At 35.6% G+C, this 72,089-nt stretch overlaps 2 protein-coding genes and 1 non-coding gene across 4 annotated transcripts; 1 reads left to right on the top strand and 2 right to left on the bottom strand.

Annotated features, from left to right (window-relative positions):
* Positions 1 to 28,528: 28,528 nt before the first annotated feature.
* On the bottom strand, positions 28,529 to 34,389 carry LOC104609414 (ER lumen protein-retaining receptor-like). Of its 2 annotated transcripts, XM_010275718.3 has the most exons (6): positions 34,013 to 34,387; positions 31,186 to 31,451; positions 30,894 to 31,009; positions 29,736 to 29,809; positions 29,030 to 29,093; positions 28,529 to 28,931 (listed from the first exon to the last, which is right to left on the bottom strand). In XM_010275718.3, exons 1-6 carry the CDS (start codon positions 34,101 to 34,103, stop codon positions 28,895 to 28,897), a joined length of 648 nt encoding a protein of 215 aa, XP_010274020.1. In that variant the 5' UTR covers positions 34,104 to 34,387; the 3' UTR covers positions 28,529 to 28,894. The 2 variants fall into 2 exon arrangements, with proteins under 2 accessions (XP_010274020.1, XP_088758297.1); XM_088902171.1 differs by lacking the exon at positions 29,736 to 29,809 and having other exon boundaries at positions 34,013 to 34,389.
* On the bottom strand, positions 30,688 to 30,804 carry LOC148801261 (U11 spliceosomal RNA). Its single transcript, XR_016085089.1, has one exon. It is a non-coding gene; the product is annotated as a U11 spliceosomal RNA (small nuclear RNA).
* Positions 34,390 to 44,346: 9,957 nt separating the features above from the next.
* On the top strand, positions 44,347 to 57,360 carry LOC104609413 (mitochondrial import inner membrane translocase subunit TIM50-like). The gene is made up of 10 exons (XM_010275717.3): positions 44,347 to 44,766; positions 45,368 to 45,456; positions 48,094 to 48,130; positions 48,836 to 48,897; positions 48,976 to 49,089; positions 54,160 to 54,264; positions 54,365 to 54,463; positions 54,966 to 55,122; positions 55,253 to 55,355; positions 56,994 to 57,360. The coding sequence occupies exons 1-10, from the start codon at positions 44,517 to 44,519 to the stop codon at positions 57,037 to 57,039; spliced, it is 1,062 nt and encodes a 353-aa protein (XP_010274019.1). The 5' UTR covers positions 44,347 to 44,516; the 3' UTR covers positions 57,040 to 57,360.
* Positions 57,361 to 72,089: the final 14,729 nt, after the last annotated feature.

Here is a 72,089-nt window from a genome sequence, read left to right as displayed (position 1 = left end):
AACAACGGAAGAAGGAAAGGAGGCTGATGTCGCTGAGGATAGCATGGAGACAGATCCTCCTACTGAAGCCTCCATTGGGGATGAGGAGCCCCAAACTAACTGATGCCTCTTTTCTTTGACCCCCCCCCCCCTTTGTAAATACTTGATGTTCCAAGCCTCTGAGCTCGGCTAAACAGTTGTCATCTTTCTCTCTTTTTTTTTTACTATGTATTCGAAGCATTTTATCAAGGGAATACAAGTACTTTGAAAACTCCTTGTGTGCAAAAATTTTCCTAAGTATAGATTTCTCCCGAACTCGAGATTACTCCTGAACTCGAATGGGAAATATCGTTATTGTATGCCGGGGTGAGCAGACGCTGTAGGGTATGCATGCCCGACCTGTCTGCACCCGGGCTACTTTGCCCTACCCATGCCAAAGAGACAGGGTTTTAATGAGCCTATGTCGAAGAGGCGATCGGATCATAAACAGCTTATGCCGAAGAGGCGACTAGTACTTATTGAAGTGCCGAGATCTTCTATCAGCTTAGCACCGTGGCCCTTAGGCTTTTGGGAGTGACTCATAGTCCTCTCTCCAGCTCGTCGTCTTTTTGACCAGTTCGGTGGTCCCATGGACTTGGAGGAATTTTACCTTGGAGTCATGGACTCATAAGTAGTACTTTCTTAGGTTGTCGATGTTCCATGCTCGAGGTACCTGCTTCCCTTCCAAAGTCTCGAGCTCATATGTTCCTTCCCCGAACACCCGTCTTATACGGTATGGACCTTCCCAGTTCGGTCTGAGCTTACCCACGTCGGGCTCAGGTACCATAACTTTCCGGAGGACTAGGTCGCCGACACGAAACTACCGCTTCTTGACCCGGGCATTATAGTACTGAAATACTCTCTACTGGTATGCTGCAATACGGATGTAGGTCATGTCTCGCACCTCCTCTACCAGGTCCAGGTTGGTACGGAGCTCGTCATCCTTTTCTTCCTCATCATAAGCCTCAAGTTGCAATGTGGGTACCTCAATTTCTGTCGGGATCACCGCCTCTATACCATATGTGAGGTTGAAGGGGGTCTCACCCGTCGCGATCTTGACAACAGTTTGGTATGCCCAAAGGACACTGGACAGCTCATCCACTCACAATCCCTTTGCTCGGGCTAGGCGAGCTTTCAATCCGCAAAGTATCACCCTGTTAGTTACTTCTACTTGTCCAATTGTTTGAGGGTGTGCCACCGAGGTCAAGTTTTGCTGGATCTCCATCTCGACACACCAGTTTTGGAACTTAATATCTTCGAACTACTTCCCATAATCGGATATCAGCACCCGGGGTAGTCCAAAGCGGCATACTATATTCCTCTAGAAGAAATTTTGTATGTTACAAGTTTTGATGGTTACTAGGGGCTCGGCTTCCACCCACTTCGTAAAGTAATCTACTGCCACAACCAGGAACTTCCTTTGCTCGGTTGACGACAGGAAAGGACCAAGGATGTCAATTCCCCATTGCGCAAAGGGACACGGGCTGGTAAGATACTTCAGATTGGTAGCAGGTTGATGGTGAATATTGGCATGGCTCTGACACCTGCTACACTTCTTGACGAGCTCAAGTGTGTTTGCCTTCATTGTAGGCCAATAGTAGCCTTGCCTTAATACTTTTTGTGCGAGGGCTCTACCCCCCAAGTGTCCACCGCACAAGCCTTCATGGGTGTCGCGAAGTACGAGCTCAACTTCTGAGGGTTGCATAGGCAGCGCAAGTAGGGGAGCATGAAGGATCTCCTATATAGTCGTCCGTCTATGAGGACGTACTTGGTTGATTGACGCCCTAGCCTCTGAACAGCATTGCGTTTTGCCAGTAAGGTCCCGTGGAGTAGTTAATCAGCGAGTAGGTTGATCTAGCTCGGTTTTGCTTACAACACAGGAGCGACCTCTTCTACCCTCCCCCACGAGAATGCTGGGTCGAGGTAGGTCCTTTATGCACACAGTTCACATAGTGTTGTCACTCATACTCACTAGGCGTGATAAGGCGTCGGCCTCAGCCTCAGCGTTCTTGGACCTTGGAATTTGCCTGATGAAACAGGAACTAAAGTTATGCAAGATCTCTCTGACTTTGGCCAGGTAAGCTGCCATAGTTGGGTCGCGGGCTTCATAGTCATCAGTGACTTGGTTGACCACCAGTTGTGAATCGTTGCATACGACCAGGTGCTTTGCCCTCATTTCCTTTGCTAAGTTCAGCCCGGCGATCAGCGCTTCATACTCTGCCTCGTTGCTCGACGCCTCGAATATGAACCGGAGAGTATACTCCAGCTTCACCTCGCTTGGGCCATATAGTAGCAGTTCCACACCGTTTCCTCGCAGAGAGGTATAGTTTTAATTCATTCCCTTCCTCAGGTCGAATTAAAACCGGTGCAGTACTTAGGTACCTTTCCAGCTCATCAAAAGTGAGCTGGCACTCTTCGGTTCATTCAAAATTCTTGCACTTTTCATTGCTTTAAAAAAGGGGAGGCATCGGCCCACCAATTTAGACATGAAATGGCTTAGGGCTGTGATCGGCCAGTCAGCCTCTGGACTTCTTTTATTTTTCAAGGTGGTCTCATATCTAGGATTGCCTTTATTTTTCAGGGTTTGCTTCGATACCACGTCGGTTGACTATGTAGCCTAGGAATTTACCCGAAGTGACTCCGAAGACACACTTATTCGGATTTAATTTCATATTATATTTTCATAAAATTTGAAAAACATCATTTAAATCGATTAACAAAGAATTCGAGAACTAGGTCTTCACAACCATGTCATCAACATAACATTCTACTTTGTTGCCGATCAACAGCTCAAAAACTTTATTTATAAGGCACTGGAATGTTGCCCCAGCGTTTTTCAATCCAAAGGGCATAACCTTATAACAATATAGCCCGAGCTTAGTTACAAATGTGGTCTTGTCCTAGTTAGTAGGATCCATCATAACCTAGTTGTAACTGGAATAGGCGTCTAGAAAACTCAGCAACTCATGCCCTAAGGTCACGTCCACTAGGCGGTCAATCTTGGGCAGTGGGAAGCAGTCTTTTGGTAGGCTCTGGTGAGGTCGGTGTACTCGACGTACATGCGCCACTTGCCGTTGGCCTTCTTCACCAGAACCGGGTTGGCTACCCAGCTTGGGTAATGGACTTCCCTGATAAAGTCTGCCACGAGGAGCTTCCCGACCTCCTTATCGACTACCCTTCATCGTTCCGGGGTGAGGTTGCGTTTCTTTTGTCTTATCGACCTGATTAAAGGTTCGACATTAAGCTTGTGAGTTATTATTTTTGGGTCGATCACGGGCATCTCTACCGTGGACCAAGAAAAAACATCTAAATTTTTAAGTAAAAAACTTACTAGTTGAATTCAAAGTGGCTCGCTAATCGAGGCACTGATCTGAAGAGTTCTGGTTGGTTCAACGTTAGAGAATGGTATGTGGATTGTTTCTTCTTTCGGGGCAGATCGCTCTTCGGTGTACTCCGCTTGTTGCTCGAGTTCGACATCTTCCGCTAGCTTTGCTTTTCCTTTCAGAGCGGTCATGTAACATTTACGGGATTTGAGTTGCTCACCTCACACGACCCCCACGCCGTAGTCAATTGGAAACTTCATCGCCAAGTAGTAAGTGAACACTATCGCACGTAAAACGTGTGTGATAGGCCAACCTACTATCGCATTGTAGGGGGGTGGAGTTGTAACCACCAGGAATGTGTGCTCAAATCGTACAATGTTTGGCCACGTGCCTGCGTCCACGAGTACTTTGACTCAACCAAGAGGCCCGACCTCTTCACCGCTGAGCCCTATCAGGGGTGTATCTGTCGGCTTCAGATCGCTCTGCTGTAACTGTAATTTATCGAATGCCTCCTTGAAGAGTATGTCTACTGAGCTGTCTAAGTGCACTAGAATGCATTTCACCTCGAAGTTTTTCATCCTTAGCTTCACTACTAAAGCATCATTATGCGGATATTGGATCTTGCATGCGTCGTCCTCAATGAAATAGATAGGTTCTTCGAGCTGAGGTCACTTTGGCAGGTTTTTGCCTTCATTCTTCAATTCGCGGACTGAAGTCCTCCCAGCTGCTGATGTACATCCCGCGATGATGGACCCACTGGTGATCATATTGATTACTCTGTGAACTGGCCTCTCTTCTGGCAGCTGTCGAGGTGGTTGTTCATTCTGCCTGCTAATCTCGGGGGCATTCCTCCTCTGGTCCTCCTAACGATCCCCCTACCGATCTGCCTCTCCTCTCTCCTCTCGTAGGATGTAATTCTTCAGGTACACGCGACGAATAAGCTCTTCGATCTCGTCGCGGAGATTGCTGCAATTTTCTGTGTTGTGTCCGTGATCTCGGTGGAAATGGCAGTAGACATTCGGGTTTCTTGTTGCTAGGTCTCCCCTTAGCCTAGGCGGCCATATGACAAAGGATGAGTCCTTAATGGCCATTAAGATCTCTCCTCGCTTAGCATTCAAAGGTGTGTAGTTCGCTCTCTCTACTAGCGGAGTCCTGGAACGCCAACCTGACTTGTGGTCGCGCGATGGGGACCTGCTTCTTGACTTGCTTCTTCCTCTATTAGGGGACTTACTCTTCTTCCTTTTTTACCCGTTGTTGCTCATCCCTTCATTCTCCCTTTTCCTCTTTTTAGCTGATGGATTATCAGTCTTCTGGTTAATCTCCTCCTCGGTACCGATCAACTAGTCTACCAATTTAAGAAATTTGGTGATATCTTTTGGTTTGTTGGCTACCATATGCCACTTGAACTCTCTGTGGGTGATTCCCTTATTCGCTGTTATGAGATGCACCGCTGGGTCGAGGTCTGGTATCTGCAAGTAGGTGTCGTTGAAGCACTTGATGTAGCTTTTGATTGACTCCCCTTCCCTCTGAACCACGTTCAGGAGGCTCTATTGTGACTTCGGGCATTTCTTACTAGTAATGAAATGCGCAGTGAACAACTCGGCAATTTGCGCCCAGCTCTTGACGGAGCCCGGTGCAAAGTTCCTATACCAGGTCCGAACTATTCCCCTGAATGTGGTGGAGAAGGCTACACACAAGCAGGCTTTCGGCATTGGGGTTTCTAGGAGCTCGGGAGATAGAGGAGATGTCCAGCTAAGCAAGGGAGGCACAGGAGGGACTGGCTATCACGAGTTCTCCTGATTGTGGAGTTCGCACTGGCTATCACGAGGCACAGAAGGGACTGGCCTCAAGTTCATGCCTCTGGCTCTGGGCTGGTTGTTATCTCCCCGTGATCCATTTTTCTCTTGCTGGGAGTGCCGCAATGGGTTGGACCTATAGAACTGGCTATCCTCAGGCCTATTTCTAAGGTTTCCCTGTGATACTAGGGGAGTATGTTGATCGTCCCTCCTCCCACGAAGTGGAGTCTGACCCCTAGGAGGGATTGGAAACTACGAGGTTCCCTCACCCCGAAGGGGGGGATCGGCGAACGTTATGGCTGGTTTTGGGCCGGTTCTGGTTCTAGCCCTGGCATAATCCTGGGTGCCAGGGTGGACTCGGTTGTTGGTTCAGCTGCAGTGGTGGGAATTGCTGCTGATACTGGTGGTACAGGTAGTACTGCTAATATTGTTGAAACTACTGGACTAAACAAGATCATGAAATTGGGAGTGCTCGACTCCAAGGGAGACCACGGATGGCTCAGAGAAAGTCGCACCCACTAGGGGAGCAGGACGCTCACCTACGTGGTGCCCTGTGGTACAGACAGTGACGGGACCCCTGAAGCTGTAAGGGGAATAGTAAACTGGCCAATACATATTGTGGGGCCTTGGGGGAAGGTTGATCGCTGATCTTGGCCCCCAATGGCATTCAACTCGATGCTTTTCCCGGTGTTGCTGGAAGAATCTTTTGAGGTTGGAGCGAAAACTGGAACTATAACTGAGATTAGGATGACCTTTTGATCGTATTCCCATAGACAGTGCCAATTGATGATGCACGACTGGAGCAAAAACTGGAACTGCCTAGACGTACATTCGTGGTGAGCTGGATCAATCTACAAAACAGTGCTCAAAGGGACCGGGGTGGAAGACTCAGTGAGGTCGCTCCGATGCTTAAGCTAGTCTATGTGTTCACGAGCTAGTATGGATGCTAGAAAGCTTGAATGTGAGTAATCGTGTGTACCTAGACCCTGGAGGGGTTGATGCCCTTATATAGCTGAGCTATCATGGGTCTCGCAAAACGGTTTTAGGATCTTCGGCTTAAGTGGATGAGATCTGTTTCCATTTTAGTCGAGGGATAACGTACGAGTCAATGAAGTTTATCGACACCGCCCAATCCAAGCGCGGAGAGGATAAGGCTTACCGTTACGCAGCCTGATCCCGTAAAGTTCGGAGTCCGTTGGGAAGCTTTTGGAATTGATTACGTGTCACCTCGGTTCCTGAGCCCCGAATTGGCTTAGGCACCGAGGTGCCTTTATGCCGAGGTGACTCTATGCCGAGGTGACTTTATGCCAAGGTGGCTCTATGTCAAGGTGGCCGAACATCCAAACTCTGAAAACTGCTGACTAGGCTCCCCTTGTTGAGGTGTCATTCTACGGGCAGATCACGTCCACGTGACCTTTACTTACTAGGTCATGCCAAATTACCCCTCATCGGGTCCAATCCAAACCCAGTCCATTGACACCCCTACTCTTATCTTCTGTCAATGGTCCAGATATTTGTTCAACACAAATCCAATCCAATACAAATCCATTACAGATGGATCAAATCCAATTCAATCCAATAAATACTTTAGACCATTAAGTCTGAATTGATCCAATTCAGTATGTCTTATTGGACTATCCAACCCATTCAAATTGGTTTTGATTCGAATGGTGTTCAACCCAAATGCATGCGCATTGCACATGCTATTAACTATTAATAGTAAAAAGAAAAGATAGAGAAGATCCGCTCTAACTGAATTTTCTAGATGCATTCTCACCAAAGCCAGGTATGTGATTTTATTATATGGTGTGTTGGGTAGCCAGTGGTCTAACCATTTTATCAATATAGTATCATGTCCACTTTTCTTTAATACTAGTAAATGTACACATGCACGTGGTAACTTCAATAATAGTTCAATAAAATGCTAATTTCAATATGTTTATTTAAAATCATTATAAAAAGTTATTTAAGTAATCAAAGCGTAGTGTGCTTGTGGATTTAAATTATGTATTTACATTTCCAATGTTAATAAAAATATTCGTTATTTAAGAAGTCTATCTTTGTTTAATATGATAAATGTATGATATTAGATGCTTGTATAATTTCTGACAATTTTGTGTATTTTCTATATTTTTTTATCAATTTCTAGAGTTTTTATTACATAATTATGACATCATTTGTTGACCATTTGACTTGAAAGAAAAAAATGATATAATTTTTGGGCAGCCTTAAATTTTCTCTCTCATTTTCGTAATTTATTTATAAATATAATTATTGTTTATCACTTTAATATGATAAATTTATAACATTTGAGATATACTGATTTTTTTCTATAAGTTTCTTATTTTCTATTTTTTATTTCTATATATTAGTAGTTATTATTTAATTATGACACCAATTGTAGGTGCAAAATGGATTCGTTGTGTATATATATATATGTATGATGTATGTATTTATGAATATATGTATTTATATTGTAATTTGATTTTTATATTATTTATTTTGTTTTATATAAAAACATGTATATATAATAAAAATGGTTGAAACAAATGTTTGTGATTTTTTTTTTTGTTTTTATTCGCATAAACTATTTTATTTGTTTTCTTCCTATTAATAACTTGTTAAATCTTACAAACCTAGGGGTAATCAAATCGGATAGAATCAAATTCGGATACTCGACATCGTTAGAAAATTTAAATTCGAATTGATCTTTGTGAGATCCATCACATCATCAGGTCAGATTGGAACGATATAGGATTAACATTATTAGGGTATACCCACCCACACCCCCACCCCAAATCTGAATCCAATTTGATTCATTTGCATCCATAGAAAGTTGGGCGGGTTGGGCCTAATTTAAGCTCAACCCAAGCCCAATCCTAAGAATTGGGTCCCAAGCCTAACAACATTGGAATTTGATGCAGTTGGGTTGGGGACTAAGCTTAGGTTGCTAAATCAGCCCAAACTATAATTTGGCATAAATGTATGTGTTTATTAGACCTGTTCATGGGCCGGGCTGGGCTTTCACTCTGTATTAACAGATTTTTCTAAGGCCCGAGCCCGGCCCAACCATCGGGCCTACAACTTGGGCTCGAGCCCATCCCTCATAAAAAGCCCGAAGCCCGGGCCTGGGCCCGAGCCCGAAATTTATCCCATGTTGTTACTACTGCTAAAGTGGCTAAATAGAGAGAGAGAGAGAGAGAGAGAGAGAGAAATTATAAAGAAAAAAAAATAAAAAATGTATATATTAAATTATAAATATATATATACTTCAATAAATATTATATTATTTATATATTTTATATAATATATAAAATACATATTATGTATTTTATAAAATATATAATGTTGAGTCGGGCCGAGCTTTTTTGACAAATCCCGAGGTCAGGCCGTGGGCCTAATTATATGACCAAGCCCGACCGGGGTGCGGGCCGGGCTACTCGGCCCATAAACAGGTCTAGTGTTTATGTATGCATATATGTATGTACATATGCAAATATGTCTCTATATGGATATAGATGGGCTGGGCTCAAGCTACCTAAGGGCTAGGTCCAAGCCTAGCTTCTCTTAAATCACAATCTATGCCAGTCCAGGCTTGAGTTGGGTTCACCAAAATAGACCCCTATGGATTGTTGATCACTACTTGGATAGAAAATATTTTTCTTTAGAGATAATTTAACTTTTTATTCTATTTCCATCATTGATAAAAATAACTTTATTTATCACACTTTTAAAGGATTCAGAATACAAGAAATTAATTGAAACTTCATTACAGTGCACATAGTTAGATAACCAATCAGCAGCCACATTGCCTTCCCTGTAAGTATGTCGGAACTCCACCTTTCGTTCGACTCTCTCAGCCAGGACACTACACTCCTCGACAATCCGCTGCACCCTACAAGGGAGAAATCTTCTTCAATAAACTGTTGATGACAAGCTTGGAATCTCCTTCGATGATGATGTATCTATTGGAAAAATTTAGAGCCACATTATGAACTTCCCATGCAGTCCAGGCTTTAGCGACATTTACTATAGTAAACCCAATTTTACTAACTTTGAGGTCCAAAATGCCACCCATAAAATCCCTAGCCACGCAAGCAATAGTGCAATCACCATTGATGCAAGAGGCATCAAAATTAATTTGATTTCATCCAAATCAGGACTTAACCATCTGATGGGTAATGTTTCCCTTCGCTTGAGAGAATAACTATCAGAGTCCACAGTATTTTGAATCTCTAAGAAATTTGCCGAGCTCTTTCAATGATCACAAGAGGGGGCATCCCCTTATTATTAAAGACTTTGACTTTTCCAAATCTGCCATAATAGCAAAGTGATTTTTTCTTTTCTATAAGGGTCAATGGAAACCCCACTACCACTAGTAAGAAGGCCATTCCACCAATCAGTAATTGTTCCCACATTGTTGCTGGGAAGATCTGGAGCATCTCGCGTAGCAAACCACATTTATTGCCCCATCAATATCTAGGCCTCTAGAGATTAGCATTTTCTTAGAAATGACTCTTTTGTTGAGGAAAAGGTACATAAAAACTTATATTTCGGGGGGGGGAGGGGGGTTCAAGCTCCAAATTTTATTAACTCCAATCATATCTTCTCTGGGGATTCCATGAATCTGGCCAACTTCATTGTAGGCCAATTTCAAGGAGAAAAAAAACCCTTCTGTTTGGGCCTCCAAATGATTTTATCTTCTTGCTCCAAGGACGAAATAATTATAGTTTTGATTTTATTCCAAGTATGATTAGGGATGGGGTTCTTTATTAGGTTCTCATTCCAAATACTTATGTTGTTAACAATGACATCAATAACTCTAATTAAGATCCAAGTCAAGAATAGTATCTCTATTCACACTATTGAGAAGGGGATCCTCATCAGCCCCTTTATCAAACCAGAATCTTGTAGAGTTTCCATTACCAATCACTGTTCCCACTCCTCTCCTTAGCAAATCTTTAGAGGACATGATACCTTTCCATGCCCAAGAATTGACTTCGTTTTGGGATTACTTCTCAAAAGTTTTCTTTTCTTAAATATTTTGGGTCACACAACCTAAACCCAAAGATTTTCTTTTTTCATTTAGGACATTCCATCCTAAATTTGCCAAGCAGGCTTCATTGGCCCACTCAAGATTCCTTAGTTCAAGACCACCCCAATGTTTTGAAGTACACACCTTAGTCCAATTTATTAAGTGCATAACCCCCTATCCTTCTTGTTTGACCAAAGAAATTTTCTTTGATTTTTATCCATCTCTTCAATGGTACTTTTGGGAATTTTGAAGGCCCTCATAATATATTGGAGGATCATATTTGAAGTTGATTTAATTAGAGTGGCTTTACCTACAAGGGAGAAGAAGTTTTTTTCCACCCCGTAAGCTTTTAGTAAGAAAATTGAAAGTATTTTTACAATATCTATTAACAAAGAGAGGGGCTCCAAGGTATAATTCTCTCTTGTTTCCAATTGGAATTTTAAGGATCTTTGCCATCAATTTTTGAAGCTTGAGGTGGATATATATTTTTAAAGAAGATAAGACTAGACTTTGTAAATTTGGACCCTAACCCGAAGCTTTGGCAAAATCCTCAATAATATTTTTTTAATTGTCAAACAAGCTTGAACATTTGTTTTAGCAAAAATCAAATAGTCATAAGCAAATTGTAGAATTGGGATACAAGTGTCATTTCTTGAAGCCCTAAGCCCAATCGGACTATTGACATTTATAGTCATTCTCCATAGATTGAGGGATAGAGCTTCAACACATGGGACAAAAATGTAAGGTGAGAGGGGGCCACCTTGCATTTTGTTTCTTAATAAATTGATTGGATTTTGATCCTCCAAAATCCACGCTCCAAGCATTTTGGATACCCCCTTCAAGACTCGGGTCAAGGCACCACATGGCCTTAAAATGGAATGGCCTAGGGCCCACATTGCTATTAATTTTTGTTTGGAGAAGAAGGGGGAGTGGTCGGAGGCCAAAAATGGGAAATTTAAGAGAGAAGCATCCAAGCATCCAGAAACTCATTTTTCCACAAACTATTAGAAAAAAAAAAAAAAAAAAAAAACAATCAATTCTTTCTTTGACATTACGACTTTTCCAAGTGAAGTTTAATCCTTCCATATTCATTTTAATCAGATTGCAGTAATTGATAAGCTCATTGAATCCATTAGTCTAGCTGGGGTGACTTCCCTATATGCCCTTTAATCTTTACTATACCTTAGAGTGTTGAAGTCACCAAGGGAGGTTTATATTATCTGAAATATTTTTTATCTAATCCCATACAGTTTTTTGTTCAACTTTATTTGGAGGAGCATACACAAAAAATACAAAACCAATGTTTGTTAGAACTCAAATCATTGATAAGTTTATGAATGATTCTATCATTTGTGAAAATAATATTTAAATTGCAGTTTTTTTGTTCCAAAGGACCCATAAACCACCAAAGAAGCCAATGGATTCATCAAAAGGAAGAGATTTAATAACTTTTTTGTTCGATCAGCAGCAGTCCTAGTTTCCATCAAAAAATAAATCAATTTTGTGAGACATAGCTAATTGATAAACCTATCGTCTCAATTGGGGTCTTCCAGCCCCTCTAACATTCCACGTCAATATCTTCGTTTGTGATTTCTATGTTCTTCATACCCATATTGTCCTTAACAGTCATTCCATCTTGTTCCCCACAATCATTGAGTTTTGCATCCATTAGAGCCTCGTTGTCGTTGGAGATTAAACCTTCATCTTACAACTCCTACCTTCCCAATCATCATCCAAACCATCCTCATTGAGGTCCCCTTCTCCTTCTTCCAGTTTGCTTTCATTTCTCATACTCTCCAAGGAATAATTTTTATCATGATTTTTCTAGACCACCATCTCATTTTTATTATTCTCAATGGAAACACCCTTACGAATCCAAACATGTTTTGGATTCAGAGGGAGGACTGGCTCAATAGCCATATGGTTAGGATTAATGAACTTGGACCGAGTAGCTCTTTTAACTTTGTCTTATCTCTGGTTTTTAGCTTGGAACCAATCCTGCATCTTGTTGTCAACGTTTCTCACTTGCCTCCTTGCAGCGTCATTGCGTTTCTAATGGACCACAATCCATTCTTCTTCCTCTTTATTTTTCTAGAGCTCAGCACAAACATTTTGTGTTCTTGGCCACCTGACGTTAGAGGTATGGAGTTTGAATGGACGGGAAAGATCAATATGAACACAAACACGTGGGAATTTTGCGTGATGGAACTCCTCAATATTAGAATCCAATTTGACAACCTCAAGGTCATCTCTCAACCAACAACCGAGCGGAAGACCCAGCATGCGGAGCCATAAGTCAGCTACCTCAAGCTTTGCCATGAGAGGGTTGAAGCCACTTCTCCATTTGAAAATAACAAAGTATTTTCTGTTGATGAACCACGGGCCCTCTTTTAAGATCTATTCATAGTCAGTCATCTATAGAAGAGAAGGAAAGTGAGAAGAAACCATTTCCAATTGAATGGATATTAATTTTACCTCCTAAACCCCAACTCATAACTCTCTCTGTTATCATTCTCCAAGGCTCAGGGTCCCTTAGAATCTTGGCCAGGAGACACCGATCATCTACCTTCTTCCTCTGCTATTTTATCTCGACCAAATTTTAGAACGTTATTCTGCAATGGAAGCGGAAGCAAGCATGACTTCGACCAAGATGATGAACTAAGATCTTGTTCGACTAAACCAGTTCGATGGAGCAAATTTCAGCCGATGGCAAGACAAGATGATCTTCTTTCTGACCACACTAAAACTATACTATCTGCTGGACCTGAATCTGCAATCACTTCCTAAACCCACTGACAAACACTCAGAAAAACTAAAGAAGGAAAGAGCAAAACGAGAAGATGACTCACTTCTGTGCCGATGACACGTACTGAATGCCTTATCAGACCGGCTCTACAACTTCTACAAGGAACTTACATCTCCAAAAAAAATCTGGAAGGCCATGGAATTCAAATACAATGTGCAAGAAACAGGTACGAATAAGTATCTTATTGCAGAATACTTTGACTTCACCATGAACGACCATAAACCCATACTGGAGCAAGTTCATGAACAACAGGTGATAGTCAACAAAATTCAATCCCTTGACATCATCCTTCTTGAATCTTTCCAAGTGGGAGCAATCATTGCCAAACTTCCACCCTCTTAGAAGGATTACAAGAAGAAGCCTCTACACAAGGCTAAAGAACTTACCTTGGAGCAAATTCAGCAACACCTTCGTATTGAAGAAGAGTCTCGGATTAGAGACAGTAGGGATAAAACCCTAGCCGGTATGCCGAAATCTAAGGTCAATTTTGTGGAAAACGGATCGAAAAAGACTAACCCTGCATTACAAGTAAGAAGAAGGATGAGAACTTTAAGAAGAGCAACAATAAGAAAGGATCCTGCTATGTTTGTGGAAAGAAGGGGCATTATGCTCGAGTTTGCCGACATCGGAAAGGCAGAACCAAGTCTGCAAATATGGTAGAAAACAATCTAGTGGCCATGATTACTGAAGTCAACATGGCAGAATCGTCCTCTGGATGGTGGTTTGATTCAGGTGCCACAGTCCATGTTTGCAAGGACAACTCCTTGTTCAAGACATATGAAGAAGTGACTGATGGTCATGAGGTACAGATGGGAAACCAAACATGTCCCAAAGTTGTTGGAAGAGGTAGCGTAGAGTTGAACTTCACCTCCGGAAAGACACTGACTCTCCTGAATGTTCTCCGTGTTCCTGACATTAAAAAGAACTTGGTCTTAGTAAATCTTGTTTGTAAGAGGGGATTCAAAGTTGTCTTTGAATCCGACAAACTAATCATATCCAAGAATGGGATGTTTGTTGGAAAGAGATATGGTTGTAATGGTATGTTCAAATTAAGTAATAATGAAGGAAAAGTTCCTACATATATTGTTGATTCTTTCTCTTTATGGTATGATAGATTAGCACACTTGAATTTTAAATCCATAAAGAACATGAGCAAAGTTGGTATAATTGCTTACAGTAATGAATCAACTGAAAAATGTGAGATATGTGTAAAATCTAAAATTGCTAAGAAACATTTCCCTAGTGTTGAGAGAAATTCTCAACTTCTATAACTAATCCATTCTGACATCTATGAACTCAATGGTGTATTAACTAGAGGAGGTAAGAGATACTTCATAACATTTATAGATGACTTTATGAGAATTAAGGATGAAGCCTTTGACATGTTTAAACTATATAAGACTGAAGTTGAAAATCAACTAGAAAAGAAAATTAAAATCCTTAGAAGTGATAGGGGTGCTGAATACTTTAAAAATGAGTTTAATTCTTTCTGTGAAGAATTTGGAATAATACATCAGTGTTCTGCTCCCTATACCCCTCAACAGAATGGCCTGGCTGAAAGGAAAAATAGAACACTTATAGAAATGATAAACTGCAATTTGTTAAAAGCTAATGCACCCTTAAATCTGTGGGGGGAAGCACTCCAAACAGTTTGTCATTTACATAACAGAATTGTTTTTAGAGTTAATAACAAATGCCCATATGAATTATGGATAGGAAGAAAACCTAATTTAGCATATCTAAAAGTGTGGGGGTGCTTAGCATATTATAGAGTTTCAGATCCTAAAAGAACCAAGTTAGGACTCAGAGCTAAGAGAAATATGTTTGTTGGATATGCAGAACATAGCAAGGCCTATAGGCTTCTAGACTTAGAGTCCAACTTAATAATTGAAACTAAAGATGTTGAATTCTTTGAAAATAAACTGTGTTCTGAATCTACAAAAAATGACAGAGAACCTGAAAGAGAAACTCAAATCTCAAAACCTATTGATAATAATGAGACTGAAAGAAGAAATGACACAACTGTAACACCTACAATAGGACTTAGAAGAAGTCAACGACAAAGAACAGAGAAACACTTAGGTTCAGATTTTATCTCTACTCAGTCAGTTGTATTTTTTGTTGAGGCTAATAGAGAGAAGATTTTAAATAAGATACATATTGTCCTAAACATTGAAAATGATCCAAAAACCTATAGTGGGGCCATGACCTCTAGAGATGCTGCCTTTTTGAAGGAAGCTATAAATGATGAAATGGATTCAATAATGTCAAATAACACATGGGTACTAGTAGACCTGCCTCCAGGATCAAAACCAATAAAATGTAACAACACTGATGGAACTGTACAAACTTTTAAGGCTAGATTGGTAGCCAAAGGATTTAGTCAAAAGGAATGAATTGATTACTTTGACACCTATGCACCAGTGGCTAGAACAACTTCTATTAGAACACTCATAGCATTATCATCCATTTATCACTTATCTGTTTACTAAATGGATGTTAAAACTGCTTTCTTAAATGGTGATTTAAATGAAGAGGTTTATATGGAACAAATAGAAGGATTTGTTCTTCTTGGAAATGAGAAGAAAGTCTGTAAACTGGTTAAATCACTATATGGATTAAAACAAGCACCTAAACAGTGGCATGAGAAATTTGATTCTTGCATTCTAGCTTTTGGTTTTAAACATAATAGTGCTGATAGATGCATCTACTCAAAATTCACTGAAAATTATGGAGTAATTGTATGTCTTTATGTTGATGATATTCTTATTGTGGGTACAAATATGGTTGGCATAAATGAAACTAAAAACTACTTATCCTTTGTCTTCAAAATAAAAGATTTAGGAGAATTAGATACCATCTTGGGAATAAAAGTTAAAAAGCATAGTAGGGGCTATGCATTAAGCCAATCGCATTATATTGAGGAAGTACTTGAGAAATTTAAGCATTTAGGGTTTAAAGAATATAGCACGTCATATGATTCTAGTATAAAGCTAGTAGAAAATACTAGTAGAGTAATTGCACAACTTGAGTATGCTAGTGCAGTAGGAAGCTTGATGTATGCTATGCTTTGTACCAGACCTGATATTGCATTTGTAGTAAGTAAACTCAGTCGGTTTACAAGTAATCCCGGTGCAGAGCACTAGAAGGCAATTGGAAGAGTTCTTGGGTATCTCAAGAGAACCTTGGAACTTGGCTTGTTTTATTGTGATTATCCAGTTGTACTAGAAGGGTACACTGATGCAAGTTGGATTACCGGTAATGGAAATAACAAGTCCACCTCTGGATGGATTTTTGTCTTTGGTGGGGGTGTGATCCCTTGGGCATCCAAGAGACAAACTTGTATATCTCACTCGACCATGGAATCCGAATTCATAGCCTTAATGGCTGCGGGAAAAGAGGCTGAATAGATTAGAAATTTATTATTGGATATAAAACTTTGGCCTACTCCTATGCCTCCAATTTCCATTTACTGTGATAGTGAGACAACTCTGTCAAGAGCCTACAATGGTACCTACAATGGTAAGTCCAGACATATAAGTTTGAGACATGAATTTGTTAGGCAACTGATTCAAGATGGAGTCATCGTTATAACCTATGTGAGGTCAAGTAAAAACTTGGTTGATCCTCTTACCAAGGGCTTGGCCAGAGAATTGGTAAGAATGACAACCAAAGAGATGGGATTAAAACCCTTTACTTAGTCACCTGTAATGGTAACTTAACCTGAACTAAAAAACCATCAGTATTGGGTTTAATGGGTAACAACAAGTTACAGCAATGTGATTGTTAGCACTGACATTGAGAAATTCCCCATCACAACATAAACAGTGTTGTCCGTTATGATGAGAGGTTGAATTAAATTCTTAATGAAGTTCTGAAATGTGTCAAATAACGGAACACATAGTGGAACTTCACTTATGTGAACATAGAAGTGGTGTCGCTTCTCATGAGAGTTTGGGTTTGCTCTCGGGATTGTTCATGAAACCAGGAAAGAAGCACATGGCCATAACAGTGCTAAGCAAAACTTGAAACTCTTGCAGAGACTATACATTTTTGTGTGTATAGGTGTCTTCGGTCTGTCTTGAGAGTAATTGGTTTAATGTCTTACCACCAATAACTTTGACAATGCTCTGAGATATCTATACTAACAAGAGGTTTAAGTTGATAAACACCTTTTATATGCATAACTGTGTCATAATAGTTTGGATTGAGAGAGAACTATGCAATTGATCAATCAATGTGGGGGATTGTTGGATTTTAGTCTCATAAGAGATTAAATCTAATGGGTTTGATTGGTCAATGACATAAGAATTCCACCTGCACACTTGATTGAAAAATTAGCTTTTCTCTTGCAAACCCCAGTTTTGAACTTGTCCCACATTAGAAAATAATAAGCTTTGTTTTCAGTATTTTAATAGGAGTTGATTTACACTCCTTAGAATTAGTAGAGGAGAGTATGGGGGTTCGATACCACGCAACGCGCACGCACGCGTGTGCCACGCAATGAGGCACTTTAGAGCCACACTTTGCTCGCACTTTGGTTTTGGTGCGATGCTGACTATTGATCACCGTTGATGAGATCAACGATCACGATTTGATCGGGTGTGATCAAGAGGCACAATTCAAAGTTAACAGTCATTAACTGTTAACTACTTTTTAAACAGTCACAATGTTTGAAATTGTGACTGTTAAAGGTGCCTTCTCTGAACCAACACCTACATTTTCTTCATACCTCTTCATAAACTATTTAAGGAGCATGAATCAAACTCCAAAGACACAATTTTGAAATTCACTCTCTCTCTCTCTCTCTCTCAGTCCAGTCTGCTACAGTCTCACAGAAGGTTTCTTTGGAGACTCTTCAACTTTGCTGGTTGCAGATTCTCGCCCAAGGCTCCATTGTATCCTGGGAACGAATTTGCATGTAACCCAACAGCAAACTCAGTGAAACTGAGTGGGGGCAAATAACGTTCTAAATACAGTGTCTCCAGACGCGCCTCAGAGCTTCTCCTCCAAAGTTACAGTGACCCCATTTCCCTAACCGTAACCTCCTTGAATCCCTCTCTATATTGACCCCCATAACCGTAACATCCTTGAGATGATTATCTGAATTCTCAACTTATAGAGCTTCATTGAGGGATCTTCTAGCTTTACTAGATTCACCCTATTCAAAAGAGCCTCTGGGTCTTCTCTCCATCCTGCAAGTGTTATCAAAAAAAAATCTCAGAGATGCTAAATTCCTTAATGAAGTTGTTGTTCATGTCTCTACAATACTTGGGAGCGTACTCATTTATAGACTTGGTAGAGAATTGTTTTTCATTAATAACATTACTACTGGTGAAGCTCAAGGCCATAGGTGAATAGATTCTGAGTAGGGCCTCCTTGTATCTAGACTCAGAGGGATTAACAAAAATACCATTAGTGCTCATGTCTCCCGAACCGTCTTCTGTATCAAGACCGGGGGATTCCTCCATGCACATATTCATCGTAGGAAATCAAGAAGTCTCCCCTTCCACTCGGGAACAAGTTCTCTCTATCATACTTATCACCACATAATCATGATCACAAGCTTGAAACACTACTTTTTAAATCTAAAAAATTCCGGTAACCTTGGGGTACAAAAATGTCACCCATTATCGTCTCTATCTCGTTCTTCTAGGGCATCGTCCCTTTAATCTTATTTCCATGCAAAGCATTAATCTTAAGCCCATGTGAGCACGTGCTATCCATTGGGAGGTGTTCCAGTCCTACCCTTTCATATGAAACGTCTCTCTGCATGTGACCATTAATGCTCGTTTCAAGAAATTCATCATTTCTTCTTATTAGATCTTCTAACATTTTAATCCTTATGTTAAGTCTTTCACACCATGGTGATAATCCAAGGTTGTTCTTAATCTGGTATTAGAGCATTACTTGACCATTCTTTAATCTCAAGAAATTACAAGTTTGAGCTAAGAAACCCCCACTGTTGCAATTCTCACAATATTCCATGGAAGAAACATCGCTAGGAAGACAATCCTTCACATTGGCCTTGTCACCATTCCCACAGATGGTGTCCCTTGAAGCCTAGGAGTTTTTTTTGCAAAGGGAGGGTTTCCTATGGTCTTATTGCACTTATTAACTACATTGTTCAGTCTGGGTTCACAACGTTGCTTCTGCGGTTCCTTATCAATTTCCATACAATTTTTCCTTAAGAATCTTTTGACTATTTCTGGGTAGCTATTCTTTGCTCTATTGAATTTGCACCCATTCAGTCTACAATGTCTTTTTTTCCATCATCTTGATTCCGCTGCACTTAGTATCCCGGATGCAAAAAGGGGATTCATGATGTGTGCACAATGTACACATAAACTCTGATGTTTATGCATGGTTTTGATGTTGATTTGTGTGAATTTTTACCCCAAATTAGCTTGATTTCAGGAAATTATCAAAGGAAATAAGTCTAGGGAAAAAAGAGCATAAAACCATGCTAAAAGAGGCCAAATTGGAGGTACTTCAGCCCAGCTGGGAGAAAGGCCCAGCCGAGAGGTCAAAGGAGAGCTATTCGGCACTTGAATGCCCATGCAGCACTCTTTGGGAGAACCCAAAGAGAGAGCCTAGCCGAAACTCTCCAAGAGAACCCATTCGGCCCAGCAAAGAGGGAGGCCCGTTTATAGCTCAAGAGCAGCCCAAAGTGCAGCCCAAGGAACCTAAGGGCGGCAAACTCTCTAGAAGTTTCAAGAGAGGGCTGAGGAGAAAACTATATAACTCTTTGTGTGCAACTTCCTTGGATGAAAATTGATTTGGTTCGAAATCTTGGAGGGAGAAGAGAGAGAGGCGCACAAGAGAGAAGAAAGGAGAAGATTCAAGAAACCTCAAGAGGAGAAGAAGCTGAATTCGAAATTGGGAGAAGAAGCCATTGGAGGAGATCAATCTAGGTTGTCTTCTTCCTTGAATTCTGCGCCATTGGTAAATGAAATCAGCTAGGGTTTCATGTTATTTTCTCCATTAATTCATCTTTCTTGGTGTAATTGAAGTATGATTCTTGTAATTTCAGATTTGTAATTAGTTTTCTAGGGTTATTCGAATGGATTAGATGCAATCTTGATGTTTCTTTATTAGGATTTTAATTGTAGAACAGCTAGCCGAATTGATCTTGATTCTTGTAATGTCTGAATTGCTTGAGAAAGAATTTAGGCAATCTTAATTCTGTTTGGCCGAACTATTCTTCTTTCTTGGAGTTTTTAGATTGCTTGATAAAGATTCTAGAAATTCGGATATGCTAATCAAGAACCGAATTGAGTAAAAGGTTAGAGATAACTTGTACAATTTAGTTGGTGTTCATTCAATCTGAAATGATGCCCTAGAATTCTTGATCTTAATGCATGCATGGGGATTAGATTCTTGATAGAGATATAAGAATCATCACTCATGCATAGAATGAACATGCGCTTGAGAGAGGTTGTTCATTGCCTTGGGGTTTCACCAAACCAAGGCTGAATCCCAATCCAATCGAATGTCCTAGAGAACTAATTGCTGAACCAATTCTATGCATATTTAGCTTGTCTTCTCAACTTGCATGCAAGGTGTTTGATCCATTGTGTTAGAAATAGTTTCCATTGTGGGAAACGATACTTTATTCATCACTCTATTACTTGAGCGGCTAATGCACTTGCTAGTGTAGCAAATACGCATCAATTCACCATTCTTTTTAATGGATTTCTCCCCAGACTCCTTAGAGTAGAAATCATTGCATTGATCCTTAATGTATTTTTGGATATGCAATCTATGTTTCCTTTTGTTTCCTTTAACTCCCATGAAACAACCTGCATAAGAAAAAGGTAATAAATACTCGATAAGAAACCAAAAAGATAGTTGTGGGAGATTAGGCAGCAAGAAGGGAAGGAAGAAAAATTAATACAAAAGAAATCTTTAAACTAAATCTAGTTAAAATTTGCAATGGAAAAACTACTCAGGAAGACCCCAAGAAAACACCAAAAGAAACCAAAACAGGTTAGAGCTACTTCCCTTATTCCTCCATTAACGACAACACTTCAGTGGCTGCTCATGAGCCTAAAATAAATAAATAAATAAATTTTGTATTTCATTTCAACCATTAATAAATAATTCTTCTTATTTATCATACATAATATGATAAATATATAATATTAGAGATGTGCTAAAAATTTCACTTCTTTGTATATTTATAATTTTATATTTATTTTTAAAATTTTATTATTTGACTATGACACTAGGGGAAGACATGATATTGGAACATCATCAAAAGTGGTAGCAGGGGGGTCCAGTGTCATGTCTTTCCAATATCATATATTTTTCCTTCCTACTTTTAAAAGTAAGATGGGAGGTGAAAGAGTTAGTAAATGAAAACTTTGTTTTTAAAATTTAAAAAATAAATTAATAAAAAAGTCCACTTCTCTTGATTTTCATTAGGCTATGTTTGGTTTGAAGGAAACTTTCCCCTACTTTTTTCCTCAAACCAAAGACAACCTTAGAGAACCATCCGATTAATACCAAACCTTGCCCACTTGTCACAAATCGATTCAATGGGCTTCGAAAAATACCTTATGAAGTCCAATTGCATTGGATTGGACTGCTTTTTAATAGCCCTTTCATTTCAATCAATAGTTAAAAAGGGATGCCATGTTTCAGTAAAATTTCTCAAAAGAAATGCTATAATGATACATAACTTATTAGATTTAGATTTGGTTCATTTAATCATTATTTCTTGACATGCATTTATAATTAACTTTTTTATTTGTAAATTTTTGTTCCCTTTGAATGAAAGGAAAATCTACATTTACAATCATGTATGTGAAGGTGAGGATACGTTTCTTTTTTATTGAATGAATTTTAATGGAAGGATGAAGTAGAGTCTATCCACATGCATGATTTTTGAACAATAACTATTACAATATCAAATGTCTTAAACTCTTAATTACGGTGCTCTGTCAAAATACACATTTGTCCTAAGTTCATTGATTAAGGCTGTGTTTATTTATAGTGTAAATGTGAGTCGACGTAAAACTCCACTTTCAATTCGCATTTTCCCGTGTTTGTTTTCAGTGTAAATGTTATGGTCACACCAACCGGCAGCGCACTGCGGCGCAGTCATAGGCAGAGCATGCACAGCAGGCACCGCCCGGCAGCGCCGCACAGCAGCACGCACCACCTGGCAGCACGCAGCACGCACCGCCTTTTTCCCCATGGGCCGACCCATGACGAGATCCTACGCGTGGGCCCATAACAGTAAATACAGATCGGTGTAAAACTCCACTCCTAGTCCATATTTTCATGCATTTGTTTTCAGTGTAAGGTTTACATCAGTTGTATTTTCCATTGATAATCAATGTAAATAGTAAATCAATTTGATCAATGTACTTTTACATTGATTATCACATTTAAAAAAGTTCAACGGTTCACTAAAATTTTAAACCCATCGGCTTTGAACTCCATTGATGAAGTTTACACCGAAAACAAATGCAACCTAAAGGGATAATTTATGTCCAATGAAAATTCTAGAAACAACTATATAAAACTCTTAATTATGGTGCTTTGTCAAAGTACACATTTGTCCCAAGAAATTCAGTGATTAAAGGGATGATTTATTTCCTGAAAATTCCAGAAAACAATTGTCTTAAACTCTTAATTATGGTGCTTTGTCAAAATATACATTCGTTCCAAAAAATTCAGTGATTAGAGGGGTAAGTTATGTCGTGAAAATTCTAGAAAACAACTTTCTTAAACTCTTAATTATGGTGCTTTGTGAAAGTACACATTGGTCTCAAGAAATTCAGTGATTAAAGGGGTAATTTGTGTCCTGAAAATTCAAGAAAACAACTGTCTAAATCTCTTAATTATGGTCCAATGAAAATTCCAAAATATCAGACCCTATTCATACTTTTATTAGTAGTATAGATATATGCTTGTACCTAGGGGTGAGCATTCAGTTTATTTAGTTAAAAAGCAAACCTAATAAACTGAAATTTTAAAGGGAAAATCAAAACGAAACTAAAATTTGTGGCTCAGTTTTTTATTATTTTGATTAAAATCAAATTTCATTTATATATATATATATATACTACTTGTAAAAGTGTATTAGGTTTCTGGAATATTTTTCACTAAAATACCCTTCCTTTTGAATTTAGTCTGCCTCCATTGAGAGGGCTGAAAATGTAATTAAAATAATACTATTAAGTACATTCAATTACCTCTAATTAAGTCTCACATTTAAGGCATTAAATAAATCTTATTCTCTCTCTCTCTCATTAGGTTTCTAGAATTTTTTTCACTAAAATACCCTTCCTTTTGAATTTAGTTTGTCTCCATTGAGAGGGTGGTAAATGTAATTAAAATAATACTATTAAGTACATTCAATTACCTCTAATTAAGTCTCACATTTAAGGCATTAAATAAATCTTATTCTCTCTCTCTCTCTCATTGAATCCAACATTTATACTTTTGTTTCTCATCATTAAATTTCATTAATAAATTCATATACAATAATTATTAATACAATGAAATTTTATATTTTAAAATAAACCTAGAAATGAAACCATACTTTCCATGTAGGTAGTGGGTAAATAATTCAACCATTTGGGTCAAATGGATAACTTCATGTTGTTATAAATAAATAATAAAAATTTAGACATATAAAAAATACAAAAAAAATATAGAAAATAAATAAATTTTGAAAAAAATGGGCACATTTCTATTATCAGAGTGTGAATGAGGAATTAGGTTTCTAGAATTTTTTTCACTAAAATACCCCTCATTTAGATTTTTTTTCTATACTACTTATAAAGTGTGAATGAGTTAGGTTTCTGGATTTTTTTACTAAAATGCCCCTCCTTTTGAATTTAGTTTGTCTTCATTGAGAGGGCTGAAAATGTAATTAAAATAATACTATTAAGTACATTCAATTACCTCTAATTAAATCTCACATTTAAGGCATTAAATAAATCTTATTCTCTCTCTTTCTCATTGAATCCAACCTTTATACCTTTGTTTCTCATCATTAAATTCTACTAATAAATTCATATACAATAATTATTAATACAATGAAGTTTTATATTTTAAAATAAACCTAGAAATTAAACCATACTTTCCATGGAGGTGGTGGGTAAGTAGTTCAACCATTTGGGTAAATGGATAGCTCCATGATGTTATAAATAAATAATACAAATTTAGATATATAAAAAATACAAAAAAATATAAAAAATAAAGAAATTTTAAAAAAATGGACACATTTCTATTATCATATACTTGTCATATTAAAAAGTTAAATATGATTAAATAGACATAATTTTATTAATTATGGACTTGGAATGTACAACTTAAAACTGATGGAAAATGAAATCATTTTCCACTCTAGAGGGTAGGTTAGTGGTTTAACCTTTTAGGACAAATGGGTTAACCTATGATGTACAATTAAAAAATAAAAATTTTAAAATAGAATAATACAAAAATATGAAACAATTTTGGGCACATCTATAATATTATATATTAATCATATAAACAAAAATAAATGTGATAAATAATAATTATTTTATTAATAATATAAATGAAATGCAAAATTTAAAACTAGTCAAAAAATGAAACCTTTTTCATATCTAAGTAATAAATATTAAAATATATATATAGAAACTCAAAAAAAAAAGTATAAGCTTTGTATAAAGCATTTCGATACATTTCTAATGTTACATATTCATCATTTTAAACAAAAACAAATGTGAAAATAAGAATTACTTTTATTAATGATGAAAATGGAATACATGATTTAAAATCAACCAAAAAAAAGCAAAATGGTTTTTCAACTCAGGTGGTGGGTTAATAGGTCAACTGTCCATGTCAAATGGATCAACATGATGTTATAATTAAATAATAAAATACATAAAGTTCTAGAAAATGTAGAAATTTGTAGATAAATTTAGGCACATTCTATAATATTATATATTTATCATAGAAAAAAGTGTGATAAATGAGAATTATTTTAATTAATGATAGAAATGGGATAAAAATTAGGAGAAAAAAAAAGAGCATTAATGTACACATGACCCCACTAGCCTTGTCAAATGGTTTAATAATTTAATTAGCTAGGTCACCGTAGGCAAGTGGTGTAGTGGTAAATACACTTATAATCCTAAACTCAATGGTGGATTAGTCAGTCTAATAAGTTGATTTGACCACAATATTAAAAACCAATATCCAAACAATATATTGGAATTGCATTTCTGCTTGGTAAATAAATAACTTTTATTATGTTATATGTTATAAATTAAATAATAAAAAATAAAAATATAGAATGTTTTATACATTTTATAGAAAATTTTGGAGATGCATTAATATTATATATTCTTCGTTTTAAACAAAAATATGTTTTAAAAAATGAGAATTAACTTTAGTCACTTTCTAACTATGAGGGCACCAAATGTAATTTGAACCACTGCATTTTTCCTCATTTAATTCAATATCATTTAGGGTATTAACTCCCACTCTTTCATGCTTTTAAAATTAACCAAAAAATGGAACCATTCTTCCATCTTAGTGGAAAGTAAGCAAGTCAACCATTCAGATCAAATGGATTGATCCATGATGTCATAATTAAATAAAAAAGCTTTAAAATAAAAATAAATAAATAATATAAAAATATCAGGCACATCTCTAATGTTTTAGGGAAATTGTCTAAAACTCACCATGAGTTTTCAACATTTCTCTTAAACTCACCACAACTTTTCAAAATCTCTAAAACTCACCATGCCACTAAATTGACATTAAACAGACTAATGGGTGTTAACATATTACAATTTTAACCTTCATAGAAAAATATAGAATATATACAAAATAAATTAATGGGTGTTAATATATTACCATTTTAATATTTAGACATGAAAAAAGGAAAAAGTTAAAAAAATATTTTCAAATATAAAATACATAAAAACATAGAAATTACAAAAATATAAAAAACTATAGAAACTGCAAACAAAATAAAAAATTATTTTCAAATTATAGAAACTATAGAAATTGAAAATAAAAATCAGAAAATAAAAATTGTAGAAAAAACACAAAAAATAATAGAAAAACACAAATATTACAAATAAATAACAAAAAATACAGGAAAATTTATAGATTGTAGAAAATAGAAAATGTAAAAAACAGAAATTATAAAAAACATTGGAAATTATAACAAAACACTAAAAATGCAAAAAAAAGAAAATTGAAAACTAAAAAAAGACCATTTTTCCTCTAACTCACCATTCAAGGGTAATTTGGTCATAAAAATTGTTATTTATGCTGACATGGACACCAAGAAGCATTAATGATGCAATAACGGAAGGTGAGTTTTGGAAAATAAAAACTTACTAACATGGTGAGTTTTAGACATTTTGAAAAGTTGTGAGTTTAAGGGAAATGTTGAAAACTCACGGTGAATTTTAGACAATTTCCCAATGTTTTATATTAAGCATATAAAAGAAAATAAGTGTGATAAATAATAATTATTCTTATTAATGTTGGAATGAAATATAAATTTAAAACCAATCCAAAAAAAAATATTTTTGTGGCAATAGGTCATCAATTCAACCTTTTGAGTCAAAGTGTCAATGTTGATATCATAATTAGGTAAAAACTGAAAAAAGATAAAAAAAAAAAAACACAAAAAAAGCATTATGTAATAATACAAAAAAATTGTAAAAAAAAAAATAATTTAGACACTCATCTAATATTGTATATGAATCATATTAAAGAAAAATAAGTGTGATACATAACAAATGTTTTGTTGATGTTGGAAATAAAATATAAATTTTAAAACTGACCCAAAAGTGAAATCATTTTCCTTGTGGTAAGTGAATGGTTCAACTTTTTGGATTATATGTATTAACCTTTAATCTTCTAATTAAATAATAAAAGATAAAAATAGACAAATATATAAAAATTATGAAAAATATATAAAACTCTATATATAACATTTGGACACATCTCAAATAGTTTATACTAATCATATTAAAAATCAAACACGATAATAAGATTTGTTTTCAACTTTTTTATTGATAATGGATATAAATACAAAATTTAAAGATAACCCAAAAGTGAAATTGTTTTCCTATTTGGCATGATAAATCAATAATTCAACCTTTCAAGTCAAATAATGTCAACCCATTAAGTCATAATTAAATAATTAAATAATAAATTAAAAAAGATGAAAACACAATATATATATATATATATATATGTATGTATGTATGCATTGTATGTATATTATGTAGAAAACATTTTGGCACTCTAATCTTTGATATTAATTAACCACATTAACAAAAAAGAGTGTCACAAAGAATAACTGTTTTTATTGATGATAGAAATAAATTACAAATTTAAACCAATACAAAAATGGAATTGTTTTCCTATTTGGTAGTGAGTTTAAATGTATCAATCCTTGATGTCATAATTAAATAATAATAAAAATTAAAAGAAGATAAAACCACACAAAAGTATAAAAATACAAAAAATTTATAAAAAACAGTTGAGCACATTTATAATATTGTATATTCATCATATTAAACAAAAATCAATGTGACAAAATAAGAATAATTTTTATACATATAGAAATATAAAAAATACAGAAAAAATTTACTATCACCATCATCACGTACAAAGTACGTGCATATTTACTAGTATATATATATATAAAGTTCAGTTAACTCTGTTTTTTCGATTAACTAAACTTCCAGTTTTCGGTTAACTCAGTTTAACTGAATAATGCTTTTTAATCCCATCCCTACTTATCATGCTCTTTTATCTCGTTCATCTTTGGATTAGTAACAACCAGAAATTAGTGAATGCATCTGACTGCTTCACTCCAGTCTACCGCTCTCAAGATAACTGGGACCAACATTGGGAAATGGCCTTTGCTCTGATTGGTTCACTCACTCAAGTATTTAGGAGATTGCAGAAAAGAAGCAGATCCTGTTTTTTTAATCCTCCCTCCATGGCTGTCAACCGCTTGGTACTCATGAGGGCATACAAAACCAAGCAGCTGGAGAGCATGACCAGCCTCAATAATGAGCCTAAGCAGTTCATCTGCAATTTCCATTCCATGGAGATCCTAACGTGATGTTTTTCTTTCTGCTCACTACGTTTGATCTTGGAAAGGACTGGTCCTAACTGGAGCTTGTCTGATAAACAAACAACACGAACTCTGACCGACCAACAAAAGAGCTTTATTCTGTTTTATTTTTGATAAATAACAGAAGCTTGATTTCATTTCATGAAAAGTGAGAAGAGCTTCCTAATACCCACCTGATGCTTGTGCTAGCCAGTGCTTAACTTGATCGTACTAGCATAACTAACCTTACCCATCACAGGACCCTTAAATCACAAGAGGACAAAACATAATTATGGTGTTTTATCCCATATACAGGAGGCTATGGAGTATAGTCTTTTCATGTTTTTTATGATTAAAGGGCTCCTTGATGAACATGCCCATCACATTAGCATTTGTGTACCCACTATAGCAGATATCATTTGCATGGAAAAAACTGGAAAGCAAGAACTGGAAATATAACATAGATATTGTGCCATAGAATAATTTCTAATTCAATATATTTTTAGAAAATGGAATACCAAAAAGGAAGATGGACTGTAGCCCCTAGTTGTTACATAAAAGAACATGTTGCATTTTTTTTTTTTTTGATAAATAAAAGAACATGTTGCAGTGCTAGATATAAAATGCTTTTTCCCACATTATCTAGAAATGATATGATACCCTGGCTCCAAATCCTCCTTTACAGAGAAAAAAAAAAGAAAAGAAAAGCTTGCCTCTTGTTTGACAAGCCCAGCAATGCAACACAAATGGATTCAAAGAAATGAATATTCATATAACCTGAACCTGCACCAAACCATCGGGTTGCTTAAATGAATCAAGAACTCAAGCTGGTAAGTGGAGTTTCTCATTCTTCTTCCAGCTGCAAAGCATAAATTAAAAAGTCAATCCATATTTCTGTGCAAGCATTACTACATATCTTTAAATAATACATTGGTGAATAAGATAGGACCAATTTACCTTTGGAAGTAATAATAGAAGAAATCTGCATATAGTAATGTCTGAACAAGCCCAGATATCCAAGCTGCAAAACCAAAATAGCCATTATGTATGAATCCAAGAAAACAAAAAACAAATTAATAAATTGACATCGCTGTGGCTAGTATCATATGAACTTGTTGACTTCTATGTGTTGAGTACTCCCTGAATATATCAGTGCCAAAGAAATGGCATTGTTCAGACACCATCCAATTATACCTTCCCTTTGGATGGAAAATTAGTAGCAAATTCATCCATCAACTTCAAGTAGACATGAAGTAAGTCAGAGAACAGTGTAATTTTTTTGTTTAAGGTTGTTAACAGGACTGTTAGGTCTTGATGATGACAACTACTTACAAATTGAAAAAAAAAAAAAAACAAAACAAAACACCAAGCACCTATTGAAGGTAAAATCAAGGAAATCAAGGATATGATACCATTATTCAGCTTCATGCAAACATACAGACAGAACAATGCATATTTGTACAGTATCTATCTGTACTTGAGGCTCAGTTTGGAAGGAGTACAAATACAAGTATGTATAGTGCAAAACCTTGTATTTTGTATGTATTTGCACTGTACACATTTTTATTTGTACTCTTTCCAAACTGATCCTAAGTACATGAACTATATATAACAAATACAGAGAGAGAGAGAGAGAGAGAGAGAGAGAGAGAGAGAATCCTACTTATCCAGTGTACATAGTGTGGCTCAGTAAAGTAACGATAAACCCAATTGACTAGATACAATGCCCGGTATGCACTGCATCAAGAAACACAGAAATTACTAAAATAGAAAGAGATTATATGACAAGAAAAAGAGTGATGGAACTATATGATTGTGTATGCAGAAGTACGTATTATAAGAGAAAACAAAAAGTGCAGTCAGTCGCATAGTAGCTTTTGGATTTAAAAATGTGGTACATGAAAGAGCAAGCAAACAAGGTGTTGGATACAGGTTTACACTAAAAAATAGTATACAAATGAGAACCCTTGTACAGGTATCTATATCCTATCTTCCAAAATGTTATAACTTTTATGTGTGTGAAAAGAAAGGGAGAGAAAGGAAGAAACTATTAACTATAGGGGTATGACCCATTGAACATTAATTTATTTCTGACCACATCAGTTCTTGCTAAATGGACCACATCAGTTTTTGCTCCTCTAAGCATCCAAGGGGACAGCTATAGCTTGGCAGATAGCTTAGCCAAGCAAGGGGTACATAGAACGCATATGTTTTGGGCTCAAATGTAGTACTGATTTGGAACAGCTTCTATAGCTGGTTCTTTTCACAACTTTTTGTAATCATGTTTCTCTCATAATTAATGAAATTTATTTCTGTGTTGCTGATAAAAAAAAAGGGACAGCAACCTTTTTCCATTGATACAAGCCAACTAACCACTATTTGATACTCCCCTTCAACCATCAGTTGAGTCCAACTTGAAGAATAAGATAATTTTAGTCCTTGAAGGAGGGCAAGGACTTCTGCCCTGAAATTGACAGCATTCTTTTGGAATGAATGTGCAATTCATGACATAACCAAGCATAAACCTGTGATATAATGAAATATGTGAAGTGAAGACAAACTAATCAGACTATCTTTTGACAAATTTGTTTGGCTCTCAATGTATTAGTAGAAGAAGATGCAGTAGATGAGCATGTAGTCATCACAAATTATGTTGTCCATATGTCTTGATAGCCATACAGCATTCACCAATCGAGGGCGAGCGTGGCATATTTAGCCAACCAACCCTTTTTATGAGAATGTAGTCATCTACTAATTAGATTTTGTGGTACTCAGTGAAATTGGTAAAACAACTTGAGAAAATTTGGAGGTAGTAGTTTACCCAAGAAGAAAAACATATTGCCCTGTCAGGTTGTCAATATTCCTAGTTCTCTGCAATAATACCAGCTGAGGAAGTATGGCAACAGCCTCCAGATATAATGAAAAAGTCCATATTACCTGATCCATGTTGAAAAGTAAAAAAAAGGGGTCATCAGTTAAAACAAACATATAATACAAATTTCACAAGTATCAAGATGCACTATTGTCTTAAAACTAAGGAAAATGATAAGTATACATTACTATTAAGGTCACTGAAAACACAAGTATCCCCTAAAGCAAAGGCATGCAGTTACCTCCTTAATGGTGAACTTCTCATGAATAAATAGGGCTAAAAGTAGGCATGGCAGTATGAGAAAAAAGTGGCGAAAAGTGTCTTGCTCTCTATCATATGATCTACGAACAATTTTGTGTCGCCTCATGTACCAGACAATTAAAAACGAGCTCCCAAGGAAGATTAATTTCATGATGGTATTATATAGTGAGATAAAATCAGTAAAAATATCCAAGTACCGAGCAGAAAAAACAATAGCATAGAGTTCTTGAGTCTTCAAAGAAATGCCTGCATATGATTTGAGAAACCATTAGCTAGACATGTATTATGGTGTGAGAACTGTTAAGTACAGTCATACAATGACCTGAGACATGGAAATGTAGGAGATACATTTTTTTACTAAAACAACATGAAGATAATATATGAATAGAAGAAGCCTTTCAATTGGAAATCAATGTTTTCTGAATCAGCTTCCATGCTTTTTCTAATAGTAAATAAAAAAAATTATTGAGGAAAAAGGAAGAACAAAAGGCAATAAAGAAGGTAATTAGGAGACACATTTGAGAAAACAAAATGACTTGCACATAATAAAAAGCATAAAAACAAGCACCTTAAACATCTTTGACAAAGAAGACAAAAAGTCTGATATACATGACAACTGAGCCACAACTTGAAAGTCTGGGTGCACCATTAACCAATTCAATATCACTGATCCCTTTGCTCACTAGGCTAGCCATTAGAAAGGAACCACATTTTTCCCCCTTTAACATTTAAAATATCTTTTCTAATAACAGATCAACAATCTTTCTTAGGTTGTAATAATATGGATAAAATCAGAACCTCAGAGGTACAATAAACTCCCTAATCGGGCCACTAAACTCCATTTCCTGTGTTTGTGTGAATTAAGGCTGTGTTTGGTTTGAAGGAAAAAGTAGGGAAAGGAAGGGAAAGGTAGGATAACCTATACAAGATTTGTAAAGGTTTCCCTACCTTTCCCTTCCTTTCCCTACTTTTTCCTTCAAACCAAACATAGCCTAAAAGTGGGATGGAAAGAGAATTGGGTTGAATTATCACATGGAATTAAAACAGCCAAGGTCTCTTCATAACTTCGAATCTTAAATGACACAAGGAATGTGCCAATGCTATTTAACTTTCCCTATCTGACAAGGAATTTGATGCAAAGTCAGAGTTTGAGAAATGGGAAGTCAAATCCATAGCTTCTTCTAGATCTGTATTGGCCTTCTAGTGGCTCTCACGACGGACTAGTATCAAACTTTCACAAATGACAAATCCTGTGAAACCAACTGAAATCCATTGGCCTAAAAATATTGCCCAATGAGCCCAAGCCTAATAAACTGTTGAGTTGATTCAAAGGTCCACAACATTGAGCCTATTTCAGCATCCCCAGAAGCTAGTGATCAACTCATGTGGACCCTGTACAATATTCAAAAGATTCAATCTCAATCAAATCTTAAGAACCTCATAGTAGTCAAGTCTTTTCCAGATTTTATTGGATTTTCAAGATATTCTGAATATTTAGAGGATCTAGAAGATTCACTTTCTAGCAAGTATTTGATATTTCTTCTTTTGGTTTCATTGTTAAGGCAAATAAACATTTTGCAGGTGCAGCAGGTCTCAAGAGAGACATTTGCATTCTCTACATAAACCAATGAAAACACTGTTTTGAGCATTAATTGAATGAATGAGCGAAGAGTTTTTTCTAGAGAAAATGAGATTGATTTTATTAGGCTCTTCTTTATCCTTGCTTGCCTTAAATTTGTTCTGGCCTTACCTTTATTTCCATTGCATAGAACTCTGTTTATTTTCGCTTTATTCTCTCACCCACCCCCACCCTTTTCTCTTTATTTCTTATGCTTCTAGGCTTTAAAAATCCTCTTATAACATTAGAGATTATTTAAACAGTTTAAACCTCTAACCAACATTTTATCTCTTAACCATCCCTGGTTCTGTTCTTACTTGTTTTCTTGATTATTTAAACAGTTTAAAATTAAACTCTCTTCAGTTCTGTCCAGATTATTTTAATGGGTAAACCTTAGTCAAATCACAAACAAGTTGAGGACTTTTTTGCCTTGTTCCAGGTTGATCAAGCCCATTACAGTAACCTCAATTAGCTGTTTGTATCACTCACTCTAACTCAGACTATCGGACACCACCAAGGTCAGAACTCTGTTTATTTTCGCTTTATTCTCTCACCCACCCCCACCCTTTTCTCTTTATTTCTTATGCTTCTAGGCTTTAAAAATCCTCTTATAACATTAGAGATTATTTAAACAGTTTAAACCTCTAACCAACATTTTATATCTCTTAACCATCCCTGGTTCTGTTCTTACTTGTTTTCTTGATTATTTAAACAGTTTAAAGTTAAACTCTCTTCAGTTCTGTCCAGATTATTTTAATGGGTAAACCTTAGTCAAATCACAAACAAGTTGAGGACTTTTTTGCCTTGTTCCAGGTTGATCAAGCCCATTACAGTAACCTCAATTAGCTGTTTGTATCACTCACTCTAACCCAGACTATCGGACACCACCAAGGTCGCTGCCCTTGGAGCAGTAGTATGAAAGGTTCCAAATTCTTACACAACCCCGCATAATTATTACAAATGTGCTTCTATAAATTTATATTACGCAGATTCGAGGCAAAGAAAAATAAAAGAAGAGAAAAGAATAATAGAATGCCAATGTTTCCAACACCCTAGTACCTCGCAAAAAAAAAAAATCAGCCAAAGCCAAAAATCCCATCTTGTTTCAGGGGATGCGAAGCCATTAATCAATAAAACATTCAAAATGGCAATGAAATCAAGCAAATTCATGAAAGGAAAAAGAGAGTACCAGCGCAGGATTTAATGGTGTGGATCTTGAGGAGTAGGACGAGAACGCTGGCGAGATGGGTCATGTCCCCCGATAATCTGAATATATTCATCTTTGCTGAAGCGGAAGGAGAACAGATCGATCAGAAATGTCCTCAGATCTCCGATCGATCTGATTCAGAGACTCGTAATCTATTAGCGGCTTCTCTTCCCTTCCGTTGTCTCTCTTTCTTATTCTCCCTTATTTCGTTAAGAAGCAAACGGGAGAGGCAGAGTGAACGGGACTAAAAGGAGGCCGAGGTCAGCGGTCTTTCTGCCGATGTCCGACTAGATAACAGTCATAAGAGAGAGAGAGAGAGAGAGAGACGCATATCCGTTGGGCGTTGGCTATTCGATTCGCGTTGTGAGCAACCATGGACAACAACAAGGCGTTAACCGTTAATGGTTTACGCTTTGCACCAATCAACACGTGGGAGGTGTTTCAACTTTCAACCTTCTCGTGGATTAGGACAAGGCGACCTATTTCGCACTTTCGCCTTAGAACACGTTCCAACGCTGTACCAACATGATCTCACACCGCACATCTCATACATGGCGAGTCCCAGTTTCAATGGTGAGATGTGCGGTGTTAGATCTAGTTGGTAGTGGGTTGGAAGCCTTAGGCTTCAGTCAGTGCAAGTCAGTGCTCACTCTATTTAAACAACCTCTCCCAACCTTGTATTGGGAATATCTCCTCATGAAATAAAACATACAAGTATGGAGATCTTCCCAATGCAAGGCTGTAAAGGGTGTTTGAACGGGTCTTGCACTGATTGAAGCTGAACTTGGGTTGGAACGTATTTTGTTGGCAAAAGATCCCAACTACCTATAAATGTGCCCGGGATAAGTGTGGATGATGATAATGATGTTGGTAATAATATATTGTCAAATTTTTCTACAATTTACTATATTTTTATTTATATTAATATAATTCTTATATATCACATTTATTTTAATTTAATATGATGAATATATATATATATATATTAATAAAGATATTGTCCAAATGTATTTTACAAAGTTTATGTATTTTTTTATTTTTTATTGATAAAAATATGTATTTTTTGTACTTATTTTATATTTTTATCTTCTTCAACTTTTATATTTAATTATGACATTAAGAGTTTATGCATTTAACCCAAAAGATTGAACTATTAGCTTATCACCAAATAGGAAAACAATTTCACTTTTAGGTTGGTTTTAAATTTTGTATTTAATTTCTATCATCAATAAAATAATTTTTGTTTGTCATCCTTATTTTTCTTTAATTTGATTAATATAAAATATTAGAGATGTGCCTAAATGTATTCTGCAAAATATCTTTTTATAATTTTTTGTGTTTTTATTTGTTAAACTATTGATCCACCACCAAATAGGAAAACAACTTCATCTTTTGGTCAATTATAAATTTTGTATATCATTTTCATCATCACTAAAAACAATTCTTGTGTCTTACATTTATTTTTAAATATGATTAATATATAACATATTATTCAATATTTGCATTTTTCATATCTTTTATGTTTTTATATTTAATTCAAGCACAAAGGTTTGACACATTTAACCCAAAAGGTTGAACTGTTGACCTCCACCAAATACGAAAACAACTTCCTTTTTGGCTTGGTTTTGAATTTTGTTTACCACACTTATTTTTATTTAATATGCTTAATATAAAATATTAAAGATATACTCAATTATTTCTTCATTTTTTTGTAATTTTAATTTATAACCATTTATATTTTAAAAGATTTATAATTTAACTATGACTTCATGGGTTGACTCATTTGACTCAAATGGTTGAATTTCTAATCCACCACCAAGATGGAAGAATAATTTTATTTTTGGGTTAGTTTTTAAAAACATGAGTTTTATATTGTTAAAAGTATCGGATATAGATATTAATAGAATTTATTGGTGAGACAAAAATAGCTTAATTATACGATTCAATGAGAGAGAATGGGGCTTAATACCTTAAATATGAGACTTAATGAGATGGAATTGAATAAGGTAAAATGTGTTAGTTCAGGTCATGTTTGGTTCAATTCTCATTCTTTCTCATTCTTACCCAAGATGAAATTCTAAAATGGAAAAGAATTGGTAAAAATAGGCAGAATGAGAAAATATTGCTATAAACCAAACACTTTTTTCCTAAAAATGAATTCTTTTCATACTAACAAATGTCCTATGTTGCTCATTTTCATTCTTCAAAAAAAAAAAAATCGTGTCAGTATTCACAAACCACCAGCCGAAGTCTCCAACAATCAATCTTTACCATTTGGCATAGATGTTTTGTAAAAGTACTTTCACTAAAGTGCTTTAATAAAAGTACTTTCCCAAAAGTGTTTTTGTAAAAATACTTCCATAAAATAGCTTTCATAAAAGTACTTTTGTAAAAGTGCTTCCATAAAAGTGCTTTCATAAAAGTACTTCCATAAAAGTTCTTTTGTAAAAATACTTCCATAAAAGTGTTTTTGTAAAAATACTTTTGTAAGTCCTTTTGTAAAAGTGCTTTCATAAAAACTTTCCTAAAAGTGCTTTTGTAAAAGTACTTCCATAAAAGTGCTTTTGTAAAAGTACTTCCATAAAAGTGCTTTTGTAAAAGTACTTCCATAAATGTACTTTTGTAAAAGTACTTTCACACAAGTCCTTTTATAAAAGTGCTTTCATAAAATTTTTATAAAAGTGCTTTCGTAAAAGTACTTTTATAAAAGTGCTTTCATAAAAGTGCTTTTATAAAAGTACTTTCATAAAAGTACTTCCATAAAAGTGCTTTTATAAAAGTATTTTCATAAAAGTACTCTATAAAAGTGATTTTATAAAAGTGCTTTTGTATAAGTACTTTTGTAATAGTGCTTTCGTAAAAGTGCTTTTATAGAAGTTCTATCATAAAAATGATTTTATAAAAGTGCTTTCGTAAAAGTGTTTTTATAAAAGTACTTTCATAAAAGTGCTTTTATATAAGTACTTTTGTAAAAAGTACTTCCAAAAAAGTGCTTTCATAAAAGTATTTCCGTAAAAGTGCTTTCATATAAAAGTACTTTCATAAAAGTGCTTTTGTAAAAGTAGATTCATAAAAGTGCTTTCATGTAAAAGTACTTTTATAAAAGTGTTTTTGTAAAAGCGATTTCACAAAAGTAAACATTTATGTTGTAGGCAGAGTTTCCTTAAAGAATGAAATGAGCAAGATGGGGCATAATTATTTTTCATGTTGCAAGCTACTCAATTTTTGTGCTATGAAGCTGATTTTTCATTCTAAAAAGAATGTGGCCCTTTGCAAGAATTTTATAACCAAACACTAATGTTATTCATTCTTGCCCATCATTGCTTAAAATGAGGAAGAAATAAGAGAATGAGGCTCAAAGCAGTGAACCAAACATGGCCTCAAATTACATTTTTTGCCATCATGATCAAAGAGGACATAATTCAAAAGCAAGGGTATTGTAATCAAGAATAGGATTCAATAAATGATAATAGGAGTTAATATCTTAAATAAAAGACTTAATGAAGGGAAATTGAACAAGGTGAAAAGTAGTAGTTCAAATTACATCTTTTGCTCTCACAATTAAAGAGGGACCAAATTCAAAATAGGGGTATTTTGGTCAACTGAAAGTTTCACATTATGGACTTATACTTTTTTATAATAGTACTAGTAAATGTATACATTGTAGGTGACAATTTCCAAACCGAGCATCAAATCTTTTGACTTGTAGTTTATACAATGTTTTCAACTTGCAGTTGAATTGGATAGTCAAATTGATATTGACATGTCACCCAATATATTTAGAAATCAGAATTATGTTTCTGCTCAAATCACTTGTTGGAAAAAAAAAACATAAAAAAGAAAGAAAAAAAAAAGAAAAAGAAAAGATTGGCTTGGTTAAACCGCTAACTTGTTTGACCAAGTTAATGGGTCATGTGAGCTATGGACAAAACATTAATTTTTCCTTTTTTTTCTTTGCATTTTAGTCGTTTCCTTCATTAATAACAAAAGTTATCATTTTAATGCATATTTTTATTTAATATGATAAATATATAATATTAAAGATATGCTCAAATTTTTTATAAATTTTATAATATTTTCTATTTATATTTATATTTTTATTTTTTTAATGTATGACAGCACAAGTTGGCTTGTCTAACTTGAAGGGAAATTGCATTCCAATTGATTTCTAGAGCATTTGTCTTTTATCAATGCTTTTTTATCCTATAATCAAATCAATTGGTTTGATTGGTTGACGTATCACCGACTAGGATTTTAGGTTCATTTATGCACAAGTTCCTTGCTTGTAAAAAGCCATCAATTTAATCAACAACATGGTGACCTAGCTAATTGAACCATTGAACCACTTAACCTAGTAGTGGAGTCGCATGTTAGACATTAATTCTATTTTTACTAGTTTTGTATTCCACTTCCATCAATAATAAAAAATATTCATTTATTACACATTTTTAGTACAATGAACATATAATATTAGAAATGTGGTCCTAGTTCTCTACAAAATTTCTATGTTTTTTACAATTTATTGTATTTCTATCTATTTTTAAATTTTTATTATTTAATTATGGCATCATGCGCTAACCTATTTGACCTAGATGATTGAACTACTAACCCACAACATGGATGGAAAATTAGTTTTTCTTTTGGCTTGATTTTACATTTTGTATTCTATTTCCATCATTATTAAAAACATATCTTATTTTTTACACTTATTTTTGTTTAATATGATGAATATATAATATAATATATGTGCTTTACTTTTCTACAAAATTTATGTACTGTTTTCATATTTTGTATTTCTATCTTTATTTAAATATTTATTATTTAATTATGACACCTCTAGTTAACCCAATTTATTGAGAAGGTTTGACGATTGCCCTACCACCTAGATAGGGAAATTGTTTCATTTCTAGATCAGTTTTAGATTTTATATTACACTTATGTCATTAACAAAAATAAATCTTCTTCACACTTGTTTTTATTTAATAATATGATTCATAATTTCTTATATAATATTAGCTAGAGATATATATGTTTAAGTTTTTTTTTTAATTTTTTGTATGTTGTATATTTTTAAAAATTTTATTATTTAGCCATAATATCTATCATGGGTGGACCCATTTTACCCAAATCGTTGGACCATTGACCCACCACTTAAATAGAAAAGTGGTTTCATTTAAGAGTTAGTTTTAAATTTTGTATTTCATTTCCATCATTAGTAAAAAAGCTTCTTATTTTTCTTTAGTATGACAAATATATAATACTAGAGATATGTCTAAATTTTTATATAAATTATCTTTATTGTATTTGTCTTTTTTATCTTTTTTGTCATAATATTTAATTATGGCATCATGGGTTGACTTGTTTGACCCCAAAGGTTGAATTGCTTATGGATTTAATTAGTAGAACTTAAAAACAAAGATACATTAAATATAGAATTTCATGAGGAAAAATGGGATTTTATACCTTAAATATGGAACTTAATGAGAGAGGGAGAGAGAGAATAGAATGAATTGAATAGTAGTATTCCAATTACAACTTTTGCCCTTATAATATAAAGGGATCAATTTCAAGAAAGGGGTATTTTAGTTAAGAAAAAAGTCTAAAAGCCATAGGGAGTTATTCCCACTTTTTACAATAGTATAGATAGATTTACATGAATTCCCTCTCCAATTACCTATCTCGGCTAAGGGTGCAAGTCGAGTTGGCCCAAGTCAACAGTTTAGACTGTTTTGGGCTCGGGCTTTGGGTTGGGTCCATTAGAATTTTGACAAAATTCCAAGCCTAACCCACCATATACAAGGTTTTACACCAAACATATTTTTATTTGCACTCTTCCCAAACAAAGCCTAAAGGTGTTAAGATTGGTCGAGGCTCACATTTGTTTTTTTAATGACATTTTCATATTTTGGCCAAGCTCAAACTATCAAGGATGTATTGCACTTGTTCGAATTGACTTCTAGCCAATAAGAAGTGAATTTCACTAAATTTGACATTCTAATCATTCCAATTGTGCCACAACAATTGGAATCTGATGCCGATTCCTAACTGAACCAAATAGGTGCCAGGAATAGGTGATTCCGGTTCTATTTCATGGGGAATCTGATTTCGATTCCGGTCCTGTCCATAAACCAAACACACCCTTAAATTTCAATTTATACATTGTGGGAATAATATTTGTGCCCACACTCTTGTGGCTTTTGCACTTTCATCTTCTTTATCTCATGAGTGGTTAGACTCACCCCCCAGAGTTCGGCTTTGGTCAGGGCAGTTTCCAACCTCACACTGTTCGTGTAGATTAAGGATGCGCCATGCATCTTTTGGTTTGTGCGGTGGCTTAATGCATGCGAAGCTAATTAAACGGAGTTTATCCTTCCACCTTTAGCTTTTCATTGGATCCATTTGACTTCTGATAAACCAAACCATGTTCACTCTCATTCTCTCTCTCTCTCTCTCTCTCTCTCTCTCTCTCTCTCTCTCTCTTTCCAATCGGCGGTGACCAATAGCCATCACCGATGACTATTAACACCGGCGACCAAAGAAAAACCTTAGGTATTTTGTTCATTCATTTTTTCTTCCTCAAACATTTCATCTTTGCCATGAAAGATAAACTCAATCCATCTTTTCATTCATTTGTTTTCATCCATGGACCCCAAAAATTTGTTTTACAAGGGCTATATATCAGATTGGATTGAGTTCATGCTTCTTATCATAATCAAATTATGTATAACATCTTTCATGGCAAAGATGCAATTTTCGGGGAAGAAAAAAATAAATGAACAAAATACTTGAGGTTTTTCTCCAGTCATTGGTGTTAGCAGTCATTGGTGATGGATGTTGGTTGCCGCCAGTTGGAGAGGGAGAGATAGAGAGTGAATAGGGTTTGGTTTATCAAGCAAGGGCAGAGATTGGCGAGTTTTGAGTGGGAAGTGGAATGGATCCAATGAAAAGCTAACAGCGGAAGGACAAACTTCCTTAATGAGCTTCGCATGCATTAAGCCACTGCACGAACCAAAAGACGCGTGGCACGTCCTCAATCTGCGTGAACAATGAAAGTATGGAAACTGCCCTGACCAAAGTCGAACTAGCCCCCTCAATGTATTTCCCAATTTTTAATTGATTAGAAGTTCAATTGTAGTGAAAAAAAACTAAAACGAAACTATGGAAGTGTATATCTAAGTAATTCACCCTTATTTCTTACATTTTTAATATTTCTGGGCCTTCAAAATTTTCGCCCGGATAGATGATTCAAGTGGGCCGAAGAGAGATGGGAGACATTTCTCCACTGGCGGCAGGAACAAGTTGTTTGATGGTTTGACGAATAGTGGTATCGGGTTAGAAACTCAGTAATAAGGGAAAATTCCCGATTAGTACCCTGTACTTTGGGCCTAGTGCCACTTTGATTCCCAAACTTTAAAATACGACAATTCAATACCCAAACTTTCAAAACGTGTCAATTCAATACCTACTGTTAACCAACTGTTAAGTGGCATTTGAGGAAGACAGAAATGCCCTTCGGGTGTCATCTAATTTTCTTTATTAACCATCCAAACGTTGACAAAAAATTAATAATCTCAAATCCTTGCTTCTTCTATTCAAGAAAGTTGGGTCACGTCTCAGTGGGCATTTCTAGACCCCAACTTTCTTGAATAAAAGAGACAAGGATTTAGGACTGTTAATTTTTTTGTCAATGTTTGGATGATTGATAAAGAAAATTAGATGGCATTCAAAGGACATTTGTGTAATTTTCAAAATCATTTAACGGTTGATCAACGATAGGTACTGACTGACTGGATTGACACGTTTTGAAAGTTTGAATATTAAATTGTTGCATTTTAAAATTCGAGGAGCAATGTGGCACTAAGCCCAAATTACAGGTGTTAATCGGGAATTTTCCCTAGTAATAACCTAGTAGGATCGGGTTGGAGTTCTTCGATATTTATATATTGGGTAAATTTCTTAAACTATCCTTATGGTTTAGCTAATTGACTAAGTGTACCCTTACTTTTTGAAAATTGACTTATGCTACTCCTATTGTTTTTGACAATTGACTAATACTTCATTTACCGTTAGCATCCGTTAACAAAAAGATGAAAAGACTATTTTTACCCTTTATTCTTCTACAAATTTTCAAAATAAAACAGAGAGAAGGGGAAATTTTGCCCCTCCGATAGGAGGAACTCCCCTTCTTCCTCTCGCAGAAAAATTTGCCCCTTCGAAACGCCTCACCAGGCGCACCCAGATGCTTCCAAGGTGAGTGACGGGCATGACCAAGCGGAGCAGATGCCTCGATGATGGTGTCTCCTTTTCCAATTAGAACAAAGCAAAGAGAAAGGAAATGAACTGAAGATCCATAAGGTGATGAGCACGACGAGGTGCTTGGTGGGTATTGAGATGTTGACGCGATAAGAGACGCTTGCCTGCTCTTGAAGAATTTGGGCCTCTTCTTCCTGGAGGCTGGACTTGAAAAGAGGAGGAAGGCATGCCCTTAAATTAAAAGAAAACTAAAGGAACTCCGATTTGTCCCACTTATTCACTGTTAATAACTGCTCTATCTATGTCATGCCTGAACTCGGATGGCAGAAATCTCTTAACAGTTCCGACGGAGCTAATGGCGTTGATGAGGGTGAGTTGGCCTAAGATGCTCTCCCCTCCTACGACTGATATCACCACATCAATTTTGTGATCTTTTAATATCTTCTCCATTAAATCACGATCATCCATGGTACCGTGTAGGATGATGGCTCCTTTGTCTCGGAAGGCTCTGATGAGTTTGGCCTTGGAAGGACTGATTGAACTAGGATGGATAAGAATATAGGTGGTTCTGCCGGTGGCCCCTCTCTCGACTTTAGCCTACATCTCACAAAGAGTAGCTTCTTCTTCTTCCATCTCCTTCAACTGTTTCTTCACCTCGTCCAATTCTTAAACCCCTGAAAAAATCGAGACATATGTTATTTCCGCCCAGAAGTTCTTCCATACTATTCTTCCTTTGAAATGCCTCACTAGGCACACCAAGCTCGCTAACCACAACCGCCTCCATGCATAGGAACAATCTGGATCGACAATGATTGGTTTTGGTGAATGATGATTTTTGAGAGAAAACCAGAGTTGAGAGTAGAGAAATTACGCTCATAGATTGACAGTCAAAGGGGATAATGAGATATTCCGTCCGAACCGGTGTTGGTGTTGGTGCTGGTGCCGATGTTGGAAGTTATAATAAGGGTAAATTAGGTATTTTTGGAAGTTATAACAATCATGTGATACACATTTGAATGATAACAGTAAGGGAAGTATTAGTCAATTGTAAGGGTAGCGTATGCACTTAGTCAATTAGCTAAACAATAAGGATAGTTTAAAAAATGGGTAAATTTCTTAAATTACCCTTATAGTTTAGCTAATTGACCAAATGTGCCCCTACTGTTTGAAAATTGACTGACGCTATCCTTATTGTTTCTGACAATTGACTAGTTCTATCCTTACTGTTTGCATCCCTTAATATTCTATTAATTTCGTATATAGGTGACATATAATTTTTTTTAAAATCCAATTTTACCCTTATCATCTTCTTCCTTTTAGGAAACTGAAGTGATTCGGTCTTGAACCTGTTGATGCATTAACCCCCTCTACATCCGGTTTCTCTTACCCATAAAATATTGATTCTCCCTCAGGCCATAGACAGCGTAACCATTGTTTGAGAAGAATTCATCTACAACTCCCAGATCTGATTCAAGCGGAGGGAAGAGGACGAAGGGAAGGGGGTTCATCCACTTCCTCTAATTTATGCTAGATGTCGGAAGTTCTTTCACCGGCAACCTCTGTATTCCTAGTTCATAGAGCTACAAGGCTTTCAGCTAATTCGATTTCTGGGTTTTTCAACGATGGTCATTTGTAGAAATTGCAACAATGAGGAAGAAGAATTCATAATTAATCAAAGAATTGTCGAGGCACTTGTTGACATTTTCTAGAACGGGTTCTGGTTTGTGGTCTGGCAAGGGTGATGAGTATAGTTTCGGTCTTAAAGGACTTGGTGTAGACGACATCGACTTTGATGACCATGAATTCATAAGAAATGGAGACCCAGGTGCCGGTTGCCCCAGATCCTCAGGTCTAAGATTCGGATATCATCTGCCGTTCCAACGGATTCAGCAGTTCTGGTAATAAATGAGGATCTGGAGGGTAAAATAGTCTTTTTTCATCTCTATTGTCAAAATAAAAAATAATAGGGTAGTATAGTCAATTTTCAAACAGTATTAGTCATAAGATAAAGGATAGTTTTAAGAAATTTACCTTTAAAAAATTTACCCTTATATATTTTACTCGCCTCGAATCGGAGATGGACTCGCCCGAGTCACGCCTTTTAGGGTGGGATTCCTGGTTTTCCCTTCTAGCGCTTTTTCCAACGTTCCTTGCGCTTCTTCGCAGCTTCCAGCGTCGCTCCCCATTTTAAAACCTCTCTGTAAAACCCTACATCTTCGAGAGATTTTGAAAGATGTCTCGAATCGTTCGATCTCGTCTTCTTCTCTACCTCTCGAAGAACAACAGGCCCTTTTGTTCAAGCGTCAGTGCAAATCCTCCCAAGGAGCCAATCGCCTCTTCCGCATCTATTCTCAACGATCAACCTCCTTCAACCCCTTCTTCTCCTTCCAGTACCTCTGAGAAGAAATCATGGAGTTTTCTCAAGTTTGGGGTAGTCGGCGCTTTTATTGGAGCAGCTGCAACCGCCAGTTACGCTACTTATGGTTCGTTTCTTCTTTTATTCATAAATTTCTAACTAATTCTGAAGAGGTTATGAGTTTTCTTCTTCTTTATTTCTTTGTACTTTTTTTCCCGATCTCTGGTTGGTTGTCTTGATTTTGTGCGCAGAATCAAAGAACATCTATTTATTTGTTGAATTTCTTTGGAACTATTCCAGAAACCAAATGATGTCTATTTGTGTTTTCTTTAGTTGGATACTAAAATCCTGAAAAAGAAATAACTTCTTATTTATAGGAAATATATATGTTTTTATCCATTTAGACCCATTTATCCGATCTTCATTTGATTGGTATGTTCCCTGCTTTTAGTTGAAATGCAATGGTTGTGCAAGTTTTTAGTCTCAATGAGTACTGGGTTTTAGTTAGATAGTGCTGGATTCTGGAATCAGCTTAACAAATGTCTTGCCATTTCCTTCAACTGTACTGAAGGATAACTGAAATGTAAACCAAAACTAACAAAAAGGCACTGAAGAAGAAAGAAAATCCTTAGTGAAGAGAAGAAAAGAGAAGAGAAGAGAATGTTGATTCTTTATTGGAAAATGGGATGCTTTTTTTTATTCTATTTTTTTTTTACTTGTCTATGCAGCATACACCTTAGAAGAAGTGGATGAGAAGACAAAGGTGTTTCGGGAGTCTGCAAATCAGACCGTGGGAGGTGATACATCTGCTATTGATGTAAGTATGACATTTGTAAAAAATCTTAGAATTCATGCTAATAGAAATGTTAAAATGGTATAATTGTTTGGACTTTGGATCAACAAAATATTCGGATCTGTATCAACACCTTACTGTCTTGTATTACACAAAAACATAGAATACAAACCTTTCCTTCTATATTCAGTGCATTAGTACCTGACAATCTGACATCACCACTAAAGCCTGATAGGAGAGGATATACTGATTTAGGAACATACTTATCCCGTTATAAGTTTCCATGGATTAGAATATTTACAGAATGTATCTCTGGTTGGGGTGTAATGTTAGAGAAATATTACTAGATACTTCTTGTATTGTCCAACTAATGTTTTAAAAGGCACACCTAGACGCACATGTGAGGTTCATTTTATGACATCCACCTTGCTTCAATCCAACCACAATACCTTTCAAAAGTTGCACCCACGTTTGGTAAAATTAAGTGCATGCATGGGTCACTTTGTACCTTGGCCTAGGTGTATATGCTTTTATAAGTTGTTTTTTTTGTTACTATTTTATACATCTCTGTGTTTTACATTTTTGTAATACTCTATTAACTTCTAAATTAATAGTTGATTGTGCACTATTAGTGGTCTATTAACTTTTCAAAGAAACAATAGAAAAGACCTTTTTGAATACTTCTAACCCAGTTTTTTTTCAGATAGGATCTCAACTAGCAAAATTTCCACTAAAGAAGCAATAACAATACAGCTGACATCTGATCCTTAAACCTAAAATAGAATGAACTGCAACCAAAATCATAAATCCAACCCCCTTTATTATATAAGCGGGCAAAAATTTTGGTTGGTGATATTGCCTCTGAATACCCCATGCCTACTTGCTTGGACTTGTCTTGTAGGAATGCAATACATCTAACATTATACTAACTAGAAGTAATGCAACTGGAAGATAGACCAACACATTGAGAGTTTCACATGTTTGAATTGTTGAGTTCTTGAAATTCACATTTGTTTGGTTTCACTTTCATTTTGAATTTATTTTATATGCTATGCTTATTATTTTGATTTGAGATGATAAGCTTTTTAAAAATTTAATTTCTTTTAAAATTCAGGTTTCAATGTTTTTATGCATTTATATTTTCTCATTTACTTTTTTTTTTGTTTGTCCATTTTAAATATGCATCTTGCCTCATTCAAGACCATGCTTTCTCTTGTGCTTTGCGCCTTGGGTGCTAGAAGGTCCTTTCACTTTTCTTGTGTGTCTTTCTTTTAAAGCATTGGTATTGTCTTTACAAGGGACATATATGATATTTTGTGGAAGGTTACCTACCAATTGATAAATAGAAATGGGATAATACCCCTATTATATGAAATGAAATTTAGCCCTTGACTATATTGACCTTTGAGCTCATGATCTAACTTTTTAATTTTCTCTTGGAGATTTATTTACTATTTGCAACCTGAAAGATACCATGCAGCATTGCAGATTCACTTACTATCTACTCAATTCAGCCTTAGTCCCAAGTCCCAACTATTTGGGGTTAGCTACATGAATCTTGCCCCATCATTGAGTTCTGTCAAGGGTCTGATAGATTCTCTTACTATCTTGCCACGGACACCATTGTCCTTGTCTCAAAATGTTCTCTTCTATCATGTTGTTGTTGTTGTTATCAGTGTTTTTAAAGGCATACCTCAGGCATGCCTTGGCACGCATGTGAGGCACATTTTAAGGCATGTGCCTTACCTAGGCATGCCTTCTTTTAAAGGGTGCACACCTTGCAGCCAAGGTGTGCGCCATTTTTTAAATATACATTTTGGTAGTTTTTTTTTTTTTAGATTCTTATGTGTTTTACATTGTAGTAATGGTTTATCAACTTCTAAATTACCTTCTATTACTTTTTGTATGCCATTAATGGCCTATAAAACTTGTAAGTTTAACAAAAAAACAATGGCCTTTTAAATACCTGAAGGCTTAGTTCTTGAAAATAAGATCTCAATAGCAAGATTTTCACTGAAGAAGCAACAACAATACACCTAATATCTGATCCCTAATCCTAAAATAAAATGAACTGTGACTGAAGTCACAAAATATACTCCTTTATATATAGGCCAAAACATTTAGGTCTTACATGGACTTGTTTGGGTTTGCCTCAAGGGGAGGGGTGATCTCCTAGGATTGGGAATGCAAGAAGTTACACATGACACTAAGTAAAAGAAATGCAATTAGGAAATAAATAAACACATTGAAAGTTCCACATGCTTGAATTGTTGAGTGCTTGAATCACTGTGCTATAATCCACATGTTGTGCCATTTCCACATTTTCATGTTGAAAATGTTTTATATGTTTTGCTTATGTATTTTAATTTGAATATATAGGCCTTTTTAAGACTTTTATTTCTTTTGAAATTTAGGTTTTCATTTTATGTATTACTGTTCTCTTTTAGTTTTTTTTTTTGATTTTTTAATTTGCATCTTGCTTCTAAAAGGTGCATGCCTTGCCTTGCGCCTTGGGAGTCTTGCACTTTTTTTTTAAACACTGATTACTATATTGTTATTACTATAATAACAATATTATTGTTATTATTGTGATGCAAAACTTGAGTTATTAATATGGTAAAGTTCTGTTATTGACTTATTGCTTATTGTTGTCTTCAACAGAAATTCCAGGCATTGCTTTATTCAGCTGCTATGACAGGTAAATCTATGAATTATGCTCCTATTCTTTTTAATTCATTATTCATTATTTTCTGCTCCCATCCCTTGTAATTCTGCTTCTAGGGTCCATGTGTACATCATGGACTTGTCATTCTGCAGTTCATTTCTTACTCTTATAGCATCTTCACTATTATAGCATAGGCTATCCCCCCTTAAGGAAATTTCGTTGGGCTTTTAACCATAGGTTATTTATTGAAGTGGAGAAACTAGGAAGGATAGGATCAGAAATGAAGTCATTAGTAGGAACTTGGGGGTAACTCCAATAGGTGATAAAATTAGAGAAAGTAGACTCAGATGGTTTGGTCATTCACATGCATAGAAGATCATCAACAGCACATGTAAGAACTGATCTGTTGCAAGTTGAAGGGGTAGACCAAAAAGGACATGGTTAGAAGTAGTAAGAAATGATTTAAGCACCAATAGTTTAAGAATGGATATGCTTTGAACATAATAGAATGGTGAAACAGGACTAATGTAGCCAAACCCATATGGTTGGGATAAGGTTACCTTTTCTTTTTCCTTTTTTCCATTTTATTGGTGATGGTTGAGTTTTCAGTTTCTTTTCACCCCTTTGAAGGGGAAAAATTTAATTAGAGAAGTTCTATTGATATCTCTTTTTTTGAAATTTATCTTCTCCTTCTTTTGGTGCATATCATTTTATTAATTACATTGTCTGATATCCCAGTGCCTGCTAAAGCAATTGAGCTATACCTGGACCTCAGGAGGTCAATTGAAGAACATGTTCGGGTGTGTATTACTTTTTTGACTACCTTTTGCGGTTTTTTAATCATACAGTTCTTATGTATTTTACATGTATTGATGCAGGGATTTACTGAACCATCATCTGAGAAGCTTCTTCCTGATTTGCATCCTCAGGAGCAGCATGTATTTACACTTGTTCTGGATCTAAATGAGACTTTAATATACTCTGATTGGAAGGTAAACTTTCATTCTTGGGCTTTTATTACATGCAAGTATTTTCATTTTTTCCCTATTCATTATCAGTAAGATTAGCTGATAACTTAATGTTGTTCACCTTGCATGTCTGTATCTTCCATTTTTTTTTCATCTATTACTTATTTCTCCTTAGGTGTAAACCCCATAATTCTGCTACTCTCTCTCTCTCTCTCCATATGCATATGTATGAATCTATATATTCATGCATGCATGCATGTGTTATGTATACACGCGTGAACTTGTAAAGGGCATGTGCCTTGAATTTGTTTTGATTATTTAATACTTAATGGAGAGATATTTTAATCTGAACTTATTTTGAATATTTAATTTCTAATCTAATTTAGAATTCGTTTTTACTAATGTCCTAGGTTTCTGTAAAAATGACTATGTTATTAAGGAGAATTTTTTTTTTGTTAGTAATGAAATTTGTTGTTCATTACTGAAGCACCTAGCCTGATGAACTAATAGTCAAAGATTTTAGGGCATGTACTTTATCTTCTCTCAAAAAAATTTAGGGAATGTACTTTTAAAAGATTTCCATATACATGACAAGCTATTTTAAATATCTTTATTTTTTTATTTTTAATTTTGTGGAGGAAAGAAGGCTGGGAATGTTGTTATCTCAACATTTGTTATTTGGAAGGATTTGATTTAACAAGGAAGCCCTCACATAAACTGGTATTTTTCTTCATTTAAATTGAATATACTTTACATCATACAGCACCTTTTATTGGCATCAATAGGTTTCATTCACCACCATTCCATTGCAGGCAACTATCATTAGTGTATGACTGTATGTTGAGCCACCATAAACTCCATTAGGATAACAGACTATGTGCACAAACAGAGAAATGGGTGAAATGAAATGTGGGAAAAGATGCCAGAATTATGATATTATTATCTTTGAAACTCATAATGTTACCAAATTGCCAGGAAATAACTTCTAGAAAACACATTCAGCACCTCTGGCCAATCAATGAAATTACCCAAGCTGTTGGATTGGTTGGGTACTTTGGATGGGTTGCCAAGAATATCATTTAGGGCAAAATGCAATGTCTCTTCCTCTTCAAACACCAATGGCATTTGAACAGCTTAAATCAAATTAGAAAAGCAAAACTGATTCAGGCACACAGACTTACAGTTCTAGCATTATAGAAAGTAGCTACGTAACCATGCCTCCAGACACAAGTGATTTTAGAGTGAGAGGGAGAGACAAAATGGTTTTAAGATCTATTGCATGAAAGAGGTAAAAATCTGAACGAATTGAAAGATAATCAAGAGGAAATGGTGCATATTGATTGACTGATGTTGGTATGCACATGAAAAACAATGTGGGTATAGTTTGAGATGAAGATGGCGAATGAGATGAACACAGCGGCAAATGGCGTGTCTGTTAGGGAAGTGGGCAAGATAGAATTGAGTTTGGAGTTTTTGAACTGTTGTTTGATGGGTAGATTTGTGCACTTGGAACCTGATATCAGAGATTTGGAGAAATGGGTGATTGCTGAGTGGCACAGCTTGAGCTTTACCTGTGTCAGAAGATTGGGAGTATTGCTTTTCCTATTCAGCTTTAGGCGGAAACAAGACATGGAAAAACCCCTAGTGAGGGAAAGGTAGGAATGAAAAGGAATCCAGAAATTTTCTTCAGTCGATGGTCACTGTCTTGGAAAGGATTTAGAGAAGATAAGATTTATATGGCTCAATGTCTATGGAATACCATTACATGCTTGGAGTACAGAAGTCATCAGGACAATAGGAGATGCTGTTGGGAGCTTTAGAAGGTTTGAAGATGGGAGAACATTCGGTTTGCAAGAATATTAATTGAGATTTAGAACACGATCTTGATTCCAACTGCCCTAGATCTGTTTTACCTTGATGATGTTTACAATCTTAGGATCGTAATACTTGGGGAAGACCCTTTTTTCTGCTTGAAAGACCAGAAGGTGGCAAGACCCTTTATGTAAATCTGTAGCAGCTGGTGCTCTAGGAATCAAAAGGTTAAGAGAAGTGAACATTGCATTAATAAGTGGTTTTCGAGATCTCAACCGAAAATCTCTTGAGGCAGATAATCTTGAAGAAATATAGGCCTGGAAACTTCAGTTGGAGCCCAAGAATCTGAGGGGCTGTATGAATGCTCAATGTGGAGGGGTATTGGAAAATTTCATGGCAAAGTTTGCAATTCTATTACAGATGAAAGTGAGCCTTGGTGGTAGGATAAGATTTTTTAGAGGTGATTGGTGTGAACCGTGTGATGATAACCTTAATGGATTGGTTTTCCTTCCCTTTTCGTTCTAGCTGACAACAGGGAATGCTTGGGTTATGGACGTGAAAGAGTTTCAGGGTGTTGAAGTGGTTTATGTCCATCCTTCAGGAGATCCTTAAATGGTTGGGAGATTGAAGACCTTTCTACCCTTCCCTAGCTGCTCAACAGCAGTATTTCAAGTCCAGATCAAGATGATTTGAGAGTATGGAGGTGGGACCATTCGGGAACATTTTCTGTCAAATCTTTCTTCAAGAAGCTGAGCATCTTTTATCCTATAAGGGATGAACTGTTGGTTGCTTCGTAAGGACCTAAGGGGTACAGCTTCAAGAAGCTGAGCAAGAGAATTAAGCATTAGATGCTTAGTGATTGAGGGGGACTCGAAGGTGGTGATTAGGTGGCTGAAAGGAGATATCAGTGGCTTGTGGAGCTACAGCAATGAGAAGAAAAAATTTAATTGGCTGTGTAAGGACTTAGAGGTGCAATACAGCTGGGTGAAGAGAAGTGCTAACTCAATGGCTGATGGGTTAGCTAAGCAAGGGGTGGCTAAGGATTCTTTGTTTTGGGCACATTTTTAGTATTTTGTTGCCATTTTGATGTTGGGGAGTTAAGATAGTTTACCTCCCCCATTTTCTGTAATTAATTTTCACAAGTATTATTCATTAATAAAGATTTCTGTTATCGATCAAAAAAAAAAGGACCTAAGGGGTACAACTAGCAAGTGAGATGAACATCCAGAAACAGGTCATAGAAGGAGATTCTAAGGTTGAATGAGATGAAGTTTAAGTGGTTAACGAGGAATCTACAGGTGAAAGCTCAATGGGTTCCAAGATCGGCTAAAAACTAGGTTGAATGTTTTGTTAAGCAAGGGGTGGATAGAAATCAATTATTTTGGGCGAAGTTGTAAATCTTGTTGGGGGGGGGGGGTAGCTTGTATAAGTCCTTAATCTTGTATATAAAGTTGTACATTTTTGTTTCAGCATAATACAACTTATTTCTTCGTTGTAAACTTTTATTGCTCAGCATAATAAAAGTCAAGCAATTTTCAGGCCTTAGACTTCCTCCACAGAGAAATATTGCTTCCTCATGTCTCTACAAAGCAAGGTTTTAAAAACTGACCTGGAACCGGAACCGTTCTGGCCACTGGTTTCTGGGTTGACGGTTTGACTGTCTGGTTTGAACAGACGGCCTGTTCCAATGAAAAAAAAAATAAATAAAAAAGGCCAAAACCATTGAACAGGTCGAATGGGTTGACAGTTCGACCGCCCGGATCAGCAGGTAACTGACCAATTCAACGGTTTTTGGCCAGGGACCGGGTTTGGGGTAAAACGGAACCGGTTGCCTGGATGATTACCGGGCTGAACAGTCCGACCGTCCAGGTCAATGGCAGTTCGAAAACATTTCTACAAAGACAGCCTTTCTGCTTTATGACTGCTGTTTTGGAAAAATGTCTAACCAGAGACAGCATGCAAAGAAGAGGTGTAAATTTGTATTCTATAACTATGCTTTGTGTAGAGGATATTGAGACTGCAGATCATCTGTTTCTTCATTGTATTCTGGTGAGGGGGTCTGTAATTATTTCTGTAAAATTCTAAAATTCAATTGGTGTCAGCCAAGATCTTCAACAGAACACCTGAAGGCTTGGAGGGTGGGGGTCTTAACAGAAGATGCAGAAAGTTGTGGAGCTCCATTCCCATTCCAGCATCATGGTGCATTTGGAATTAAAGAAATCAGAGGGTATTTGAGGGCAAGAGCTGCTCGGTTGAGGAAGTCACTACAAGAATTTCGAGGACTGTTCTCTCTTGTCTGGCAATTCTGGACCTGTTCAACATTATCTCTCATCATTTTTATTTTTTGATTTTGATATTTTGTTATCCTGAAATTGTTCAGGCCTTTTGTCAGACAGTCAGAGGAGCTTGTGTGTTTTTGTATGGTGTCCCACTCTACATGTTATAGTAGTACATGGCTTCAACTTATAAATGAATAGAATACTTTATATTTCAAAAACTAAAGGTCTAGCTGTGCCGGAAGCACTTGGCGTGACACTTCTTTTAATCTCAATGATGCTCCAACCCGAAGTGAGTAAAAAACTTGGGTACTTAGACACTTTTTGTAAAGTTTTTCTATATATAAATACAACATATACATTTTCGATTTCAAGGAAAAGAATAAAACTTAGGCACTTAGTACTAGTAAACAAGGTTTCTGCAGAAAAGAACATATGCAACAAGGGGCTAACAATTAAGACAGCACTTTGATTTTCTTATTTTTTACTATATTTCATCTATGATACCTGGATACCTATACAAGTGTGTGATATTTTCCGGACACTTCAATTTTTAGTTCAAAATTCACATCCAACACTCTATCCAACTTTATCCTTGTTGTATCTTGGTATGTAAGAGTTGTTTATGCACCTAAGTATTATTTATTGCCTTGTCATTTTGCCATGATTTTTGGATATTGGTATCATGAAACCTGCAGACCTGTGAATACTTTGTACCTGTGCCATGTACAAAATATGTAGCACTGCACTTGGTTGGGGAGAGATATTTTGAGAAACTCTTTGAGAGGTTAGGCAAATAAAAGAGATCTGCATGTGGAAAGATTGTATGAGTGATGATATTAGTTGGAATTGTTTTGAAAAATTTAAGGAGATTTAACTGGCATATCTTTCTCTTTTTTTGATTGGTAATTCAACTGGCATATCTTGTAATTTCTTTTTGTTTTCTTTTAATGAACCTTATTTCTTCAAAATTGCATTTTAACCATATTTCTCTTGTTATGTAAAGCGTGAGCGGGGGTGGAGAACATTTAAAAGACCTGGGGTGGATGCCTTCTTGGAGCACCTAGCCCAGTTTTATGAAATTGTTGTTTATTCGGACCAGCTGAGTATGGTAATCATGTTTTTTTTCTTTTAGAATTAAACCAGTATCTTTTATTTTTTCTTGGTTAAGTCCATTGAAGTTGACATTTATTTTCTTGGCATGTTTGTAGTATGTTGATCCTATTATTGAAAGGCTGGATAAGAAGGGATGCATACGCTATAGACTATCAAGATCTGCAACCAGATATCAGGATGGAAAACATTACAGGGTAAGTAGTACCTGGTAAATTTTGTTTCCTTCAATTTCTGTCATGCACCATTATGTTGATTCATTTTCAGGTGTCATCTCTTCCCTTGGCAAGTTTAGAGAACTTTCTAGTTTGTTTTGCTAAATGCTGTTTATACACTTTCTAGTACTGTGGGCACATTTTTTCAGAAATCATTAATGTCTAATCCTGAACTCCAAAGTTATTTGGATATAAATTTAAATCTAGATACTGTTCTAGGCCCAATTTTTTTTCCCATGTTCTAACCATTGATAGTTCAAATCTAGGGATGAATTACTATAAGGAAGAAATCCTAGTTGTCTTTCAACAAATTTACAGCTTGCTATAGCAAATTAACAATAGAAATCATGAGTGTATTCTTGCTATCTATTTTAACTACTTCATGTGGTAATGTAGAAGTGTGTGAAGGCTTGATCTTTATCTTGCATGGAGACTTGTGAAATTGGAGAAATGTAGTTTCGAAATGGTTAATTCTTGCTTACAGGATTTCTCAAAGCTGAATAGAGATCCTTCTAGGATCCTCTATGTGAGTGGGCATGCACTAGAATCAAGCCTTCAGCCAGAGAATGGTGTTCCAATTAAGCCTTGGAAGCTTGAAGCAGATGATACAGCACTTCTGGATCTTATTCCTTTTCTTGAATGTATGCTCTCTGCTTATCTCTTCAAAATGCTTAGATTTAGATGCCCACTTTGCTTATTTTGTGATTCTTTCAGGTTGAAATGGTATTTGCTCTATGTGGGGTTTACTGAAATTTACTGGTTTTTCTACAGATGTAGCACGCCATAGACCTGCCGATATAAGACCGGTACTAGCTTCTTATCAGGGTCATGATATTGCTACTGAGTTCATTGAGCGCTCTAAAGAGCACCAAAGGTAAATTAACTTTGGAGGAGAATAGATGCCACCAATTCTATTTTAGAAGATACATTACTCTGTAAGAGAAGACATAGTATTGTCACCTGCAGCTGTAGACCATTTTCAGTAAATAGAATTATGTTTGCCTGCACAGCTAGTGAACTCTCACCTTCCCTGTAGAGCAATTAATGGTGAAGTTTATCATGGCTTCCATCTGTGGATCGACCTGAATTTGCTTTACTGAACTTATTTCCTTGTAAATATAAGCAAGTAGCTTAAAATGTAGCTCCCTTTTTTTTGATAAGTTTAAAATGTAGCTCCCTTACTATCTGAGATGTATTAAATCATTTCTAACCACTAGTAGCACCCTGCTCATGCATGCCTACAAGTAACCTCAAGTCTATACGATCACCTTATTTAACAGATTCTGGTCCAATAATAGCATTTAAAGATTGACTTGGAACAGAACTACCTAAATACAATTTCCTTTTCTATTTAGAATAATGCAGATATTCACCATGTCTACAATCACTATGTTATGATTTTTTTTTTAGTGCTGGCCTTGTTCTTTGCAACTTATAAATATCCAATGTTAGTCCTGGCTAACTTTGATGGCAGTAGTTTGGGCAATCCAGGGCCCTCTGGAATAGGGGGAGTGATAGGAGATGAAAAAGGGAATCTGTTAGCTATGTATTCTGGCCCAATTGGGGTGGGAGATTCCTTGAGGGCTGAGATATTAGCTCTTGAAGGAGTACAAAGGGTCAAAGATATGCATATTAAGAAATTGACCATAGAAGGTGATTCTGAAATTGTAGTGAACTGGTTAAAGGAGGACAACTCCAAGCTCTGGAACTACAACAATGAAAAGAGGAAATTTAAGTGGCTGAGTAAGGACATGGAAGTTAGCTGTACATGGGTAAAGAGAAGTGCAAATTCATTGGCAGATGGCTTAACTAGGCAAGGGGTGAACAGAAACTCTATTTTTTGGGCTGTTTTGTAGTTGGTTATGGTTGGGTGTACTTTGATGTATTAGGGAGTTAAGTTTTTTTAGCTCCTTATTTATGTACTTTCTCAATATTTAATAAAATTCACTGTTATTGATCAGAAAAAAATGTTAGTCCTGGCTATCTGGGGTCTTGGGAGGGGTAGACTGGGTGAGGTCCTAATCTTTGGCATTTTTTCCCACAAAGTGGCCGCCCTCGGACTCTAAACCATGTTCACATTGCTAGCCCAAGATGTTACCCTTAACCAAGTAATGTCTTGTTCTTTGTAACTTGTATTGTCCTCAAATAGCTTCAAAATACAGTTGGAACGTAATTAGGTCTTAAGGGTAGTTTTATATTAGCCCTTGATACCAAACCCCCACCCAGAAAGAAAAAAGCTTAAAAGGGAAGGGAATTGTGTGGATTGGTGCTTAGGGTTTGTATGTGATCCTAATGCTCTGATGCTTCTTTTTATGATTATTAGCTTTTACTAGGAATGTCCTTGAAGGCCATTTTTAGGGAAATACATTTCTTCAGTCCAACTTTAATCTCTCTTTTATCGATTTAGAAGATGGGGTATTGATGCTGCACTAACTTCGCAAGATAAGTTTTAGTTTAATTATGAAACCTATACAAAGTTAGACCTAACAATATTGCTTTGTCAACTGTGCAGGCGGATGCAAGAACAGAAGCAGCATGGACGTATCTGGCGACGTTGAGGTTGAAACAGTATTAATTTATCTGACATGAAATTGGTAAATAATTAGGTATTTTTGACAAATATTTGGAATTTTGGAGCCATTTTATTGTATTTCAAAGCCTTTTCCAGGTCCAGAGAGAGGGATTCGGAGAGAACCGAGGACATATATAAATCATGATTTATGTGCCCATCCCACCCCTTGGTGAAAAAAGCAGGGATGGTTTTGTTGTTCCTTCTGAATAACATAATTTTGACAATTTCAAAATGATTTCGTGTATCTTTAGCTTGGTACCTTCCCTAGATATTCTAGGAAGATGAAAACAACTTGTTTACTTGTAAAGTATTTATTCTTTTTTTTTTTTTTTACAAACTTCATTCCTAGCAGGAGAGAAGCTTGATGAGTCCTTTTTGCAAAAGAGTTAGAAGATGAACCCTCTAAATTTGCCTGGGAATTTGGAAAGTGTACAAAATGAATTTGAGAGCATGTGCCTCTAGTTGTAAACTAGAATACTCTCCTCAACTTGTTTTGATCAGTATCTATGATCCAATGGGTTAGAGTCTTTGTTGTGCTGGATTGTTTTGTTTTAGATACGCCCTCACAAAGATCTGGCTGCTGGCCTGCTGCGACTTTGGTTATGGCTTCGGATTATTGATAGGTGATGGACGCATTATCAATCAGAGCATGAAGTGCGTTCAATTTCTTGTCCTATTGGCTCCTAAACCAATAATAAGGGGTAGAAACCATGAGGCTACCATTAATTAATTGAGTTGGAAACTTTGTAAAAAGGGGTAAGAAAACAAAAGAAGTTGATGTTATATTACAAGCAAATCTTAATGCCTTTGGCTGCGTTTGGAAACAATGCAAATAAGTGTGAATGCAAATATGTAGAGTATAAAATGGTTCATATAAATTGCAAAGTTGGGTTAGTTTTGCATTGATAAATTTACCTTTTTATCAAAGACTTTTAGGTGTAATGGATGCAAACATGAATTTTAATAAGTATATGCTTTTTTTTTTATCAAAAGCCCACTTGAATTCCAATGTACTTCTTTTTTATTGATGTACTTTTATATCTTATTATCAATGTAAATATGCATCTTTCTGTCATTTGTTAATGCATAAATGTAATGTTGTTGAACACAGATAAAAGTGAACCAGAGTGCAAATTTATCCTGAATCGGGATTTATACTCTATTTGCATTGTTTCCAAACGCAGCTTTCAGAACATTATTTGAATGCCTTCAATGGGATTTGCTGTTATATTACATGCAAATTCATTCCCAGATACAAGGTTTCTTAGTGTGTAAACATTTGGAAGTGGAAAACAAAAATCAATGGTCATGATTAAGCCTTCTTATCGTGTGATGAGTGTGGAGTGCCAGCAAAGTATGCCTTTCTAAAGTGTGTAAATAATCTCTTTTTATTTTGTAGTTCTAGTGTAGAAAGCTCCTATTAATAAATCCAACAAAGGTTTTGATTCTTTTTTCATGTGGAACAAGATAAAAGATGAATGAAAATAGGAGTTTTGGTGGAAAAATCCAAAAATTTAGAAAAGTACTTTTGCAAAACCAAAAGTGCAAGTAAAAAGCTATGTAAGCAATCAATCAAACCCATGAAATTTGATATCTAATGAGACTAAATCTCAACAAAGTACCATTTATCAAAAGGAAAAATCTCCACAAAACACCCAATTCATGAATCAGATTGGAACTAGTTTAATCCCCTCTCTCTCTTCTAAGCATGCAAATGAATTGGACCATGATCTGATCCAAAATCTAATTCTATTTTGGCAGATTTGATATCTCCTTTTGGATTATTGGATTGGATAATAGAATCCGATCAAAAAATCGGATTGAATTCAAATCACCCCCTATATTATTTATAAATATGTTTATATTTGCATTCTTGTAACTTTTTATATTATTTATTTATTTTTATAAAAATCATGTATATATATGATGAAAATAGTTGAAAAATACTTATATTTTTTATTTTTCTTTATATAAACTTATATTTTCTTTTCTTTTTAATAATTTATTAAATATTTTAAAAATTAAATTAGATCAGATTTGAATATCGACATCCTTAATGGATTCGGATTCAAATCAATTCCAGTATGATCTCCAGATCCGATCCAATCCATTTGTATCCCCAATATTTTTCCATGTGGGACAAGAATATTACTATTGCAAAACCAAAAGTACAAGTGGCAAGTTGTCTAATCAATCAATTATACCAATGAAAGTTAATTGTAATGGGTGAATAAAGTAGGATTCATGAGAAATATTCCCAATGCATGGTTGGGATGTGCCACGGGGCACGTGTGGGTTGCACACTGTAGGGATCCGAAGTTAATGGGGAGGGGCTGTTTAGAGGGCTGAGGGCTTAGTAGTGGGGAAGTCTTGTATGCCCAATTAATGAGAAATGGTTTAAGAAATATTATGTATGAAAAAAAACGATTGTATATGTTAAAATTTGAAGAAAAAAGGAGAAGATACATAAACACTTTTTTTTTTTTCCTCTTTCTTGGTTAGATGTGTTTTGCCCACGCTTTGGGCCAATTGCCAAACTTGGCAAAATCAACTATATCCTTCTCAAAGAACATTCCTGGAAAATTCCAAAAAATTATGATAAAAATCTTCAAAATTCCCTTGAAGAAAAAAAAAGAAAAATATTTGGGTGCCCCATTTATTGATGGTAGAGTCTCAAAGGATTCGTTTAAACTTCTCAATGAAATAATGGTGAAAAAGCTGGCTGGGTGGAAGAGAAATACCCTTTCTATACAAGGCAAATTGATATTAATAAATACAACAGCTAGTATTGGTCCCTAGTTTATTATGCAATCATTCAAGGTTCCCAACAATATTGTTATAAATGAGCTAGAAAAATTGCAGAGAGACTTTTTATGGTCTAAATCAAGTAGCAACAACCCTTTCCATCTAGTCAACTGGAGTTTGGAGGGTTCGTACCTCCAAATCTATGGGAGGTATGAGGCTCAAAAATGCTCAAAAATCTAAAATGGATCAACAAAGCCTTTACTGGCCAAATTTAGATGGAAAATCATTACAAATAAAGAGAATTTATGGGTAGGAGTGGTCGGTTGTAAATATTTAAAAAATAATAATTTTTGTGAAGTTAATGTAAAGAAAGATATTTCATGGGTATGGAGTGGAATTCTAACTTTTAGAGATCTGTTCATGAGGGAAACAAGTTGGAAGGTAGGCAATAGGAATCTTATAAAATTCTGGGAGGATACGTGGGCTGGTAATACCCTGATTATTAATGAAGTTAACCCACATGGTATTTCAAATTTGGAGATGTTGGAGAGTGAGATTATTGACGAAAGACAGAAACATATTGAAAGAAGATATCATTAGAACAACCGTTCCTAATTCAGTTTGGTAGCACATCAAACCGATTTTAATCCCTTCTGATACATTGGTTTGGAAATTTACCTCTAATGGTAATTTCTCTGTCAAAACAACATATAATGAGGAATGCTGAAGTAATATAGATGGTAGTTCCCCCAAAGATTAAGGTTTTTATGTTCCTGGTTATTAGTGGCAAGTTGCCCACAAAAAATAATATAGAGAAAATATCGACCATTTATTTCTTAGATGTATTCTCTCCCAGAAACTTTGGATGACTGTGAATGTTCACCTCCTAGTACCTAATGATTTGGGTTTGATTGTGAAAGATTGGTGGCCCGAATCTCTAGGATCCAACCTACTATTTATGATCAATTGCATAAAGAAAAGTTGGCAATTTTGCTTTGGTTTATTTGGAAAAATGGAAATGGTATCTGTTTCAATAACAAATCTACCCCTCCTTAGGTTATTCTTGAAAGAGCCTACTGACATTAAGGCCCCGCTCATAAGTTATTTATCTGAGTAAAGTTGCTAACACTTGAATGGGACCCAAGCACATATATATCGTACCCCATACTACATATGTGGGAAAGTTGTCAACACTTGAATTTCCCAAGACACGTATAAAATGGTATCAGAGCCAGTTATTGTTACTGGTTTTGAGCACCAGCTCGCTCAACTGCAAGTAAAGGTCTCTGATTGCTGGCCATCAATCAAAAACGGATGATGGAGCAAATGGATCACATGTTGGAGTCTTTGCACTCAAAGGAGAAGGGTGAAGTTAGACACCATTGCTGCAGTAGTGAACAGGTTGTTTCTGTCAGGGCAACTAAAGGAGATGCTACTACGGTGATTGCCTGCAACCAGTGGAGCTCCAGACCAGATCGTTCACCTCCCTTCTCTCCCTTCTTATCTGAAGAAAAAGCCCATGGGACTGATGGGAGTAGTAATTCCAGAAGCGGTAACTTCTGTAAGTTGGAGAATACTGCTTGGGTCTCGGCTCAGTCCTGTAAAGGAATCGACCCTTATGGAGTCACAACCGGGTTCGACATCACTTCTCATTACATCTCCAAAGCATCCAAGATAGGTAAGGCAATGAAGTTTGTAGAAGCTTCAAAGGACAGAAACGTAGTTCTATTCTATCATGGTTCTTTCTCAGACCATCTGACTCCCGTGTTTGCTTACCAATGTCCAATTAAAGAAGACAATCGACAAGTGACGAGTCATCTTTTCATTTCAACTCAGAAAATGGTTTTCAAGATCAAAACTTCCATTGTTTCTTTGAGAGGAAGGAATTGAAAATTTTACCTAAAACCGTTTGGTTTTTATAGGAGAGTTAAGAATGTAGAAGAGGAACAAAATAATAATGGAAAATAAGAATAGAATAGGCAATTGCCTATGTACAATCATTCCTAATTAATTCTCTTTCTAACTTAGTTGTTTCCAAATCTGTGTGAGAGCCTCCGTTGGTAACTGCTAATGTTGAAAGAAAACCTCCATTGGTAACTGCTAAACTGGACTGAGAGCCTCCATTGAAAACTGACAGACTTGTCGTGTTACCTTCTGGAGAGCTTTCCTTAATAAGGAGGTATCTAGTCATCTCGTCTCCCATGAAGTAAACGGAATTTACGGAATCGTAACAGGGAACTGTGCTCTTTCCCCAGATTCGTTCAAGTTGGTTTTCTAACGAAGAGGCTTCTTCCTGCAGCTTGGCCACTTGCTCTATCAAAGAGACCTCTGTTTTGACTCCATCTCAGCCCGTTCGGTCTCAACTCGAGAGTGTTCATGGGAGGCTGCTTCCAACTTCGATGACCATGTCAAGATAATATAAATAAAAATAAAAAAGAATAAGTTTTGTGGGTTTTGATTGGCTACTTACAGAGCTAATTCTTTTATTTTTGGGTCATTTTATGTTATAATATTTTATAAAATAGCTTGTCTATAATTTCAAAATTCACACCTATAAACTCTTTATCCTACATAGACCTGTTCATGGGCCGGGTAGCCCGATGGCCTGGCCCGGCCCCCGGATAGTCTTGAACATGATTTTTAGCCCGTGGGCTTGACCTCGGACCTAAAAGCCTAACTCAATTATTTTTCGGACTGGGCTCGGGATTTGTCAAAAAAGCCCGGCCTGAGCCTAGCTCGGCCTGACTTTTATAATTTATAATTTTCTAAACCCTAAATCCCTAACCTGACTAACCCTTTCCCATTTTCCCCATAGATCTAACTTCTCTTTCTCACTCTCAGAGCCTCAGTTCCCACTCTCAGAGGCAAACTCACTAACTCAAGCACCGATGCCTGCAACGATTCCTCTCTCTCTGGCGGTGACTAGGTTCTCTCTCTCTCTCTCTCTCTTGTTATCTTCAGTTTTTGGTTTGCTAGTTTTAGTTCTGTTCGAATAAAGTTTTAGTTTTCACTCTCAGAGGAGAACCTAGGCACCGACGCCACCAACGAACTAGGTCCTCTCTTTCTCTCCGGTAGTGACCAGGTCCTCTCTCTCTCTCTCTCTCGTTATCTTCCTCTCTCTGTGTTAGTTTTAGTTCTGTTCTCCAAATAGATTTGAATCAAGTTTTATTTTTGTTACTTTTTGTTCTGTTAGTTTGTAATAGAGATCCATTAGTTTGTCTGAACATATTTGAAGAAATATGAATCAAGTTTTAGTTCTGTTAGTTTTTAATTTGAACAGATTTTTAATAGAGATTCATTAGTTTGTCCAAACAGTTTTTGTTCTCTTAGTTTGTAATAGAGATTCATTAGTTTGTCCGAACAGATTTGAACAGATTTGTAATAGAGATTCATTAGTTCTGTTAGTTTTTGTTCTATTAGTTATCGGTAATGGAGATTCGTTACTTCATTTTAATTTCAACATTTGGCTTGAGAATCCTTGTTTTCATTTTTTGTTCTTGTTCATCCCGGTGGTTCTTTTTAGTTTTATTTTCATTTTTGAATCCATTCATTTGGCTTCAGAATCCTTGTTACATTAGTAGGTATGTTGAGTTATCCCCCATTTCTTGCTTAATTTCCATGTTTAATGTCTTGCACCATTTTTTTTTTAATTTTCTGTTTGATTTACATATCATTTTGTAGTCTATCTTGCATCTTCTTCCTAGGTCAATTTTTAGTTTAGTTATTGCACTAGTTTAATTTATATAGTTTAATTATTTTTGGTTTAACATGCATTAAATTTCTTTGCTTTTCTTACGCTTGGCATGCCTAGTTCCTTTGTTTTCATAATATTAGAAATTTTCATAGATATGTTGCCCCCATCTATTTCTTAGTAGCAAGCAAATGCATATGATGCATGGTTAGGGTTGAATACATAGAAATATTTGGTTAGGTTAAGGTTGACAAATTTGGGGTGGTCTTGACTGAGGTATATTTTCTATCTATAGATGTTATGCTGTAAGAACAAATAAAAATGAATAATAAGGGTAATTTGACTCTATTTTTCTTTTAGTTTTTTATTTAATATATGTTTGTCTTATTGATAAAATTGGAATGTATTATGTAAGTTATTTCATATTTAATAATTGGCATGTCAATGGCAAGCGAAAGTGCGACTACAGGAGTAGATATAGTAGATGATGACTATCAAGAGTATGATCAGACTTTCAGTAAGAAAAGATTGACATCTAAGTTATGGAAGAAATATAAAAGATTAATTCGGAGAAGGCACAATGTAGGCACTACAAGAAGATTTTACAAGGTAAATCAAGTAAGGAAACTACTCACTTAAAGTGTCATTTACAACATTGCCCTAGACGTATAATTTATTAGACAATACAAAGTAACTACTCAATCAAATACTAATAGGAGTACTTTTAAAAAACTACAAGTTTGATCAACAAGAGTCTCATAGGTCATTATCAGTTTTTCTTGTATGTGGAAAACATCATTTTACTACTGTTGAAGAACTTGGTTCTAGATTCTTTATTAAATCAATAAATCCTGAATTTAAAAATGTAAGTAGGTATACTGCTAAAAGAGATATCATGTCTAGCTATGTGAAAGAGAGGGTGTGAAAATCGATTTGTCTAATACACTTGGTCGAATTTGTTTAATTTCTGATAATTAGAGATCTGAGCACACTGATGATGAATTCATGTGTGTAACTACTCATTGGATTGACAACAATTGGAAGTTACAAAAAAGAATTATTCACTTTAAAACTTTGGCACCTCCTTTTGATGGACTATCTTTAGCAGATGAGGTGGCTATGTGCTTAAGTGAGTGAAATATTGATCAGAAAGTTTTTAGCATCACATTAGATGATGCTAGTTACAATGATGTGATAGCTAATTCTTTGAAATTAAGATCTTCAATACATAAATATTTGGTGTGTGGTGGTGATTTTTTCAAAGTCCGTGTTGTAGCCATATTTTGAATCTTATTATACAAGTTGGTTTGAACATTGTTGATGATGTTGTTGCTAAGATTCGTGATGGTGTGAAAAATATAAAGAAATCATCTACTTAAAAGCATAGGTTTTGTGAACTTACTGAAAAAAGTTCATTTAAACACAAATAGAAGATTGATGTTAGACATGCGTGTAAGATGGAATTCAATTTATTTAATGCTTGAACATGCCATCTATTATAAGAAAGTCTTACAACATTGGGGACAAAGGGATAATAATTTCAAAATGTTTGTGCTTTTGGAAGAAGAATGAAGAAAGGTGGATAAGCTTCACAAATTCTTAAATGTTTTTTATGATGTTATTTGCATGTTTTCTACCACTAAGTACCTTACTTAAAACATTTACTTCAAGGGAGTGTGGATGATTTATAGTCATTTAATGGTAATGAGTAAGGAATCTCATAATTTTATGACTAACATGGTTATAAATATGAAGTTGAAATTTGATAAATATTGGGCTGAATATAGTATGATTTTGTCTTGTGTTGCTGTGTTGGATCCTCGTTGCAAGATTATGTTAGTGGAATATTGTTTTAATAAAGTTTATGGTAATGATGCCGAGGAACATGCTAATTCTATAATTAGAACTCTTCATGATTTGTTTGGTGAATATAAATAATTTTTTTGTTGTCCTCTTTTGTTTGATCTTCTAGTCAAATTGACATGAGCGAAAGAAATGATGATGGTGATAGATTTGAGGATTATGAGCAATTTTTGAGTTAAAAAAGAAAGTCTCAAAATGAAAAAACTTAGTTGGACTTTTATTCGAAGGAACAAAACCTTGCTATCAAGGCAGATATTGATATTTTGGAGTATTGGAGTAAGAATTCACTTAGGTATTATGAGTTGGCATCAATGGTTTGAGATATTTTGGCTATTCCTATTTCTACAGTTACATTTGAATCCGCATTTATCATTGGAAAGAAGGTGATCAATCCTTGGAGAAGTTCAGTTAAATCCAAGATAGTTCAAGCTTTAGTTTGTCTTGAAGATTGGCTCCGTGCACAAGGCTTTGTATTAGATAATTTTTTTATCTATTGTTTATTAAAATATATGATTCCACACTTCATTGAATTTATTTTAATAGTTTTCCAATTGTATGCAAGGGGATTAAGCTTGTTAGGGGTTCCTTCAGGATCTTTAAGTTTGTTAGAAGATGATGAAGGATTAAATAGTAGTGATGATGATAATGAAGATGCTGAACTTGATGATATGTTTCAAGTATTATAATAACATATCTTTCGGTGATTTGTTTGCCATTTGACATGATAACAAATCACATTTGTGATATGGGCAATGAATTTGTCTCTTATTTTTTTTAGGATGGCTTGGAAGTTGGAAGTTAGAATATTTAATTTTGTTGGTGAATTCAAGAATGAATGGAGATGGCTAAAACATATTTTGTATGATATGGGCAATGAATTAGTCTTTTATTTTCTTTTTTAGGACGGCTTGGAACTTGAGAGTTGGAATATTCCATCTTATTGGTGAATTCAAGAATGGATGGAGAACATGTTTTGTGGATTTTGTTTGTCTTATTCAATTTTTTTTTATGACTTTGGAGGAACATGAATTTATATGGATTTAGTTTTAGTGTGTTATGTGATTTGTAGGATTATGAAGCTATATGAATTTGTCTCATGTGTTTTATTTTCAGATTTGCCTTGGTTGTATAGAAACAACCAAACAATAAGAGACATATTAAACAACCTTAAAGGTTGTTGAAGATGTGGTTGTTGATTTTAAGAAAAAATGGAATTAAAGTGGAATATGACACGGTTTCTTTGTAGGAATTAAAATGGATTATGTCCATTTGAACAGATTTTACGATTTAAGAATGTGAAATAGTTGCTCTGTAGATTGGTGAATGTGTGCTCTAAAATGTAAAAGAAATCACGATGAAATCTTTAATAAAAGGGAAAATCAATCATTTTGTTAGGTCAGACTTCGGGCTTGGGCTCAGGCCCTGGCTTCGGGCTTTTTATGAGGGCTGGGTTCGGGCCCAAGTTGTAGGTCCATTGGTCAGGCCAGGCTCGGGCTTGGGCCTGAAAAAATTTTGTTAACGAAGAGTGAAAGCTCGGCCTGAGCCCGACTCGAGCCATGAACAGATCTAATCCTACATACAAAGATTATAGACTTTTTTTTCTCTCGACTCTCGAGTTATACGGTTTTTACTTGCATAAAATGGAGATGATACAGGTGCATTTTTCATGCACTTCTAGCTATGCTTATTTTTAGGGGTGGTTATTGGGCGGGTTGGGTTTGGGTTCAGTTTCAACCCAACCTGTTTAACCCACCAACCTATTAAAGATGCTAAGAATTTCTCTCAAGAAAAAAAGATTTCACTTAGGGGGCTCCGGTTTTTAATGGTAGAGTGTCAAAAGAGTTGTTCAACAATCTCAAAGATAAAGACATAGAGTCAATAATAAGTTCACTGGTTGGAAGATGAAGACTCTTTCTCTTGTTGGTAGAGCCACCCTCCTCAACTCTACTATCAGTTCAATGTCTCAATTCATCAATTTATCATGAGTTCATTTAAAATTCCAAATAATGTTATTGAGGATATTGAAAAATGTCAAAGGAATTTTCTTTTGTCAAAACTCAGAAGGCAATGGTAAAAAATCCATTCATCTGATGAGTCGGGGTCAAGCCACCCCCCCACCTTGTGTAGTTCCTCCTCTTTCTACCATAAAAAAATTTAGAGAAAATTAAATGGATTGGATTCAACCCTAACCTACCTTGACCCAAACCAACCCGCCCAACCTTAATCCTGTACTTACATAAATTACTTAAAGTTATAACATAAATTACAAAAAATACAAAATTATAATAAAACACAAAAAATGCAAAAAAACAAAAATACAGGAAACATAACAATAAAAATTATGAACAAATATAGAAAAATGAAAAAAATAAAAAATACAAAAAAATATAAGAATTCTAATTGAACACATAAAATGAAAAATAAAAAAATTTCTGGAGGTAAATGACATGAATGAAACCTTTTTCAAAATTCAAATTTTGAAAACAACATAATCATCCCCAAAAGCAAAGGAATATCCATTAAAACATTATAATCTTTCTCGATTTTATAGAAACATCTAGTGATTTTAACCATTTTTTGTTTAATAAGACCTAATTTTCCCAATCATCTACGAATAGAATAAGGGAATAACACAAAATGGAGAAAAACCCTAATAATTAGGGAATACGAAATCTTTTCAACTAGTCAAAGAAAAAATTACTTACCACCTCAGAGTGTGTTTTATTGGTTGAAATAAATTCCGATGTGCGATTTTGGTGAAAAACCAACGATGCAGTTGAGACGTCGACAATGTCTTCAATCTTCTGAGGATTTTCTTCCCTTATACTCTTCTCAACCTTATTTCAAACCAAGTTATTTAATAAGTTTTGAGCATATGAAAGTATGTTTTCTCGAATTAATATCTCTAGGTGGATTCCAACGACACTGAGATTACGTGTCATTCCAAGGTAACCCAGTAAATATATATCTGATTGTATTATTTACAATATTTTCCAATAATTCAATCTCATTGTAATTCCTATCTTTAATTTTACCATTTTATTAATTCAACTCTATTGTAAACTCTAATTTTTCTTAGTTTAAGAAAACTAGAAAACAAAACAATTAGGCCTGGCCCTGAAGTGATACTTGGTTGGGAGTATCATATTATCATGTACCTTATCTACAATATCTTTTGTATATACAACTCTTTCTTATTTGTTTTAGTGGAGGACAGTTTTGTCCTTTCCCTCCTCTTGTACTCAATATTTAATACAACACACACACCCTTTCAACTTCTCTGTGCAGTTCTCTCTTCTGCTCTATTGGATTGCCTTGAAACCTTAGTTCTGGTGTTGCCTTGACCTACTCTTGCTTTCCATATCTTTGTTTCGAGGTTTGGTTCCTTGCTGGTAGGGTTTTTGGCTTCATCTTTTTGTAGTCGGCCCTGTACTTTTCTTTTCTAGACTATCAATCTTTTGGCAACCTCTTGGAGGTTTTTACTTCATAAAATCTGATTTCTTTTAATTATATCATATTTGTAGTGATTGTTTTGAGATATGTTCGATCAGATTTACTTGTTGCAACACTAGTTCTTGTTGTTTTTCCTATTGAAATGGCTTCAGACAAAAGGGATTTGTTGTCAGTCAAATTCGTTGGGAGTAATTATTCTCTATGGTAGTTTTACTTCCAGTTTTATGTTGAAGGCCAAGGACTTTGGGGCTATGTGGATGGTTCCATTACCAAACTTGATGAGTTTGATAATTAAGGGGTGAAGCAGTGGAATATAGAAAATGCAAAAATATCTTCATGGAATCCTTGGTTCGATAGAAACTGATCAATTTGAGTACATGGAGAAGGTCTACCAACAGTTCAATTTTTCTAGACAATACCAAATTGAAACAGAAATCTTCTTCCAGACCTAAAGGGAAGGAAGATCCAAAAGCACTTTGCTGGTTTTATTAATCTATGGACTGAATATGTGGGGATTCTTTGTCATCTTGTTGTGTCAAGACTATGAAGGGACATTTTGACAAAAGGAAGATCATGCATTTCCTAATACATTTATGACATGAATATGAAGTGATTAGATTAAATATTCTGATTAGGGGATACTACCCTGAATCTGGAGGTTATATTTGAGATATCACAACTTTCACCAACTTCCTCTTGCCTACTTTCTACTACACTTAGCATTGTAGTTGTTTGTAGAAATAATGAGTGACATCTTTGGCATAGATGCCTTGGCCACCCTTTTGTTTTGGTTGTTTGTCTTCTATAGCTACTTCTTTTTTTCACATTAATAAATATTGCATTTCAGGTGGTTTAAATAAAGGAAATGTTTTACCCTTTCCATCTACTGCTGCACACTCTTTGATTCTTTTTAAATTGATTCACAATGATGTTTGGTCGTCTCCCATACCCTTAAGGTTGGGGTACCGATGTTTGTGGATGATTATACACGATATACATGGATATATTTTTTGAGAAAAAAGTTAGAAGTTTTCCCTACCTTTAAACTATTTCAAGCTCTTGTTAAAAACCAGTTTGATGCTACTATTGTTGGTTTCAATTAAACTCAGGGGGGAATACCTTGATGGAGATTTCTAGACCTATTTTAGAGAATATGGAATTCAATCACAAAGATCCTATCCTAGGACCCCACAACAAAATGGGGTGGCAGAGTGGAAGAATTGACAAATATTGAGTGTGGTGAGAACCTTGTTGCAAGACTCCCATGCACCTACTTCCTTTTGGGAGAAGGCGGCTATTACTGCTGTATACCTCATTAATTTTCTTCTCTCTTTTGTTGTTCATGATGCTTTTCTCTTCCAATGCTTATTTAATTAGCCTCCAAACTTCTCTTTTCTTCATGTTTTTGGTTGTGCTTACTTTGTTCATCTTCCCTCACATGAAAACACAAAGCTCACACCTTAATCGGCTCTGTATGCCTTCATGGGTTAAAGCTTGGATTATAAGGAGTTTCTTTGTTATTTCCCTCAAGCATGGAGGATCCAAATTTTCAGAAATTTTGTATTCCTTGAAAATGTTTATTTCCTTGCTCATATTGTTAAATTGCCTACTCCTTCTGTTTCTATTTTGCATTATTTTGAATCCACAGGTACTATGAACTCCACCCCTTTCTTCTTGGAGTCTCTTCACTAGTATGCATAGAAGTGAATGGCCGCTTTAGCACTTGCTCCCTTACCACCTTCTCTACCAACTCATGGTTCCTCCCCTCCTCTTGAAACTATAAATAATACTCTAGAGCCTTTTCCTTTTGTGACAATTTCATTCCCTCCACCTCTCCGTTGTTCCTCTCATATTTCTAGACCTCCTGAACACTATGGTTTTTCTACCAACTATAGATCATTTTCTGTTGTCTTGGCATCTACAGATATTCCAAAGACTCATTAGTAGGCTAATGGTAGTTCCTCACTGGAAAGAAGCTATGGATGTTGAAATTCAGGTCTTTACAGAAAATGATACTTGGAATCTTGTTCTTGCTCCCTCAAATGCTTCAATCATTGGGAGTAGATGGGTATATTCCATCAAACTTAAATTAGATGAAAGTCTAGATACATACAAATATTACTTAGTCGCACAAGGACACAAACAAGAAAATGGGATTGACTATGAGGAGACATTTGCTTCAATTGCAAAGACGACTACAATTCGATTGGTGTTAGCTATCTTAGCAATTAAGTAGTGGGACATTCATCAAATAGATGTCAAGAATTCTTTCCTTCATGGTCATCTCAAAGAAATAGTGTTTATGAAGCCTCCTCCGGGATATTGTGGTGATCCAACTATGGTTTGTCGCCTCAAGAATTCTCTTTATGGATTGAAACATGCATCTTGAGCATGGTTTGAACGATTTTGTTTTACCATTACAGATGTTGGGTTTCTACAAAACTCTTTTGACTATTCTCTCTTTATCCTGAAGAGGGCCCAAGGAATCACTCTTCTTCTATATGTTGATGATATACTTATTACCGGTGATGATCATAATGGTATTTCTCACCTTAAGGATCTCTTGAGTTACTCATTCAAGATCAAAGATCTTGGTCATTTGACTTACTTTCTTGGACTATAAGTGACTCGTTCTCCTCAAGGGTACTTTGTAAATCAACAAAAGTATGCTATGGACTTGGTTCACCTTGCTTGCCTCATTGATGATAAGCAAGTGGATACTCCTCTTAAGGTGAACCTCAAATTATCTAAGGAGATGATGGTGAACTTCCTAATGCTATATTATATCAACAACTTGTTGCTAGTCTCATTTACCTCACCATGACAAGGTTGGATATATCTTGTTTTTCAAATTGTTAGTCTATTTGTTTATTTCCCTAGGCAACCACATATGATTGCAATTCTCTGGACCATTCAGTACATTAGGGGTATTATCTCTCATGGACTTCTTTTATCATCATCATCTCTACATCTATTAGCTTATGTTGGTGTAGTTTGGTCTGGATGACCTCACACCAGAAGATCTACTATTGTCTGATGTGTTTTTGTGGGTGATTCCCTTATTTCCTGGAAATGCAAGAAACAACTAACAATTTCCAAATCCTCCACCAAGGCTCAATATCTAGCCATGTAATCAATCTATAGTGAAATTGTGTGTTTTAGAGATCTTCTTGGTGGTCTTCATATGTAGCCCCTAACTCCTATTCCCATTCCTGAAGATAATGTTAGTGCTATCAAAATTTCCTCTGATCCTATTTTTCATGAATGTACCAAAACATAGAGGT

Source organism: Nelumbo nucifera, chromosome 3 (assembly GCF_055504915.1).
Source record: "Nelumbo nucifera cultivar China Antique chromosome 3, China Antique-T2T, whole genome shotgun sequence".
Taxonomy (NCBI): Eukaryota; Viridiplantae; Streptophyta; class Magnoliopsida; order Proteales; family Nelumbonaceae; genus Nelumbo; species Nelumbo nucifera.
Note: the sequence above shows the minus strand (reverse complement) of the source record. Positions and strands in the feature narration are given on the sequence as shown.

Coding starts and splice junctions, on each gene's coding strand:
- LOC104609413 (XM_010275717.3), top strand. CDS start 44,517: ATGTCTCGAATCGTTCGATCTCGTCTTCTTCTCTACCTCTCGAAGAAC. Junction 45,457..48,093: donor GTGATACATCTGCTATTGAT/GTAAGTATGACA, acceptor TGTCTTCAACAG/AAATTCCAGGCATTGCTTTA. Junction 48,898..48,975: donor CAATTGAAGAACATGTTCGG/GTGTGTATTACT, acceptor GTATTGATGCAG/GGATTTACTGAACCATCATC.
- LOC104609414 (XM_010275718.3), bottom strand. CDS start 34,103: ATGAATATATTCAGATTATCGGGGGACATGACCCATCTCGCCAGCGTT. Junction 31,452..34,012: donor CACCATTAAATCCTGCGCTG/GTACTCTCTTTT, acceptor AATCATATGCAG/GCATTTCTTTGAAGACTCAA. Junction 28,932..29,029: donor TTCTATTATTACTTCCAAAG/GTAAATTGGTCC, acceptor TATGCTTTGCAG/CTGGAAGAAGAATGAGAAAC.